Consider the following 72,089-nt stretch of genomic DNA (forward strand, 5'->3'; position numbering starts at 1 on the left):
ATTAAAGGCTGTAAATGACAAAGTTCTCTCGGATTCTCTCTCCTCTGATCTCTAGCGTGTGGTACAGTGGGGACAGAGGTGGCTGGTTACTTTTAATGCATCAAAAACCAAGCTTCTGTCTGTACATCATCAACGCCCTGATCCCCATCTGGCATCAATTGAAATGCATGGCTCTCGTCTAGGGGAGGCCTCATGTTTTGACAAGCTTCTGGGCGTGACCTTTACTCCTGACCTGAAATAGAAGCGTACATCAAGTCTGTTACCAAGGTCGCTGGAAAAATGGTATTATCCTTCTACCGCTCCAGAAGATATCTCACTGCTGATGCAATTCTCTATCTATATAAAAGCTAAGTACGTCCAAAGATGAAGTACTGCTACCACATCTGGGCAGGAGCTGCTAAAAACAGCCTATACTGCCTTGACAGAGTACAAAATATGCTTCATGGCTTAGTGGAGGCTGCCCTTTTCTCTTCCCTGCAACCTCTCTCCCACAGGAGAGACGTTGCGAGTCTGTCTTTGTTTTATCGTTACTTCCTTGGCAAGTGCTGGTCTGAGCTCCAATCTCTGCCCCCTTCACCAATATTTCATGATAAACACCCGTTTAGCTGAAACCACTGTATAAAATTTCCCCCAGGCTTTTCTGTGTCAACACCAAAATATAGATTCCATGAACAAAGCTTCTTTCTGAGAAGTGAACGCCTGTATAACTCTGTGTTTCCCGCCTGACTCCAACCTGGATGTCTTCAAGTCCAACATAAACGAATTCCTGATGAACTGCCCCCTTAAGTAAGACATTTTATCAACTCTCCAATACTAACTTACTGTACACGCAATAACCCTTATCCCTGAGTGGCCTTCGTGTCTTTATAAGTGGTGCCTACCTCGTAAAAATTACTTTAAGAAACTCGTTTGTTATCGTCGAGTACTTTCAATTTAATTAAAGTCGGTTAATTTAGCACTTCTGCGCAGATTGTCATATAATGATTGGAGCACGCTTACAGACGTCAAAAAGCATTTAAAAAAGTAAATGTTTAAAATTCAATAGCATTTGCGGTTAACGGTTGCCGAATGGATTAGATCCTTGCTACTGAAGCCAGGGATGGCGTCGACGGGTTCGAATCTATCGACTTTATATATATATATATATATATATATATATATATATATATATATATATATATATGTGTGTGTGTGTGTGTGTGTGTGTGTGTGTGTGTGTGAAGTTTTTAAAGAGTTATGTTCTCAAAAGCGTTGAGGATTACACTTAGAAATTTGAGATCACTTTTATTGTCTCATCCGGTAAGTATTGCAGGATACGACATTTGCACAGTTTATGAAAATTCCTTTATGTTTAATAAAACTCACACATATTAAATACAGCCATAATATACATATACTTTTATGCAGAGAAATTTAGAAAAAAATAAAACTAGCTTAATTACAAATGCAGATCCACATTAAATAATCACTTTATCGCTTATGAATAAACGACCACAAGAGTTGCGTATAAAAATAAAATTACTACTTTATTCAATGTATTTAAAACATTAAGAAGTAGATTTTTTTCTTTTCACCCTCAAATTATTAATTTTTGTCGCTATATGTATTTATGCATTGCGAGAGAAACATTTGACTCGGACTGGGTTAACGTTATGTGCGCATTTGTGAATGACACAAAAACTTATTCACTAACATCTTGCGTCTGGAGTTTACAAACTTTTATTTCTTTTTGTATGAACTAGATGCACTCTCGGTCAATGCATGACCATTACGATTCCTGTATCCTTATATTTTATTAGCAATATTTTATATTTTTTGTTTTCAGCGTCTATTAACTCGGTGGATAATTAGATTTGGGACTGCTTGACTTTCGAATTAACATCCATAGATTCAATTGAAATATATCGATTTGCCGGGAAGTATTTACCGAAAACATTAAACAAAAAGATTTGAGTCTTATTTTTGGATCTGGGCGGATGTAAGTAATTCCGTTTTGTCGACCGTTACTTACGTGATTGACTCTTGCACCGTTTGATCTTTTGTTCATATTAAACATATGATTAGATGATTCTCTCACTTAAACATTTTTTTTTCTGGTTGAATCATTATCGTCATCTTCAAATATTAATCATTCGTGCCCGAAATTTTTATAAGTTAACAAACTGTAACTCCAAATGGGAGTTATCTTTTTCAGTGATGCCAATAGAGATTTAATGTGTGAATCGTTTTGAAATATATAAATACAATAAGTCGATAAGCCGCTATCGACGAGGCTAAGAAGAGGTCTAGGAAAAATATATGATCTTACACTCCCAAAATGTGTAAGTAAACAATGCAAGTGAACGATCATGTTTTGTTTTTTTTGCTTGCTTTCCCTCACTTTTCCACGTAAATAATTGTTGTTTATTTTCATTCATTAATTAATGCGACCAAAAGCAAAAAAAAAAGAAAAAAAAGAAAAGAAAAACGGTTAACTTTTAAAAAAAGAAACACGGTTAACGTTTTTTCCAGATGGACATGCAACATCAGTAAGAATCATATATAACTGCACAACTTGTTTATAAAAATATACACAACACAAAGCTTTTGTTTTTGTCAGATGTCGGCTCGAGGCTTAAAATCTTTGCTGATTAGACATGATGTTGTAACATTATCTCCATACACAGGGTGACCCCCCCCCAAAAAAAGCAAAAGCTAAATGGAGGCCATCTAGAACATATGCTTTAGAACGGAGAAAAAAAAGGGCAAAGACCCTAGTGTTTTGATGTAATGTTTAGAATATAATAAACTAGTTATGACCAAAGTGTCATTTCATTCGGACAAAACAATAAGAAACGAAACCTAATTAGTGTCGGGCCCGTTCTTTTTGGGTCACCCTGTATAATAAAAATGACTACAGAAATTCCCCTCTGGACCAATGTATCGTATGTTTGAAAGAACAGATGCCAGACACAAATTCAATACACCTACACTGCGTGTCATATTATTAACGAAATAACATTTTTACCAGTTTCAGAAACTTACAGGTAGTTTCGTATCGAAAGCTTCGGAAACGTTGGCAATGGCACGTGCTGTGAAATTTTCGTACTGTTTCGCGCAATGTAAAGAACTTGCCATCGTAATCGCTGAATCAACGGTATTTAACGTGTGTCAAATTATTAACAAGACAGTTTGTTTCGTTAATAAAATGAGTCATAAAGGTGGTTTGATTAGTTCTGAAAAGCGTACTATTACTGAACAGATAGGAAAAGGTGAAACTACCATCGAAATATCGAAAATGATAAGAAGGTACCATCAAACTGAAGAACCTTGTCAAGGACCCTACAAAGGTACGTAAAAGAGCTGAGAAAGATAAATCTAGAGGTTTTGCACGCTGTTCTCTACTCCAAATAAAACGTGAAGTTGTTAAGGACCCTGTCCAGACAAGCTGAGAAATCTTTGACCAAGCCAGATTAAAGAATGTCTCAAAAAGTACTCGATGTTAAACCTGTGACAAAGCCTCCATTAAAGCAACATCACATACAAAACCGATTGAAATGGACAGAGGACAACATGAAAACGGATTTTTCCAAAGTTTTGTTCACGGATGAAATGCGTGTCACTCTTGATGGCCCAGATGGCTGGAGCAAGGAATGGGTCATAGATAGATGGCATCGTCATCAGCGTTTAAGGCGCCAACAAGGTGGTAGTGGCATGGATTATCGGACGTACTATAGTTGGCCCTCGGAGAGTTTCAGAAGGCGTAAAAATGACGTCAAATGCTTATATATCTTTTGTGAAGGAGCACTTTGGTTGGTTTGGTTACTCTTGTTTTACGGCATATCAACCCTTTTCAGGTTATTTAATGCCAAATCCAGTGATTTTGAAGAAGAATTTTTTAATAGAATTTGTTTTTTCACGTCGGTTTCTATTTAACCCATAGTTGGAACCCTAACAGGTACTACTACTCCGGGTCAGAGTGGACCTGGGAGCAATGTCAATTAAAGGGTGGCTCCAAAATTCCAAAGCCTTACCATCGGATATAGTTTAAGGTCATATCAAGGACCGAAGGAGCACTTTGAACCAAGATGAAGAAGCAAAGGTTGATGATCAGAAGGACCATTATTTTTAGGTTAATGCTCTCTCGCATGCAGCAAACAAACGCAAAGAGTGTTTGCAACAACGGGGGTTCTCTGGGCTACGGAAGATGGAGTGGCCTGCGAATTCACAAGATTTGAACCAAATTGAGAACCTTTGGTGTATCATGAAGCGACGTCTCTATGCAAGTGGACGCCAATTTAAGAGCAAAGATGAGTTGTTGGATGCTCTCCAAGAGGTACTTCGAGTTGTGGGATGCTCTCCAAGAGGTATCGCGAGGAATAACTGTTGACGAAATCACAAATTCGACTAATTCTGTGGACCAACCTCTTTTACAAGTAATTCATAAAAAAAGATCGCATATCCCCTACTAATTATATCAACGTAGAAATTGCTATGTAGTTATTGTGTTCTAAGTATTAGTCCTCGTTCATTAAATGTTTTAAAATTATTTCATTAAACAAGTTATGGGAATATTGCGTTTTTGTCTCAACCTCGTTAATAACTTGACACACTGAAATCAGATATGTCTGTCTTCTGCCACAATTTCGCTAATACCGCTTTGAATATTTTATTTTCTGACTGGAGTAGCTGAATAGTATTGCAAGCACTTTCGCAAAGTTTCATTGATTTTTATTCCCTCGTTCCTTAAATATTAAGAAAAATGTAAACTCGTTAATAATTGTGTACGCAGTGTAGGCTGATAGCAGTATATTATGAAGCTTTCGAATACCATTTCAGACACATTCAGTCGTAATAAAAATGCTACATTTCATTCTACAAGCAACACCATCACAATCGCTACATTATTTAGAGGAACTAGTCCCTATTTTTCTCTTTAAATATTTAGTCCTACCATTGCTACCAGTTATTACTAGCATGAATTCTACACGTTCCACAGATTTATTGATTACATCAGTCGTTTAATGGTTTCGGTGGTGCTGAAAACGAATATTACGTTTAAATTTGGGGCACATAAGTAGTTTTCATTATATAAAGCAATTACTTTTTAAAAGGTTGAGGAACACTTTCTTATATAAATTTAACGTAAAATGAGTACCCACTTTCTGGTCACCTAGTAATTTCTTCATATCATAAAACAAATTTAACTGTGATATTCGTTTTTAGCACCCCGGAAAATTGGCGCCTTTTTTTTACTAAAAGATGCGTTCATATTTTCATCTCATAATTTAGGCGCTAATTTTGCTGTTAGTAAGTTTACTTTTGTTTTTCGTTCTATTTTTTCATTATACAACTTATATAGTTGTGAAAGGTGTCTTTGCATTTTAACATTTTACAAAAACTCTGCTTACATTAGGGGGGCGGTAACTTAAACTACAGAAGAACCTGGTAAAAACTATACAAATTCTATAATTGAATATCCACCTCAAAAAAAAAAAAAATGAAAAGCAAAAATATATTTTTGTAAACCACCGCTCGTGTAAGCTTACAGACAGCATTATTTACGTCCTAAATTATGAAAAAATAAACGAATCTCTTTGTAAAAAACGGCGCCGGTTTTCGGTAGTGCTGAAAACGAATATCACAGTTAAATTTATTTTATGATATGAAGAAATTATGAGGTGGTTATAGAGTGGGTGCCTATTTTACGTTAAATGTATATAGGAAAGTGATCCCCCACTTTTTGAAAAAGTAATTTTTCATATTATGAAAACTACTTATCCGCCCCAAATTTAAATGTGATATTCGTTTTCAGCACCATCGAAAATAATTAAAAGTCGTCATTGACCATTTTTTTACGGGTTAAACGACACTGGGTCACGTCGTAAAAAATGCCCATTTTTAATATAAGATATCAAATAAATTATAAAGAAAATCTGTTTCATAGGCAATTAAACACACTTGCTATGGTATAATTATTATAATAAATTCTGGGCAACACCGATTAAATTTTATAAACAAAAAAAAAGAGTAGGGATGATGGATTTTATTCACATGCGTCTCTGACTAACTCTACCCTCGTGAGGATGCAAGTAAATGAGGACATTAGTTTCATTTATCTCACACATATAAAAAAGGTTACTTAAAAATAAAGAATAAGCGAAAAAATGTATTCCGTCATAACAAGACCACAATGACTGCAATTTATATGATACTTTGTTATCCTATGATGAAGTAGACTAAATATTATAGTGTCTGCTCGATACAGAGTTATGGATTATAAGATATTAATCGTGATTTAGGCTTCACAGTATTGATTTTACTTTAGAAGTTTTTATAGTAACATGTTAGGTCAGTCAGGCTAAACGTTTGTGTGGGTATTTGTTATTATAAGATATGACATCCTTCGATACACCGTAATAGTTTAATAAAATTATTATTTAATGCCAAAATAAGCGCATATTTAACCTTATTCAACCATTGATTTGCATGAAAACAGCAACATTCGTAACACATACCACAAAGATGTCGTAAACATAACAAGTTTTTACCACTCTTCCACCGTGACAGATGTGGCACAAATTCGGAACGTGCAAACATGGACAAGCGACCTAATAGGACGAACATTTTGGCCCTTCAAAAAATAAATCTAAGTAGCTTTGTCGGTATTCCCTCATGAGTGCGCCTCAGATAAGTAGCGAAAAAATTGATTCTCCTGAAAGCCGGAAGGAAAGGCTTGGAAGGGGGGATCACTATGGCTACAAAGAACATTTTGCATTGTTCCGACAGCAAAAAAAGACATCGAAATGGTCCAGTTTCTGTCGAACTAATTGTCGAGTTTGAAAATTCGAGTTACGTTAACTTCGAAGTACACATAAGATCAAAGTGTAGTATCTGCTCCGGCAGATACTACACTTAAGATAATTTGTACCAGTCAATGGAGGGGAAACCCTCTATACTGGGACAATTATTATTTTTGGTAACCAGAGTGACCCCTTTTAGGGGAGCTGGTTTTTACCTCACATTAAAAACGGCCTTGTGCCTAATTTGCTCAGTGGGGGAGCAAATAAACACCATCTGCTCCGGCAGATACTGCAGGCTATGACTGGCTATGACTAGCTATGACTAGCAAAGACCGGATGTGGGGGCAACCCCACATGCCTGACCATTAACCAGCTCCCATTTCCCACCTCTCGGGAGCTGGTCCCCTTTTTCCCTTCCCCCTCCCTTCACTCCTCACATTAAAAATCGGCCTTGTGCCTAATTTGCTCGGTGGGGGAGCAAATAAATACCATCTGTTCCGGTAGATGCTGCAAGCTATGACTAGCTATGACTAGCAAAGACCAGATGTGGGGGCAACCCCACATGCCTGACCATTAACCAGCTCCCATTTCCCACCTCTCGGGAGCTGGCCCCCTTTTTCCCTTCCCCCTCCCTTCACTCATCACATTAAAAATCGGCCTTGTGCCTAATTTGCTCGGTGGGGGAGCAAATAAATACCATCTGTTCCGGCAGATGCAACACTTAAGATAATTTGTACCAGTCAATGGAGGGGAAACCCTCTATACTGGGACAATTATTATTTTTGGTAACCAGAGTGCCCCCTTTTTGCCTACTTTTAGGGGAGCTGGTTTTTACCTCACATTAAAAACGGCCTTGTGCCTAATTTGCTCAGTGGGGGAGCAAATAAATACCATCTGTCCCGGCAGATACTGCAAGCTATGACTAGCTATGACTAGCAAAGACCAGATGTGGGGGCAACCCCACATGCCTGACCTTTAACCAGCTCCCATTTCCCACCTCTCGGGAGCTGGTCCCCTTTTTCCCTTCCCCCTCCCTTCACTCCTCACATTAAAAATTGGCCTTGTGCCTAATTTGCTCGGTGGGGGAGCAAATAAATACCATCTGTCCCGGCAGATACTGCAAGCTATGACTAGCTATGACTAGCTATGACTAGCAAAGACCAGATGTGGGGGCAACCCCACATGCCTGACCTTTAACCAGCTCCCATTTCCCACCTCTCGGGAGCTGGTCCCCTTTTTCCCTTCCCCCTCCCTTCACTCCTCACATTAAAAATTGGCCTTGTGTCTAATTTGCTCGGTGGGGGAGCAAATAAATACCATCTGTCCCGGCAGATACTGCAAGCAAAGACCATATGTGGGGGCGACCCCACATGTGAGACCTTGGTCAATGTAGGGGCAACCCTTCATACAAATTGTCACTATCCAGCTCCCCTACTCCCCGAGGAGCTGGTCCCCATTTCCCCTTCACTCCTCACATTAAAAATCGGCCTTGTGCCTCATTTGCTCGGTGGGGGAGCAAATAAATACCATCTGTTCCGGCAGATGCTGCAAGCTATGACTAGCAAAGACCAGATGTGGGGACAACCCCACATACCTGACCTTTAACCAGCTCCCATTTCCCACCTCTCGGGAGCTGGTCCCCTTTTTCCCTTCCCCCTCCCTTCACTCCTCACATTAAAAATCGGCCTTGTGCCTAATTTGCTCGGTGGGGGAGCAAATAAATACCATCTGTTCCGGCAGATACTGCAAGCTATGACTAGCAAAGACCAGATGTGGGGGCAACCCCACATGCCTGACCTTTAACCAGCTCCCATTTCCCTCCGCTCGGGAGCTGGTCTCCTTTTTCCCTTCCCCCTCCCTTCACTCCTCACATTAAAAATCGGCCTTGTGCCTAATTTGCTCGGTGGAGGAGCAAATAAATACCATCTGTTCCGGCAGATACTGCAAGCTATGACTAGCTAGGACTAGCTATGACTAGCAAAGACCAGATGTGGGGGCAACCCCACATGTCTGACCTTTAACCAGCTTCCATTTCCCACCTCTCGGGAGCTGGTCCCCTTTTTCCCTTCCCCCTCCCTTCACTCCTCACATTAAAAATCGGCCTTGTGCCTAATTTGCTTGGTGGGGGAGCAAATAAATACCATCTGTTCGTCAGATACTGCAAGCTAGGACTAGCTATGACTAGCAAAGACCAGATGTGGGGGCAACCCCACATGTCTGACCTTTAACCAGCTCCCATTTCCCACCTCTCGGGAGCTGGTCCCCATTTTTCCCTTCCCCCTCCCTTCACTCCTCACATTAAAAATCGGCCTTGTGCCTAATTTTCTCGGTGGGGGAGCAAATAAATACCATCTGTTCGTCAGATGCTGTATTTCCATTTCTTGTTCTCTTTCGGTGGGGAAGCAGTCCTTCACGATTGATAACTGTTTTGTACCTTTTATCCACGTTAAAAAACGACCCTGGTGCCTAACTCTGTCGCGTAGGGAGGCATAGTAAATAGGTACACATCTCAAAATCAGACTCGTACTTCTTGGTCTATTTCTACAATTTAAAAAAATGTTCATCATTTGTGGGTGGGTGAGTACTCACAACAATATATATATATATATATATATATATATATATATATATATATATATATATATATGCCAGAGGCGCCCGGCGTGGCTCGTTCGTATAACATGCTTAACTATGATTTTGGAATTTACGCAAGTTTCGTATTTATTATTAGAGTCAATTCTCTATCGATTACTCCATTTTATATTGTACCATATATATATATATATATATATATATATATATATGTATATATATATATATATATATATATATATAGTCACAATTTGGAAACTATAAAAAGTATGTTATATGAGAGCCACTAGGTACAATCGAAACCGAAACTAAAATTAATCATGGGAGTCGTTAAAATATGGCCATCTTCTATAATATAAATCACATCTGTCTGTTTATATGTATGTATGTAGGTGGGCGATTTTCATAAGATCGATATCATTCTGAAACCCGACCGTTCGGGCGACAAACATCGAAAAATGTGTCAAAATCTTAAACTTCTTCATCCTCTTTCTTTTCCTCCTTCGCGGTACGGGTTCGAGCCTGCCTACCTATTACAACTTTTTTTTGCGCTCGCATTATTCCTTCTCTTTTTTTTGGGGGGGGGGGCTCAACCAACACCCTTACACACACACACACCTCCACTTTCTTTTCCGCCTTCGAGCTTGCCTGCCTAACGCAACTTTTTTTGTTGTTGTTAAACATCTTCTTCAAAAACCCGGGCAACGCCGGCAACCCAGGCTAGTAACCTATAATATAAATCTCACCTGTTTGTTTTAATGTATGTATGTATGTATGTATGTATGTATGTATGCCTAAAACTTTCGACAGATGCGACGGATTTTCACGAAATCGGTAGCGTTTGGAAGCTCAACTTTTCGGACGACAAATATCGAAAAATTTGCTGAGAAATATCAATTTCTTCACCCTCAACTGACCACTTTTCTACAGGAAGGGGGCGTTTTTTTCGCCGATATTTTCGAAAGTTATCCCCTCCTTTCGATATACCAGCCTTAATTTAAACCGTCGTCACTCCGGTTTTGAGATAGGCGTAACAGCAAACACCTCACTTTTTTCCCGTTCTTTTCCATCGCGGTCCGGTTTCGGGCCTGCCCGCCTGCTCTCCTTTTTTCACTCAACACACCCGGGCAAAGCCGGGCTCCCAGGCTAGACTAAAATATAAATTTCCTATGTCAATTTAAATGTATGTATGTATGTATGTATGTATGTATGGTTGCCTAAAACTTGCGACAGAGGCGACGGATTTTTACAAGATTGATATTATTCTGAAGGTTGACCTTTCAGACGAAACATATCGAAAAAGTGGCTGAAAAACATTGATTCCTTCACCCTCAACTGGGCACTTTTCTAAAGAAAGGTGTCGCTTTTTTTCGCCGATATTTTCTAAAGTCATCCCAGCTTTTCAAGTGACTGGTCTTAATTTACACTTTCGTCTCTTTCGGTTTGGCGATGGACGTAACAGCATCGACATCACGTTTTTTTTATGTTCTTTTCCTCCTTCACGGCACAAGTTTAAGCACGCATTCCTACTACCACGTTTTTTTTTGTTTGTTTTTTTTGCTAACAACACATCTAAACACTCGGGCAACGCCGGGCATTCAGGCTAGTTAAAAGAGAAAGAAAATAATATAAAAATGGAAAAATGAAAAAGAAATACAAAAATAGGAAGGAGGGAATAAAAGAATAAGAAAATAAGAATACGGAGACACACATAAAGTGTATGTATATATATATATATATATATATATATATATATATATATATATATATATATATATATATATATATTGCTTTAACAAAAACCAAGACGTCAAAGAATAGGTTGATTGCAACAAATAGTGTATTTCATCGTTAGTTACAATTGTTTCAAGACTATCCAGGCAAATCCAAACATTATGTCGTTTGAAAATTTTCACAAGAGCTCTTCTTCAGATTTATTGAATAAAAACACTTTTACAATAAAACATTATGGAAGTCATTTCCCTCATAAGGGAAAGAAAACAAGCAAAAATAGTTTACCTATATCGCATCCTTGTAAAGTATTTTTTAAAAATGTATATATTTACCTATTTTCCCATATGTATATATATGAATTAACTTTTCATCCTGTTTCTTAAAAGATGGTATCTACCGATCGTTGAAGAGTAGATGCAAGAAATCAAGCAATGTTCACAGAGTCTTATCATATATATATATATATATATATATATATATATATATATATTGCCTAATGTGTTTATTTGTTATAAGACTTATTGCTGATAAAAATAAAATAAATTTTCCTTTTCATATCTGAAATAAAGTAATTGCTATTTTAGTTAAAAATAGGAACTTACACTCCCTTTGTCTTTCGTTTTCTCCCTCTCTATCTCTATTTTACTCTCTGTATCTCTTTCTACCTTTCTCTTTTCATAGAAGTAATTCAGTATAAAGTAATTATCTTTTAGTTTAAATGAATTATGGAACGTTTATCCCAAGTGATTCACGCAGATAACATTGTTTGTGGATCACAGATTTTATTACGAGCTACGCTTCCTGTCTATGTTTTAAAATAGCTTTTAAAAATATCGGTATCAATTCGGATGGATATACGTTGTAGTTATCCGCCAATGTTGTACGCTGTATGACCCTGTATGTGCGAGTAGGTGATCACGAAAACGCTTTACATTTATTCAATATTTAGGATGTGACAGTGTGTGACTGTGGGAGTTCGATATTATGCAACTTAAGTTATGAGTTAAAACAATTTATAATCTAGTATTAGGTGTAAAATTCATCAACATTTTTTGTTTTACTTAGAAGTCACTACTTTCTAAGGCTCGAAGATCACTCGAAGATTAGGATTAATGAGTGTAAGGTGTTAATGGTGTAAATTATGTAGAGTTTGATCTTCTCTAAGGACGGCTCAACACTAACTTGTTTACATTGGATTTTACGGCTACCACGATGTATTCGACGAGAAAGCAGGAAAACGGAACAGTGTTCTACACGCGGGCAATTCTGGGAGAAAAGCTTTATTCATGGAGTCTGCGTTTGGATTTAAACACAGATAGAGAGTGGAGGAAACCGTATATAATGGTTGTAGCTAATCGGGTGGTTTTTGTGAAAGTCTGGCAAGGTGGGACCATAGATAAGAGTTCAGTTTAGCACTTTTCATGAAAATAATAATAGAGAAGAAACAGCCTCCCAATGTCTATTTTGTGGGAAAGAGGTTGCAGGGAAATGATAATCGAATCTCGTGCTAGATTTCGAAGCCGGTTCTTGAATTTATCCAGGCTGGATAGTGCGCGCCGAACAATTATTGCGCAGATATGGCACCAGTACTCTTTTACTTTAAATACCGCTCGAAACTGGAGCATTATACACTTGAAATCACCGGAACAGCATGTACATTCTCTTCCCTTCGCCACAACACCAAAATGAAGAAAAGGAAAGAAAAAAACATTCATGGACCGGACGTTCTACCCTGATGAGGCAATCTATTAGCGAAATATCGAAAACACAATAATAATAAAATAAGAAATAAGTAAATAAAAATGATTTTATCATTATATTCGACACTTTAAAGTTTTCAAATTTCCCATTTAAATTTTACTTTTCAAAACGTGTGTGACCATCTTTTACTTTAAATCCCGCTCGAAACTGGAGAATTATATACTTGAAATCACGGAACAGCACGTGCATTCTCTTCTCTTCCCCATAGCACCGAAATGAAGAAAAAGAAAGAAAAAAAAATTCATGGACCGGACTTTCTACCCTGATAAGGCTATTTATTAGCGAGATATCGGACTTACAAAAAATAAATAAATAAGTAAATAAAAATGATTTTATCAATATATTTGACACGTCAAGGTTTTCAAATTTCCCATTTAAATTTTACTTTAAAATTTAAAATCTTTTCTTTAATTTACATCTGATTTTTTAAAAGAATTAATGATTATAAAAGAATAAGACGAAGGAGGTTAAAGTAAGTGCAATAACTTCCCAAATAATTTTCATTCCGTTCATTTTGTGAATGAATTAAAGAGCAATTTAAGATTACGTTCCAAATATTTTAGATAGTCAAATTAATTTGTACTTATTAGTTTTTAACGAAATGAATTTAGTAGAAATGTGTGTCCTCAATGGTACGGGGTTAAACAGAGATGATAGTCATAAGATAACAAAAATAGAAAGGTCTTATGTACAACGGAGAAAAAAACTAGTTAAATATTGTAGAGTCGAAGAAAATGAAGGGAGGAAGCGCCCACGTGTCTGCGCGTCATGTCTTACCTTGGAACGCTCCTACGGTGTGCGTACGTGCATGGCCGAAACATGAAAGAAATTCCAAAATGGCGCCGTCCTCATCTTGTAGATTGTGCGATCATCACTGGGCCCCACGTGACTGTTCTTTGGCTGCTGATTGGCCGAGGACGAACGCCGGAAGGATAAAGGGAGTGTGTTTGGAACATGGGGGTGTCTTTTCTAGGATCGACGTCAGTGTGATCGTATCGGTGAACTGCTGCAGCTTTAAGAGTACCTTAGTGTGTGTGTGATTTTTTGGGACTTGCTCGTCTGCTGACTTTACAGGACTTTCTTTTCTGCTGATTCTACAGGACCTGCCTTTCCGCAGAACTTGGAACAAAACTTCAAGCCTCTTCTTTCTTTTCACACGTAGTCGCCTAAAAAGGTAGAATCCGACTTACTTGTGAAACGGCTTTAAGCTATTTCGGCAAAATGGGGGAAAAATTGACCTCAAATTAATACCGGAGTTCGATGGATCAACCCCGGTACTTGACTGGGTGGAAAAGTTGGAGTTACATTGTGTTTTGTCTGGCGTAAAGAACTTCGAACGTGTTGTCCCTCTGCGCTTGTCCGGCGGCGCCTTTGCCGTGTATCAACAGCTCAGCCATGAGGGCAAACAGGACTACGAGACAATTAAGGCGGCGCTGTTTAAGGCGTTTGCGATTGACCCCGCCACTGCTTGGGAGCAACTTGAGGCAAGGACCCTACGTCCGGGCGAAACGGTCGATGTATACTTGGCAGAACTGACCAAGTTAACGGTCTTGTTTGGTGGACTGCCCGAGCGGGCCTTAGCATGCAAATTCCTAGCAGGACTCCCGACAGAAGCAAAGCGACTATTACGAGCCAGCTCAAGTGCGGATTCGTTGCCCCTTAATGACCTAGTGGATCGGGCCAGGACTGTAATGAAGAATTATTCCGAGATGAGGGTACCGGTAATTGCTGCTGCCCGGTCCACGCCGAATGATAAGAAACCGTATCAGGGACCCGGTCCACGTGGCGGAATCATATGCTACAAATGCAATGGGCAGGGCCATATTGCAAGGAACTGCCGGCAGCAACCAACGGCCGTTCGCTGCTACCGGTGTAAGGAAGCCGGCCATATAGCTCAAGACTGTCCGGGAAACGGAACCGGGGACAAGGTGTCAGCGTCAACCTCTTCCCCACGCAGAAATTAAATGAGACGCTGCCGATCGTTTCGATATATGTCAACGAAACACTGCGCTCAGCACTCCTCGACTCCGGGTGCTCCCGAATTATCATATGTGCAGATCTCTGCCACACTTGGAGAAAGAAGAACGTCCGAGTGACTACCATCAGTGGAGAGACGCGCACATGTTTCGGGGTGGGCAGCGTAAACATTCGGACGAAAAATGGAATCTCCGCTAACCTAGAGGCGCTGGTGGTACCAGAAAAACCCCTGAGTTTTTACCTGCTCCTAGGATATGATGCAATCAGAGCTCTTCGTGGCGTCTACATAACGGCGACGGGGGCGGTACATTTTCAGGAGAAAGCCCCAGTGTGTGCTGCACTAAAGATCGACCAACCGGACTTCAGCGTCGAATTGACGAGCAAAAGAGGGCCTGGACTGCCCCATGGAAGTGGTCGGAAGACCGAGAACCGGCCAAACTGCAAAATGGCATAACGGAATACCATGTGCCCGACCACATGAGGCCCGCGTACGAAGAAGAACTTCGCAGATGGATCGAGGATGGCTGGTTGATTCCCTACCCCTACAAAAAACTTGGACCCCCCAAGGGTCTGATCCCATTAATGGCAGTTGCTCAACAGAACAAAGCAAAAGTCAGGCCGGTGATGGATTACCGAGAACTGAACTCATATGTTGACTCGTTCACAGGCGAGGCCGACGTGTGTGCTAGAAAACTGCGAGAATGGCACCAGCTGGGTTCTAATGTGTCCCTGTTGGACCTTAGAAGGGCATATCTGCAGGTCCGGGTTAGCGAGACACTGTGGCCGTTTCAGACGGTAGTGTTTTCCGGTATGAGGTATTGCCTCACGCGACTGGGCTTTGGGCTGAACGTTGCGCCCCAAATCATGAAAACGATCGTCAATGCTGTATTGTCACAGGATAAGACCGTAAAAGAGGGGACATCAGCATACCTTGACGACATATACGTGAATGAAGACGTTGTGCCATCATCACGTGTGAGGGCTAAGCTTGCCGAACTTGGACTGATTTGTAAGGATCCAGAACGCTTGGAGGATGGCGCTCGTGTTTTGGGGTTGAGCGTTCAACAGGAGCGAGGGACCTTGAGGTGGGGGCGCGGAACTGCAGTCCCCGAAGTGCCCCATATCCTCACGAGGCGGGCCATATTTTCCCTGTGTGGAAAACTGGTAGGACACTTGCCAGTATGTGGATGGACCCGGGTCGCAACAGCCAGCATGAAGAGGAGGGCGAGTGCAGTTACCAAAGGCTGGGATGACGTGACGGTGGACAATCTGTTGCTTCGCATGGTAAAAGAAACCATCACAAGAGTCAAGCAGGAGGACCCCGCTAAAGGAGATTGGTGCGTCCAGGGAGACAGACTAAATGTGTGGGTGGATGCGAGCTCCCTCGCGATCGAGGCACTATTGGAGATGAACGGGTCTGTGATTGAGGACGCCTGCTGGTTGCGACCACTGGATGATGCCGCTCACATCAACCTAGCGGAGTTGGATGCGGCGATAAAGGGAGTAAATATGGCACTCCAGTGGAAGGTTAAAGAATTGTGCTTACACACAGATTCGCTGTGCGTGTACCACTGGATAGTTGACACACTAACAGGCAAAGCGAGAGTGCGCACCAAGGCGGCTACCGAAATGCTAATCAGACGAAGGTTGGAGACACTAAGGAAGTTGGTGGAAGAGTACAACCTATCGGTGAACGCGGTGCTTGTCGCTTCCACCCGCAATCTTGCAGATAAACTCACCCGTGTGCCACAGAGGTGGTTCGACGCAATGAAGAAAGAAGCCGAACCAGGATCGTTATGTGCTGCCTCTATTGAGGAGACGGATGAAATGAAGAGGGTACGCCACGACACTGGACACCCCGGAGTGAGACGGACATATTATTTCGCACACTTAACCAACCCGTCAGTGTCCAAAAACAGAGTAGAATCAGTGGTCAAGGAATGCCAAATATGCCAGTCAATCGACCCGGCTCCCACCAAATGGCAGAAAGGTCGGCTGGAAGTCGACGGGACTTGGAGCTGGCTGGGCATGGACATAACCCACTATGGTGGTCAGCACTTCCTCACACTAATCGATTGCGGACTGACGAGGTTTGCGATCTGGCGACTGCTAACAGGACAGGACTCGGCTAGTGTCATCCGCCAATTAGAGTCTATATTTTACGAGCAGGGGCCACCCGAAGAGATTCTCACGGACAACGACACAGCCTTTTGCAGCGGGGAATTCAGGCGTTTCATGGACGAGTGGGGGACCCGGCTAAGACACAGGTGTGCGTATGTGCCGAGTGGCAACGGTATAGCAGAGCGGTGCCACCGAAGTGTGAAACGGATAGCAGCAAGGAAGCAATGCACGATTGCGGAGGCGGTATATAGGTACAATACAACGCCAAATGATGACGCGACTGCTGAAAGTGCACCTGCTAATGCGATACATCGCTATCGAGTGCGTGTTAAGGGCATTGACGCCTGCCCACCTAATCAGAAGAAGACGCAAGGACGGTACAAGTCAGGGGACACCGTCTGGGTTAGGCCTCCCAATAACCGATGCACGACCAGGTTCAAACAGGGACGGATCACCGGCATAATCGGTGAGCAGGCTGTGCTGGGTGATGGTGTCCCACGCCATGTAAGGGATGTCCGGCCCGCCCTTGATATAAACCAAATGGAGAACAGTGAAAGTAATGAATCATCCAGTGATGAAATGTGGATCCGGCCTATGGCTGAGAACCTCAGCACGGATGGCGATAGCTCCAGCACCACTTCTGAGAGCTCGGATGAAGATGAAGATGAAGCGCAGCCGGATGGTAGGACTGTGGACACTGACCCAGGTAGCTCGGAGGAAGATGAAGTGCAGCCGGATGGTAGGACTGTGGACACTGACCCGGGTGGCACTGGTGGAGATGAAGAAGCCCAGCTAATCCCCCTCCGTAGGAGCGCCCGCATCAAACGACCGCGGCCGCAATGCCGCATGTGTGATCTTGAGACCAGGGGGGGTGTAGAGTCGAAGAAAATGAAGGGAGGAAGCGCCCACGTGTCTGCGCGTCATGCCTTACCTTGGAACGCTCCTACGGTGTGCGTACGTGCATGGCCGAAACATGAAAGAAATTCCAAAATGGCGCCGTCCTCAACTTGTAGATAGTGCGATCATCACTGGGCCCCATGTGACCGTTCTTTGGCTGCTGATTGGCCGAGGACGAACGCCGGAAGGATAAAGGGAGTGTGTTTGGAACATGGGGGTGTCTTTTCTAGGATCGACGTCAGTGTGATCGTATCGGTGAACTGCTGCAGCTTTAAGAGTACCTTAGTGTGTGTGTGTGATTTTTTGGGACTTGCTCGTCTGCTGACTTTACAGGACTTTCTTTTCTGCTGATTCTACAGGACCTGCCCTTCCGCAGAACTTGGAACAAAACTTCAAGCCTCTTCTTTCTTTTCACACGTAGTCGCCTAAAAAGGTAAAATCCGACTTACTTGTGAGATGGCTTTAAATATATACTTTGTGAACCAAGCACGAGAGAGATAAAAACAAATTGCACTTAAAAGTACTGTTTTGGTTTGAATAAGTTCTTTCAGCTCGAATTTTATGCATATGACAGTGAGTGAATGGCTGGCATCTGGCAGTATACCTAACCTTCATCTTGAAGAAAATGATAAAAAAGTCAGAAACGTTATTGTAAAATGAACTAGTAAAAGGGATCATATTAAAAATAATAATCTTACTTAGCAGAGCAACATATTTTACAGAAGCTTATAGAAAAGGTGCCTTAAGAGGGGCAGGGAGTCCGTTAATGTGTGGTGGTCTCAGAAAAATTCACTCACACACATACACACACACACACAAACACACACACCTACCCTACGCACCTAGTTGACCAAGTACCAACGTGCCCTCGCCGCCACTCAAGTAAGAGTAAAAAAGGAAAATGATGAGAAAAACAAAAAAAGATAAGCAGAAACACAAGAAGAGAGAAAGAGAGAGAGAGAAAGAGAGAGAGAGAAACATAAGACAGCAGTGACCACAGTCCGACCCCCAACGAACGAGTAATAACATTTGAACATACGAGTGAAGAGTAGAATCATTTACACATGTTTCCACCGCTTGGAAACATTTCAAATGAACTAGGAAAATGCTCTTTTACATTTTAAACACATTTTAATATATTCTAAATGTTTTACATTTCAAATACTTTCTGAAGATGACGCTTCACAGAGCGTCTGAAACGCGTTAAAAGCTATTTCAATGATTTAAAAACATTATTACAATGATCTAAACATAATTTTCAATGAAAAACCAAAACACGGAATTATAAAATAAAGTTAAAAAATACACATTGTTGATGTCCCCTTCATTTAATATATATATATATATATATATATATATATATATATATATATATAAAATTTATTTATACAAACATTGATGGCTACATATGTACATACATGTTTCTGTAATCACCCGCGTTGGGGGATTACGTTTTCAGGCCAAGAATTATCGTCGATAACTGATATTTCAAACAAAAAAATTTCTTATTTCGTTTACAAAGTTAGAATGTAACATGGGTAGGGGTTATGAGCCGGGACAGGATAAGTGAGGTCTTTGAAGATAATCAACGTCTTCTATTTTTTATATATTCACTTTTTAAGTTTATCTATCCCATCTTTCGGTTTTTACGGCATAAGGTACTTGAGAATTTAGTATATTTGTCTCCACAGTCCTGGTGGCCATTGAGTACTGATCGGTGTCTTTAAATCCACACACACACACACACACACACACACAAACACACACACGCGCGCGCGCACAAACACACACACACGCACACACACATACACACACACACTTGAAGCAAACCTACGCTTATACTTATACTCAGTTGATACACAGTGTTCGCTGTATTTTTCTCACACACACGCACTGAAAACAAACAATAACTATAACGACACACAAGAATAAAATTAAAATTAAAATAAATTAAATAAATAAATAAAATAAAAAATAAATAAGCAAATAAAGATACAAATAAAAAATAAAAATATAAGTATAAAAATAAAAATAAACATAAAATCCCGGGAGTTATCAACCTCATCATGCATACATATATATATATATATATATATATATATATATATATATATATATATATATATATATATATAAATGCACGTATAAACACCTACACTTTGCTACATCCACATACATACACACATATACACACACACATATACACACATACACATACATAGATATATAATGCTCACATAGAGTTATAATCTGTTTATATTTATACTCACCTACGCAGTTATATCAATGCACCGACCCTCAAACACATACATCCATGCACACACCTGGATATCATATATTATGACTGTTATTATACCAAAACTAATAATGTTAATCCACCAACAATCCCAATAATAATATTTTCTATAATATTGATAATATTAATAACACCAACAATATCAATAATAACAACAATAATAAAACCTGTGGACCCTAACCGGATACACGTCTCGATAATATATATATATATATATATATATATATATATATATATATATATATATATACAAACAGAGACATACACATATATACATATATATATACATACATATACGTATAACATATACATGCACACGCATGCCAACATACATACAATATATACACACAGTAAGACTATCTGCAGGTTCAGACACACATCCCCATCTATACGTGTCCCCAAATCTCCACAGATATATACGAGGCACATATGCATATAGATATCAATATAGACTCACGTATATACTTACATATATATACACACATGGACACACATATACCCGATGGCTCACAACGTATAAAAGCACAGCAATACACGCACAAATACAAACACCTTTTTTAATGTGCCCTTTAACTTTCGTAGTGTGGTAACCATTTTATATGAAACAGCGTATTATTAGAGTGTACTCGGCCGTATATATACATACATAACGTACATACATATATACCCAGGCACTCATACATTCTTGTAATATACATCATTATAATCATCGTATACGAGATAGCCTATTTTAATATATACATATAAATACATATACATACATACACACATATATATACACATATATTTATACAAATACACACATACATATACATATAGACACACCCACATATATACATACACATACATACACACATGCATACATAGATACACATATGCATACATATTTACACAAAGTACAAACATATATATGTACACTGCCACCAAATGATACATCTAAAATAGAAATATGAATGAACTCATTCACTACATAATTCTTTTTATAATCCCTCACGCATAGTTATATTACCCGTCCTTGCCCGCTTGTTACTTTTTTCTAAGTTGTACGTTTTTCTTTTACAACGTAAAAAGTAATAGTGAATTCAGCTTGAAGTCTATAGGTATATCCTCAGATTTAGCAAGTACTCCTTCGAGGTTTACACAGATATACATAATATATATAACGATGTAATAATAATATATAATCAAATATGACAAAAAATTAGAGCATTTAGGTTATACAAACGGAGTATAAAGGCTTATATATTGTAGTACTTACCTTTGTCTTTATTCATTTCCCTTTGTTTCTTTCTTTCTTTATTTTTCTTACCCACGTATATATATATACACACACACACACACACACACATATATATATATATATATATATATATATACATACAGATCATATAAACATACATGCACACACCCAAAAATATTCACATGCATACATTATTTCGAGGTTCACCGAACAATCTATTTCCCGTTTGGTTCAAGTATACTATCATACAGGTTATTTAGGTTAGTAATGTTATAACTGCTTGAGAAAATAGGATATTAAGCGACTTATGTAATCGATACAGGTAGGATCATAGTTACGACCTCAGTAATCCTCTTTTGGAGAGGTTATTGGATGGGGGATAGTTGTAATCGTAGTTGTTCTGATCTTCTTAACTTACAGTTCTTTAAGTGCATGTATTCTGAAATGTTTGCATGATATAGTAGTTTACTATTTAATATTTAGCAGTTTATCCCTATCCTTAAACCTAGTTATCTCAAGTTTTTTCTGATACGCATAATGGACATGGTGAGTTTAATGAGTGGCAATTATTGGCCCTTCTAATAATCTTCCATTCTATTCTAGGTGTTTTATTTTCTCTAACTAATTTCCAGTAGTATAACGATAAGGAAGTGTCCTTTTCATACGTTTGATTATTCATCGAACGTGTATGTCCATAGAACCTATTTTTGAATGTAATTTGGGTACTACCTATGTAAAATCTTTCATCCCTTGGGTTCTCTTCTAAGAATATCCTAGCCTGGTATACCACTGATGAGGTTAGACATTCACTTTTATTGGGCATTCCTCAGGTTTTTGGCAGTTATATTTAATCAAAGCAGTGTTATCACTAATATTTACACTTTCTCTATTGGTCGTCCTTCAGATTCTCCCATTATGTTTTTTTATAATTTTTTCCAAGTTATCCCCACAGCTATAACTTAATTTTAATGTGTTTTTATTACAGATTTTATGCAATATATTATTTGGTGGGAAATGCTTGTTAATAAGTTGTAAAAATGTTGTACCGAGTATTGTTTTTAGCATAATATTAAAGGGGTGTGTGAACCAAATCACCTTCCTATTACGATTTCTAGATCTATTTGTGCTAGCATTAGTTACTTTATATTTTATATCTATGTCCTTATACCCACTATTTTTAAGTGCTGTATTATAAATAGCTTTGCAATACTTGAAAGTTACTTCAGCAGATGAGTTGTTACTTATTCTAGTTTCAATAGAAAACGGTATATGTTTAATAATGGATGGTGGATGGTTAGACTATGGATGTATATAAATAGGGTTAGCGTTTTCCTTCATATAGGGTTTATAAGTGTTTAAATCAAGATCTAAAGTAACGTCAAGGAAGTTTAAGTTAGCAATAACTTCTACTTTTAGGCCAAAATCTTCCATGTCCCTATGGATTGCTCTCCTAACTTGATCACATTTAACTCTTTGGTAGACACATGTTGTTTCATTGGATGCATTTCTAAGAAACTAAACTCTACTGGCTATATATATATATATATATATATATATATATATATATATGCATTAATCTGAGTACTTCGATAAGTATATTTAATTTTATTTTGATGTGACATCCAATTACCGCTGGGTTATTTAGTAAATATTCAATATATTCAAACGTTGTTTTTTTATTTAACATTTCGACGTTAACATTAAAAAGAGCTACTTTATTTAAATCAATAAGAGAACACGATATTTCAATTCGTGTATATATATTACAGAAGCAGTGCTTGATCATATTTTTGTAAATGCCAAATTTCCATACCTATTTTTAAATCTTCTTAATCAATTAAAGGTTTAGTTTCATGCATTTGTAAGTCTACTATCCCTTACGCGTCTATATATGCAATAGATTACTCGATATATTTTGTAATAAATAAGATTAAATCTACATATCACTAGAAGGAAAGTTATACTGTCGAGATATAAGCAAGAAATATTCAGGGAGAAACGGTGAAGTTGACTGTCTGGTTCATTTCCATCTCTATCTCTTTCTCTGTCGCTCTCCCTTTCTCCCTAACTCACTTTCCCCTGTAGTGACGCCATCTTTTCTGTTATTTTTCTTTAATCCGAAATTTGTGTTGACCCTGTGCTTACAAGTTTAACTTTTGGTTATAAATATGTTTTGTCGGTCGTTTTCTTTATAAGGTGTAATAAGCTTTTGATTATCTATTATATAAATCTCACCTGTCTGCTTAAGTGTATGTATGTATTATGTGTTCTCGCTAAAACTTTCGACTCACTCAACAGATACTGACAAGATTGGTATCATTTTGGAGCTCGTCGTCTCGGACGACAAATCTCGGAAAAATGTGACAAAAATATTAATTCCTTCACCCAACACTGGCCAGTTTTGTACAAGGAGGGGGTCGATTCTGGCGACCCATTTTTGCAAGTCACCGTATCGGTTAGATTTACTTGATTTAATTTCAGCGTCTCAAACTTCTAGTCGCGTCATGGAGTATCAGTAAAATGTCAGGCTCGAACCCGTGACGCGAATGTGGAAAAGAAAGTGAAAAAACACTTTCTTTTCCACATTCGCGTCACGGGTTCGAGCCTACCTGCCTATTACAACTTTTTTTTACATCTCCCCCCCATTCTGACTGCGTACTGTTGTTTTGATTCCCTCTCCCTGCTACTGCCTTTTTTAACACTTCTGCCCACAAAATACAAAGAACGAACATAGAATAATCAGGGAGAAATAGACACATTCGTAGATTTAAGAGCCAGGTACGTCAAAGGATGGCGTATTGTTGCCATATTTGGGCAAGAGCTGCTAAAAAGACTTATCCTGCCGAGACGAAGTCAAAATAGACTGTGTAGCCTAGAAGGGGGGCTTTTTCCCTTCCCTGCAACCTATTTCCAACAGAAGAGACACTACGAGTCTGTCTCTGCCTTCTCGTTATGTTCATGGCAAGCGTCCGTCAGAGCTCCAATCTATTGTCCCCCCTCGCCAAACTTTCACGAGAAACCACCGTCTAGCCGAAGCCCCTATCAATAATTTCCCCACTCTTTATCTGTGCATAAACCTAAATGTAGATTTCATGAACAAAGCCTCTTTCTTAGTACTTCGTACCTGTTGAACTCCCTTCCGTTTGCCTGCTATCCAGCTGACTACAATATGGTCGTCTTCAAGTCAAACGTAAACAAATTCTTCATGAGCCGTTCCCTTAAAGTAATCCAATTTACAAAATTTCTAATATTAACGATGAGTACGACAAATTCCTATTGGCTACTGTACACTCTTTAACCCTTATCCTCGAGTGGCATCTGGGTCTTCATAAGTGGTGACCCTTATGTCGAAAAATATATACTGAACAATTATTAACAACGACGGAGTAGGCGCATAGCGAATAAAAATATATAAAAATACAATGATAAAGCAAGTAGCACAAGAAGATAAAGAAAGGCAAAATTAGCGAGAAATACAGAAATTAAAAGTCTAACAAAAATCGAGATAAAGAAAAATCATGATAGATAAATGCATATTTAAATAATATGTGTAGAAATAAAATATATAAGCAGATAATGGCATAGACGGAGAAGTTATAGCGACATATACAAAGTGGGACTTGCTTTTACTTTCCGCAGTCTCATAACTCTTACTTCTCTTATTGTGTCTTACAGTGCTCACATTCCATGGACGATATTTCTGACAAAGGGGAAATAACTTCTTTTTTCTGAGTTCCTATCTATCTATATAGCAGTTACCATTGGCTAGTTGTTTTTTTTTTGTTTTTTACACTGAAGTGCATTTCCGGTTCCTTATGTCAAGTGGCTTCGTGTCCCGTCTAGGTGATTCCCATGAGAAAATACAGCAACGAGGATGAAAACATTAAACTAGTCCATTTTATCTTATTATTCTCCTGGTAAAATCAGTAACAATTAAATTGTCCCATGTGTTATTGATTTTCTTCTTTCCGTCCCTGTGTTCTCCTGAACTAGCTGCTAATATAAAAACGCCTATAGTAAACAATGTCGCTTATATTTTCACAAACTCAAGTTCACCTGTCTGACCTCTATTGGTATTTGCTTCCGGCTATGTCGCTTACTTTGCTAAATTTGTTAGAATGTGGAGAAAAAAAAAGCAACCAAATATCTTAAATAGCTTAATACATAATGATGATAGTGACGTTTCTAAACTATCACGGCTAAGTTACCTTAAAAGCATTTTTTTATTTGCATAAACGCGTTCTTTTATACGGATGTGGTATTTTGGCATATATTTACCTGCTAAGATGGCATCTATAGCATATATTTACATGGCTATTATATACTCTCAACGTGTTTGGTAGATAGCGTCTTACCCTGGGGTAATTGAAGATGTATGTCTCAAGCATAGTTATTCGATCGAGTTATGAAAGGCATTTGATATCGTAACAAGCAGCAAACAGTACAAGAAGCGATTGAAAGTCATCTAGATTCTTTATAACAGGAAAGCTATATCCTTTTTGTGGCCTATAATTATCTGGTCGAAAGACGTTCTGCTTCAGGAATAACACCAATAGTTGAATGAAATAGAATATTGAGTTAAGTATTTCATTGGTGTAGAAAATGTTCATATTCGTTCATGTTTCGGCTCTTTTAGAGCGACGAGCGTAAGGATTCTCCTATCCAACATCGGACAATTAAAGAAGGTGAGAAAAGCAAACTAAATAATATGTTCCCTGTCAGAAGAGTATGAAACAGAGTAGCATTGTTTATATTCTCATCACTGACACCATTTTAATACTGTTTTATTTGTATAGGAGCGGAAGGCATTATGTTTTTACAAAAGTTATATTTTGTTCTTGTTTAAAGATATTTTTTAAAAGCCAATTTCCTTTAACATCCGATGTATTTTTTAAGAACATCCGAAAACATTATGATGCTGTTCACAGTTTAACAATCAAACGATTTTTTATTTTTTTTAAATGTTATGCTGCGTGCGCGTTTTTTAAAATGTTGCTCTTATGAAATAAAAGCGGGAACTCTCTTTTATTTTCTTAAGAATACTTTGAGTGTTGTTGGTAACGAATTACACAAGGCAACGCACACATAAGTTAATTGTGAGACTACATAGTTCTATCCAATAAAATAAGTATAATCTAAATTATTATTAGGACATTACGTCTTCATATTGCACAACGTATTACCGAAGTGATCCCATACAAATTTTAATAACGGACATTATTGATTTGAACTGATTGCAACATTGCATGGTGATTACTCTTAAGCATAGGTATTAGACACACATATAACATTTAAAAAAAAAAACCTTACACTTAAAATATTGTAAAATTGTTGATTTAGACGTAATGTTTTAAATATTAAAGCGTAATAAGATGAGAAACTTTATTGGCTACACTATGGTTCAAGTAGTAAATCACTATAATGAACAGAACCAAAGTTATTGTCTACAGAGTAACTCATGTTTTCTATCTATCTGCGCTTCGCTTAAATATTCCCTAGATTTAATTATTCAAGTTAGACAAAACTTGGTACCGATTAGTTTAGCGATGTGAACGTTAGCCTTGACACTAACATAGATACAAATAAATCCGACCAAAAATATAACATTTGGCTTACAGGAAGTAATTACATACAACTTCTACAGAAAAAACGGATATGTTCTAAACTGAGCAATAGAAAGAAATTACACTTTCAGGTATCACACACAACATTTGTGGTCAGTTATATCTATAATGTAATAGTACTGAGCTGAAATCTATTTGGTTTTCTTACAAAATAATCAGGAAATATATCTCCATATTTAATTGTCAGAAATAGAAAACAACTGTTTACACCTGAAGTATGGAATATACTAGTTGATGATATAATGAACATACGAGCGTAGTCCTAGAAGGAACCTCAATTATTTTTACTAAAGAATAGAAGAATTTCAAAAACGTGATTAGTACCATTAAAACAAGTGACATTTTGTGCTGCAGAATTCATTTTTTACGTAGCTTCCACTATTGACCATGCACTTTTGTCAACGAATAACGATGGCTGTGAATGGGCGTACGGAGATTCGTTCCAAAAATAAATCCTCCTAATATTTTAATTCGAAAAGTTGAAGAGCTACGAAAACTTGAGCGTGACCATTATAACGAACAAACTTTTGTGCTCCAGAATGCATTTTAAACATAGCCAACCCTATTCTCAATGCATTTTTGAAAGGGCAATTGTCTGGATCGACTGCCATAAATAATGAATATGACCATGACAACAGAATATTCTTTTTATTGTTTTGACTCTCAAGTATATATCCGACACAGTTAGACACAGTTTATCAACCAAGAATCACATCACTGTATATAAAAGCATACAAGATATCAATGGATACACACTCGAGAGTCAAAACAATGACAAGAATATGCTGTTGTCACAGCTCTAATAATGAAATAAAATAAATAGATATACGCAAATTTAACTTAGAGTCATGAGTTAACGTTGTAGCAAATCATTTCAGGTATTATTATCATTTCAGTAGCAAATCATTTCAGGTAGTATTATCCATGTAAAGTAAGATGCGAAAGAAGCAAACGCTAGCGGGATATTCCGAAGACTACTTGTTATAACTGTTTCAGACTGCAATGTTTCAAATTTTAGGTAAATATTTGAAAATTATGTTTTCCCACCTAAAAGCGTAGTGACGTCTTTTGGTGTTTAATGTGTATTTGTTTTCAATATAGAATCATATTTAACTCTTATGCACGTGGAACAACGTTTCATGCAACAGAGATGATGTTAAAAACGAATTACGCAATGCATTTTGCTCGTCTGCTTTTGACGTAGATAATCTAACATTCCATTAAAAATCATATAGCGTTCTATAGAATATGAATTTGTTGTAAAAATGTAACGTTGATATATGATTGCCCGTTCAACTTCGCGCATTGTTATTATTTAATAACATGGTGTGTTTGGCGGATTATATTGATGAGTGGCTCTGAACACAAAAAAGAATCCATGAAATATTTAACCACAACCTATTAACGTCTGTGTCTAAATTAATCAATGATCAAAGCCCATCTTGTTTTGCTGATTATATTTCCAGCATTTCATAATCATTAACATCCAACAAAGAATTCTGCTCGTGATGGCTGGTTTCTGGTGTGCATTAATATGGCTTCCTATTAACTGTTATCTTCGTTCAAAGCTATAGAATGTTTTATCTCTATCGATCAAAATATCTTTTTTTTTCTTAACAATCATTTGAGATAGGGTAGTAGATATTTACACAGAGTTTGAATATAAATAAATATTATTACGTGCATAATAATGTCTTTATAATAAGGTTCGTAATCTATCAATATACTAAAATTCTAGATATGTTGGTATAACCACGTTGACACGCAATTCAATGTAGTTAAGCAAAATTGAGTGTGGTCAATACTAAAATGAGTGACTATTTGGCAAATCCAGATATGTAAGCTTATCTCGGCGTTGTTTCCAGCCAGTCATCAGCATCCACTTGTTACTGAACTAAAGCAGTACCTATTCAGGAGAGGTATGGTTTGCGATTGCACAACTGCTACTTACCAATTACACGCACAGCTGCCCTTACAGGGCTGTCAATTACCTCTTGAGACGGATCGGAGGCATGGTCATATGTTGTCATCTTGATTTTTGCTTTTCAAAGAGAATATATCATTTTTTGAAAAATGAGTTTGATCATATATGAAAAAGCGAGATAAACGGAACATGATAAAATAAGTGCGAAGGAAAATGAAATGATATGAACAATTAAAAGCGAACGAGAGCCAATGCGAAGAGGAGATAGATAAAGAAGAAAGTTGAAAGAGCTGAAAAGCAAAGTCAGAGAAAGAGAAAAGCAAAGTAAAAGGAATGGATGAAAAGGAATATATTGGGGAAGATTGCTAAGGTGGAAATACAGAGGAGAGGGGCACAGATGAGTCGAAAACAGAGGTCTTCCTTGGATATCACAGAGTGTGCTAAAATATGCCAGCTCTGTATATAGATATTGTACAGATGTAAAGTAAGGGAGAATAACGAAAACACAGGGCAAATTGTGTAAGAAATTATCATGGAAATTTGATGACGGAATAAATTATTAAATACAGGAAGATGACAAAGAACAGTGTCAATAACAATAAAGAAAAGATTACAGTAAACATGAGCAAAAAACTGCGAAGATAAAGTGGAAACTAAAGGATCTATTATGACATTACAATTTATCTTGAAACCATAAACTTAATAGAAATAGATGTCGAAATGCTGGCGTTTTCTCTATTGAGTTTCTTACAGTTGTAAAGTTTTTATTAATCTGGTTCATACCTTACGGATAACACTGAACTCTTCCACTTACTCCAATGACGGGGAGAATATAATCCTCTGCACTATGCACATGTTTTAGAGTTGGGAGTTGAACCGACGTAAAACAACACTTTATTTTTTTTATTTGCTTTTCTTTCTGATATATTTTGCTTTCATTAAGTACCGAGTTATTTCATCCTTCTAGACATTTTCGTTTTAAAACAATAAATATGTGTTGTATAAATTTAAACTGTTTATTCCATGAATAAATGATCATAATTAAAAAAAAATGTAACTACTTTACCTTCCCAATCGCTTAAGGGCACTAATCTATAATTTAATTAATAAAGTACACATGGTCACGAGTCATCTGATTAAATTATGATGTTTTCTATTATTTTTGTTAAATTTCTTTCACATACGTTTATCTCCTTCGTTAGTTTGTGTAATTGTGAAAATAAAATACTGACTTTAAATGATTTGAATCAAAACAGCTTTCGTTTGTTCCTATTTACAATGTGTAATTGGTGTATAAACATTTAAATTGGTGAGGTCTTCGCATCTGAAACACACTGGTAGAATCGATATAATGCTCTTATAGGACAATGTAAATTGAACCATGATATTATGAATAAGTGCATGAATATCTTGAAGATATTATAAGCTAGTATAGAATTTGCTGGGCGAAAGGTAAAACTTGAGCTACAAAATACCATTATTTGTGTACACATGCTATTAAGTAACGACCACTGTACATCTAAAGCGTTTGAATAAGAAAATATGGAAGTGCAATGATGAATGCACGTCTGTTTTAATATCCTGTCTGGTGGAAACTTATTTGTGGTGGTAGCAGTGGGAATATTGTTGTGGCCACTGTAATTTTGTTACAAACTCTGGTTAAAAACAGTATTTTGTAATATCACATGTTGTATGTAATATTTTATGTTTTATTTGTTTAACACTAAATATTAATCCATCGAAGCATCTTTATGTATCATACATCAAAATAATACGGGTAGTCTATGATATCGAGGCCACAAAACAAAAAAATGTTGTATTGTTGACTTCTACGCATATTTGCAATTGTTCACCATCGATTTTTGCCAATAACTGAACATGTATCCTATCACAGTGACCTTAAAATTCTTTCGTGGTCCTCAAACTTCAAGTGATGAGCTGGATAACCTCATAATTATATTTAAGTGTATTTTTAAGGGAACTAACTCCTCCAGATTGTTGTTACTAAGAACAATGGATGGGCAAGCCCCTACACGCAGCACCTTCATGTATGTTGAATCAGCATCGGATAGATGGTCTATGAAATGGCTTCCTTCAGTCTTGGCAGACTATGGATACCCACTGTAAAAGTGCCTGCGCGGGAAATGTTTGTGGCAAGAGTTGCGCAATAACCAACAACGCCTCTCCTGAGTCGACATTGTTGAATACCATTGGCAAGTGGAGGTTCAGGACGACCGGAAACAATGCCGAGATAAGCGGAAAGCACATACAGCGCCTACAATTCATAAATGGTCACCCATCTGGTACTATCCAGGATCAACGTTGCTTAACTCCGGTGATATTATGAGAACCGTTGTGTCAACGCGATTATGTCGTATATATGGCGTATGTGTAAGATAGACAAGTTGTACAATTCAGTTTATTATTATGAGAACATGTCGATTCGTTATTCCACGACGTTTTGATTGATGTAACTTCTAGTATTCTTCATATACGTCTCGACTGACTCAGAAATTTGTGCGTAAACCTATGGAATGTGTACATAAAGATATTGTATATTTAATCAACTTAATTGTTCCGTCAGCCACGGCCGGGTAAAAATATCGAATAATTTATAATTTTAATCTTAGTATATTTCATATTGAATTTTCAGCTTCCAGAAACTCACTTTCAGCAGATTACTACAATACATATATCCGTTACATCAATAGTCACAACAATAACATTATATAAATCATACATCTTTATTTTTCAAATATCCGATATATAAAAGAATTTATTTAAAAAAGACATCATTTAAATTCGTAAGTTTTTCGAATAATAAATTATGAGTGACTCAAAACAGACTTAAACTAATACAATGATTTACATGGAATACTAGTAAACGAGAGGTTATCATACAACTCTAAACAAAATTTCAGTATTGTTATAAAGGAAGAACGGCTGCTCTGTCTATGTATGTGCGTGAGAACGGAGCTGTAGATGTGTGCGTGTGTTACTCTTTATGAGCGTCTATAATTATAGAAAAGGAGTTTCTTTTGTTTATTATATTCCCATATAGTTTGGATATTTCGTTCGATTTCCTTTTCTTTCGCTTCATTTCTTGCTTATTCCTCGTCTTTTATGTTTGCCAAATTCGACAGACTTTCCTTTTTCATGTCTTATTACCCTGACTTCCAAACTTACGACATGAATAAAGTCTTTTTTTCTTTGTTTAATATTGTATTTTTATCATAACTGTCCGGCTAGATTCTTGTAGGAATACACATTGGTCATTTCACTGCCGTTAGTTGCAAGGATTTGGTAATTGGTCTCTTTCGCTCGATTTCACAGAATTGGTGCCGAGTTTACGATTTTATCGATAAATAAAAAAGAAGAAAAGCTCCGACAACGGAAAAAGAAAAAAAAAAGTCTCATTATTCCTGTATTCATTAGTTGCTATTTTTGGTTGTAACTGATGCACTTTTTTATTGATTGGCTGCACTATTGGAAATGACACATTGTTAAGAAAAGATCATATGTAGGATACGTAGGTAGTATGTGGTTTAACTCTTTACTGCAGCTATGATGTTATCTATATTTCTATACTGTGGCTTTATGGTTAGGGTTTGAAGATACTCATTATTTTTTTCCTGCTACATATATTTGATACGTCTCCTTCAATTAAGTGAATGTAACTTTTTAACTTACCTATTGTTTAATCATTTTATCTACACAGATTTCAGTTTACTTTTACCAACAATTTCCGCTTCGTGGACTACTACGACATAAGAGCCACACGCCCCTATCTATCCGAGTTATTCATCGCGAACTAACTTCACTGATCTCAAAACTAATATAATTAATTCCGCTAAGTTGCTTATGTTTTCGGTAGACTGTAACTATGTCAGTTTCTTTGTTGTTTGCGACTACATTGATTACGGAATCGTTACCAAACTTACTCAAAATATGAGTTTACCTTAAAAGTCATTTAATTTTCGAATATCTAGGTCAAGGATTAAGGTAATGATTATGGAGACCGTCACATTTTTGGCGATAACTTTGGTTCTCATTATATCGTAGGGTCTAGTTTACACGCATTGTAACTTCAATGTTCTTTAAATAAAATATGTTATTAAACGCTTATCAAGTTTTAAATCGTAACACATGCTTAAACAAACCAATCAATTCGATTTATATAGGAGAAAAGCTGACCAGAGGTCAAAATATTTAAACCGTTAAATAATATGCACATGTAACTTCAAAATATACTGATGAAAGTTGATCCATTGGATCAAATAAAGAAATAATTGAAAGAAGCGAAATAGCCGCACCTAAATGACATGAAAACCCATAGAGTCGCAGAATATAGTAACTCGTGATTTTTGGAAAATTGATATTAGTTTAGTAAATAAAAGGGAAGTCAGTAATTCCTTAACCTTCCAACAAACATTCGGTCGCCTACAGGGACACCAAAAAGAATGATTTTTGATTTTATCAAACTTTACCTTTGAACTCAAAAACCCTCCTTTCCAAATTTCCTTATGCGAATAGAAGCCACACTTGATCATCTGAAAATATTTCTTACTCATTTCCGCGATGTCATAAAAGATCAAACCCCAAAATGTGTTGATCTGATTTCCTCCCTGCCATATTAATAAAGAAATTATCTACTAAATGAGCCACTGTATCCTCCAGATTCTCTAAATATATTATGCTGAATCTTATTTCCCTGAGAGCTGAGAAACTGCCTTTGTGATACTAATGTACAAGAATTCTGATTATTTTTAATTAATAATTCCTCCATTGGTCCCATTCTTCTATTCGCTAAAATCTTTGAGTAATTAATCAATCAAGCGCTGATCCACTTACTCTTAAAAGCTAAACTTCTTTCCTTCGCTTACTGATAGTATTTATTTAGTAGAATAAATATATTATTTTAATCCTTTCTACTATTATTATAAATAGGCAAATATATATTGAAGAGTTATCTTATATCCCAAATTGTCTAAACTAGTTTGATCTTTTTCACTGAAAAACAAATTGTCTGGCAGACATCCGTGATTATCTTTTAGGTTGCTTTGTACAATGTAGTTCGTTGTTTAATTTTTAGACGTTAAGCTTCAACAAAGGTTATAAAGTATAAAATCGAATTTCTTTATAAAGCATATTCTTATTGTATTATTAATATTATTTTTCAAGTTATATTATTATTTACAGAAGTCGGTGAAAGCTTTATAATTGAAAGTTAAAATTCAGCCGCTATCCTCATCACTACCTCAGTTTCTCCTTGCAGTTCAGTAAGTCAGTAAGATTATCTTGCAAAACTTTAGATACGTGTACAGATCAAAAGCGATCTTTTGATGGAAGAGATCAACTTACAGAAATAGAAATACATAGACGTATATATATATATGTGTGTGTGTCTGTGTGTGTGCACGTGTGTGGGTATGTGTGTATACATATATTCAGGCAGACATTAGTAAATTTAAGAAAATGCTCCTCGTTCGCTATACGTATTTTCATCGTTTCAATTCTTCTACTCGTCTTTTCTATTTTGTTATATATATATATATATATATATATATATATATATATATATATAAAATCGAAAATGTGTGTATGTATGCATGTATATATTTTCGCTTTTTGTGTATGTCCGTGAAAAGCTTTTTTTCCGAGAAGTGATCGGTCGGCTCACTCCTGTAAACTTTTTATATCACGTCTAAATGATAATATCTAAGAGTTACGAACAGGGTTCGCGTGTGTATTTAATTTGCCCGACTTTTACCAGTTCGCTGCTTCGAAAAGCGAATGATCTGGCTTGCAGCGCAAAACTAGGTCAGCCACCACGCCACTTCCTGGCACCTGTTTATTTCGTTTCATAAACATTCACTTAACGTCATCAGTACGTTTCCCTCGTAGCCGAGACGGTAAGGGTGTGGTTTCCCCCCTTTCGTTTCCACCTTCGCATAAAGGCTTCGGGGTCCAATCCTTCCTTCCTACTAAAACATTTTTTTCTTTTACACCTCCAAACACCCGGGCAACGCTGGGCACCACCGCTAGTATATATATAAATACATGTTACAACGTCACTGCAAGGCCTTTCGATCCCCTTAGTAAACATGTTGAAACAACCTTATTCACGAGCCCATAATATTATGGAAAACAGAAAATAAATAAAATAACATAATACTGGGTACACTGTATGACTAGAAATTAATAACCGCTACGAGTTATAGTTTGGGTAGTGTGAAGTGAGATGAACTATCGTCGTGAGGAATAAATTGCACGTATGTTAAGCAATTTAAAATAGTTTTACTTATTAGTAAAATTATTATTATTATGATTGATTGGCAATTAATTAAAAAAACTTACCTCAATGAGATAAACAAGTAAGTACTGATAAATACTCATAAAGTAAAATTGAGCTACATAGTTCAATAGAAATAATAAAATCGCACTGTCAGAGACAATTCTTTTTATATAAATTTCGCTGATTTCTTTCTTCTGTGAAGAACGGCTACACATCGAAATTAGCAGAAATTAGTTCCTTTCTCACACAAATACAATAATGTTCATATATTATTATTGCCATGCTATTCAGAAAAAAAGCCAACATAAAACGCAGATCACTCTCATATTTTTGTTAAGGTTTGCAAAATTTGATATTTAAAGCAGAACTTTGCGAATTTCGCTTTTTTGAAGCAATTTGGCCTTAAAAATGTAATTGTCCTTTTTCAAAGTGCACGTACATACTAACTAAGAAGAAACAAGGATATTTTTTTTAAATATATGTAACTTCTAATTGCTTTATATTTGTAATTATTTTTGTTACGTTGTATTAATTTGTTGCTAATTTTAGGTTGTCGAAATTCCGGATGAGAAGTGTTATCTTATTCAAAACTTTGTGTTTAGTTTTATGACTTTGTTATTAAATGTTCAATATTATTCTATCTTCTGTAAACAACTTAATATTAAACTGTATGATTCTAGAACAGCAAAAAGCAAACTTTTCCAGCTAAATGTAATTCTGTAAATCTTTTATTAAGGTAATCGAAGTACTATGAAATTATTATTTTGATTATTTAATACGTGCCAAGGAAAGTAATAAAAACTAACTCTTATGTTCTAAGTTATAATACTCTCAGTGTAACGTTATTTCTAGTACTGAACGACGCTCGATTGTGTTGCTAAGCAAACTCAGTAAGTCAAATATAATCATGCTAAAGGTTGACACTTAGTAAAAAAAATCCCAGATGGCTCAAGAAACGATGAGGTATTTTCTTTTGGGAGATATTAGAAAAATGAATATCTCAAATGAAAAATAGAGATGACAGTTGTTAAACGAATCTATTAGTATCGGTGAGAGGAGTTGTCAACTGCTACCCATCTCTTTTAGTATTGTAGGAAATTGTAGCAACATATTAATAGATCTTCCCGAACGTTGATACGATAGAAAAGAAATACATTAAATGACGCTAGAAATAGATTTTCAAACTACAAAATAGCCGCTAACAAATTTGTGGCGAAATAAAAAAATAATTAAAGATAAGTCTCAGAATTGAAAACAGATAGTCAGAGAAAAATGTCATAGAGAGAGAGAGAGAAAGAGAGAGAGAGAGAAAGAGAGAGAGATTTCGGAAGAAAGAGGGAGGAGATGAACAGGATAGAGGGAAGAAAATGGTTATCTCAGAGAGATGGAAAAAGAAATAGCTGACTTCTTAAAAACTTGGTGCCCCAGGCAAATCAGTACCTTTTTTTATCTGGCCATCAGAATGATAAATGTCTCCGTCTCGTAAGCTATTAAGAAAAATAACTTGAAAATACCTTCTAAATTTCATGGTGAGAGATAGCTATTTGAAAGAAGTTGATTCAGTTAAAAATCAGGCATCCATAAAATAATTTGTTTTGGGTAAGTATTGAGAAGCCTCGTCTTATTTAATCTCCTTTCAGTATACGGACTCTATTGTTGAATTATTGTATGCAAATAATATTTTTATCAGTAAATGATCTCCGAAGTTTCAGTAATTATAATCATTAAATGATTGTTCATTTAAAACTCAGTTGTTTCACAACTTATCCAAACACCCAACATTCAGGCTGTAGTGAAGAGAAAAAGGAACATCAACTAACACATCTACGAAGAAAGAATTCAATCATGACGTCTGACATTTAACAGACAACAAGGACTACTCTGGTAGGGTCACAGACCAGCTAGTGCGTAAGCGATGTTGCCACACAGACTGAGGATCGTTGCGCGTTTTGATGACTTATGACATTACAGTCGTACGTTTCTGTGACTACTAGGTATCTGTTACATTTGCCGGAGTCCAAAGATATACAAGGTGAAAACCGTTAGTGTACAACTTTTTCCTTGGTTGTACAACTGCTCTTATTGGGTTACACGATAAAGTAATAATAATAATAATAATAATAATAATAATAATAATAATAATAATAATAATAATAATACAAAAGATGTTAATGATCCTAAAAGGATCTCTTAATAGTTATGTCGATATTTATGAATTTAAGAATGGTATCGAATAGAACAAATACATTACGTCCTATACACACCTACCCCCCCACATATATATATATATATATATATATATATATGCAGCATACATTTATTAAATCATACATATTTACTTATCCACGAAGGTTTACGTTTCGTTTTTGCAGAATGTTCAATATTCAAGCCTATTATATGATGCTAACCCTTGAACAGCAGTCACTTCTTACTCAAACCCAAACGCTTCAATTGGTGTGACCAGTGTCAACAACTATGCGAAAGAAGAGATATAAACTCTATCCATTCATTTCAAGCGTGCAACATAGTAAGGCGTTTCCACGGTTTTCAGTAAATCAAGTAAACAACACCTGCTGTTCCTTTTCCTTACAGTGCTGTGTCTTCTTCCTGTAAGTTATTTTCGTTAGAATACGGAATAGGTTGCTTAATAGTACTTTTCCCCAAAAGATTTTGGATTCTCAATGTGATACGATGTACATCACAAACGTACGGTTTTTGCTATCGTTTAGCAAGAAATTCGGGTCGAAGCTCTACTTTACTGTGTATACACTTACTGACTTTAAAAAAAATATTTTTTATACAATCAAGTTTTACGTTTTTGTATATATATATATATATATATATATATATATATATATATTATTTTTATGTGATTATCCACTGGCACGTGTTTCATCGTCTACGACTCATCAGAGTGGCTGTATCTAGCGAGATTCGAAATCGGGAACCAACGGTAATGAGCATAACTCCTTACCCCTGGACCATCTCGCCAACTATCTGGATATATAGCGATTTACTTAGATGTTTTTTTTTGTTTTGGTTTTAGCGATATGTTTTGAATGAATTCAATTATATAATAAAGGCTTCCTTTAGTCTTGAAAGGCTATGAATACCTACAGTAAGATTGCCTGTGCGTGTAATTCTTATGGCAATAGTTGCGCAATCTTCAAGCACACTTCTCCATGTTCGACATTCTTAAATACGAATTGCAAGTGAAAGTTAAGAATGGTTGGGAACAAATGCAGAGATAAGCGGAAAGTACATACAGCGTCTAGAAAACACAAATGATCACCCATTGGTACAAGCCAGGGGTAACGTTGCTTAACTTCGGTGATCTGACGAGAACCGGTCTGTCAACGTGATTATGCATATATATATATATATATATATATATATATATATATATATATATATATATATATATATATAAGTAGGTTGTAGTTTGCTTGAAGCATTGTTGAAGAAAATTATAAGGTAAAATTAAAAGCCAAGAACAATGCGAGATTTTTTTTTATATAGAGTAAAATTAAATGCAAACAAAAGAAATAAAGTTCTTTTTTTTTGTTGTTTGTTTTTTTCTTTTTCACACAAATTTTAACTCTAAACAACAGTAATTTTTTTTTCTGTTGTATTCAATGGTGATATAAATCTCAATATATTTCAGACTTATTAGTCCATTTTCAAGAGAAGACAGCGGAAGAGTGTTCAAAATTGGAAAAGTAGCCGCAGAGTTTGCCACGTGATACCGCGAAATATAGAACAAAAAATGACGTTAGGAGAACGTTAAAATAAATCAGTTGATGTTTGAAATACTTGTTGCGTTTGTGAATCAAGGGAGATGACTATTCAAGCAAGGTTTTTTTTTTTTTTAATTATTGTTTTTCTTATGTTTTAAACTTATATTATAAAAGCGGAGCTCAATTCCAGTCTATTGTTTAGTGTGGGAGTATTTTTTGAAATAATTAAAGATTCTAGGATACGAAGTTGACCTACGTTTCTTGAAGAAGCAAGAATGTTGATGTGAAAATCTGGTTCTGAATTAATGCAAGTGCGAATATATTTATAGAACGACGAAGCAGTAGTGTTTAAGTGCTCTTTAATGCGGTGATGAAGCAATCTGGTAGTGCTTCCGATGTAAGATGCACTGCATTTAGCGCATTGTAGGTCGTAAACAACGTGGTTCTTAAAGCATAAACCTGTGTGTGATATTGGGCAATTAGAGAGTGAACAAGGGGAAGGTGTATGCGATGGATGTTTTCGGTTGAGCTGTTGTCTTAAAGTAGATCCAGTGTGGATGAGTTGAATGTTGAGCCCCTCGCTGCGGATGGCTTTTCGGATTGAAGATGAGATTTTGTCACTGAGGAAGGGTAGTTTTAGAAAACAATTGTTAGAGAAGGGTCGGGTGTTGCGTTTTTTCTTTTTAAGTGAGGATAGGATCGTATTAGGGTAGCCGTTTAGTGAGAGGGTCTGTAGGAAATTGTTAGTGTGTGTATGTTTGTCGGAGATGTTAGTGCATTTGTCTTGTATGCGTGAGATTTCGGCATGTGCGTAGTTTAGTTTGTCCTTGAGAGGTAGCGCAGATTTGAAATGTACGAAGAGGCGTTTGCTGGCGGGTTTTCTGTAGAATTCAGTGCATATGGCACCATTTTTTTTTTATTTGTATTTTAAAATCAAGCAGAGAAAGGGATTCCGAAGAGTCTGGGTGTTCTATAGTAAATTTTAAGTTTGGGTCGGCGTTATTGAATTTGTGGAAAATGTTAATAGCTTCTTCGCGGGAGTATGTGATAATTAAAATGTCATCGATATATCTAGTAAAAAGGAGATAAGAATAGCAGGTACTAAGGGTGTGTCTTTCGAGTTTGTCCATATAAGCAATGGCAAGAATACCGGATAGACTGGAGCCCATGGGTAGTCCAGATACTTGTTTGAACGTGTTTTGTAGGAAAGTAAAGTAAGTGTTGTCTACTATAATACGGAGGAGTTGTAAGAGATCTCCTGGAGTAATTCCGAAGCATTGTGGGTTTTTAGATGCTATAATGTCTGCCATGAGATTAATGGCTGGATGTGCAGGAATGGAGGTGTATAAAGAAACGACGTCTAGGCTAAATGGGTATCTGTATAGTTTGAGTAGATGGTGTGGTAGATCGTTGAGTCTGTTAATTACTTGGTTGGAACTACTAACATGGGCTGGGAAGGTAGAGAGTAGAGGTTTAAGTAGGCGGGATATTAACCAAGAGATTTTATAAAGGGGAACGTTAACGCTTGAAACAATGGGTCTGATCTGTGTGTGTGTGCTATTTTTGTGGGTAACTGACCTCACTAACTCTCTTTCCACAACTCAAACGGATCTCCTTTCACTTGGCCCTAAGTTTATCACCACAATGAAACTGACGGATAAAGCTAAACTCAACATAGAAACGCAGTTCTGCAGAACTGCTTACCACCTTAAATGGCTGCACGCTTTTGCCCCGCACGATAACAAGGACACCCCCTCAACCTCTCAGGTAATCACAACACCTCTTTTCCTGTTTTTCAGCTTGATCACCCTTTATACCCACCTCCTAATAATATTCCACTAGATCTAAAACTTTCAAGATTAAAGCATAAAATCCTCAGAATACTTGAACGCGAACAACACCATATTACCCCCAATCTTACCAGGAACCAATACCTCACCCTTAAATCCCTTAAAGACAAAGATTTAGTTTACTTACCCTCTGATAAGGGCAGAGAATTTTGCGTTATATCACAGGAATCTTATAACAACCTTGCTATAGAGCATCTTTCCAATACCGACCTTTACACCCCAGCACATAATATCACTGCTGCTCGTATTGAGAACAACATTAACAAGACATGGTCTCAAATTTGTTTTAAAAGAAATCTCCCAAAACAACACAGACTAAATTTTATTACTAAATACAGCAAATTACCTACCTTTTATCACCTTATTAAAACCCACAAAAATAGCACACACACACAGATCAGACCCATTGTTTCAAGCGTTAACGGTCCCCTTTATAAAATCTCTTGGTTAATATCCCGCCTACTTAAACCTCTACTCTCTACCTTCCCAGCCCATGTTAGTAGTTCCAACCAAGTAATTAACAGACTCAACGATCTACCACACCATCTACTCAAACTATACAGATACCCATTTAGCCTAGACGTCGTTTCTTTATACACCTCCATTCCTGCACATCCAGCCATTAATCTCATGGCAGACATTATAGCATCTAAAAACCCACAATGCTTCGGAATTACTCCAGGAGATCTCTTACAACTCCTCCGTATTATAGTAGACAACACTTACTTTACTTTCCTACAAAACACGTTCAAACAAGTATCTGGACTACCCATGGGCTCCAGTCTATCCGGTATTCTTGCCATTGCTTATATGGACAAACTCGAAAGACACACCCTTAGTACCTGCTATTCTTATCTCCTTTTTACTAGATATATCGATGACATTTTAATTATCACATACTCCCGCGAAGAAGCTATTAACATTTTCCACAAATTCAATAACGCCGACCCAAACTTAAAATTTACTATAGAACACCCAGACTCTTCGGAATCCCTTTCTCTGCTTGATTTTAAAATACAAATAAAAAAAAATGGTGCCATATGCACTGAATTCTACAGAAAACCCGCCAGCAAACGCCTCTTCGTACATTTCAAATCTGCGCTACCTCTCAAGGACAAACTAAACTACGCACATGCCGAAATCTCACGCATACAAGACAAATGCACTAACATCTCCGACAAACATACACACACTAACAATTTCCTACAGACCCTCTCACTAAACGGCTACCCTAATACGATCCTATCCTCACTTAAAAAGAAAAAACGCAACACCCGACCCTTCTCTAACAATTGTTTTCTAAAACTACCCTTCCTCAGTGACAAAATCTCATCTTCAATCCGAAAAGCCATCCGCAGCGAGGGGCTCAACATTCAACTCATCCACACTGGATCTACTTTAAGACAACAGCTCAACCGAAAACATCCATCGCATACACCTTCCCCTTGTTCACTCTCTAATTGCCCAATATCACACACAGGTTTATGCTTTAAGAACCACGTTGTTTACGACCTACAATGCGCTAAATGCAGTGCATCTTACATCGGAAGCACTACCAGATTGCTTCATCACCGCATTAAAGAGCACTTAAACACTACTGCTTCGTCGTTCTATAAATATATTCGCACTTGCATTAATTCAGAACCAGATTTTCACATCAACATTCTTGCTTCTTCAAGAAACGTAGGTCAACTTCGTATCCTAGAATCTTTAATTATTTCAAAAAATACTCCCACACTAAACAATAGACTGGAATTGAGCTCCGCTTTTATAATATAAGTTTAAAACATAAGAAAAACAATAATTAAAAAAAAAAAAAAACCTTGCTTGAATAGTCATCTCCCTTGATTCACAAACGCAACAAGTATTTCAAACATCAACTGATTTATTTTAACGTTCTCCTAACGTCATTTTTTGTTCTATATTTCGCGGTATCACGTGGCAAACTCTGCGGCTACTTTTCCAATTTTGAACACTCTTCCGCTGTCTTCTCTTGAAAATGGACTAATAAGTCTGAAATATATTGAGATTTATATCACCATTGAATACAACAGAAAAAAAATTACTGTTGTTTAGAGTTAAAATTTGTGTGAAAAAGAAAAAAACAAACAACAAAAAAAAGAACTTTATTTCTTTTGTTTGCATTTAATTTTACTCTATATAAAAAAAAATCTCGCATTGTTCTTGGCTTTTAATTTTACCTTATATATATATGCGCATAATCACGTTGACACACCGGTTATATATATATATATATATATATATATATGTAAGAGCAAGTAGTTAAAAAAACATGTTAAAACACTTTGAAAAAGAGTTAAAAACATATTTAATTTGAAAAGGAAACATTAAATAAGCGGATAGTCCTTAATCCGCGAAGTTTTGAAGAAATACTTTCCTTCTTAGTATTTAGCAAAATGTGGGATCGGATTATGCTTGCAAAAGTATTTCATGAAACTTCAAGTAAAATAAATAAAATATACTACAAGTTATATATATATATATATATATATACATATATATATATATATATATATATATATATATATTCTTTTTATCTTACCTCGTTGCCACGTATAAAGTTACTGAGAGGGATCGCCGAACTTAACTGGAAAGAATATGTAGTATATTTCTATTAAAACCTTTGTCTGTCTACCTTTCTCTATATTTCTCTGTTCTCCCCTCCCTTTTGCCCCTCCTCATCAGTAAACCCCCTTTCACCTTGATTCCTTGATTTATTTTTAGCTGGAGATACGCTCTCACACACAGAAAACTTGTTCTTTATATAATAAATTGATCGTAGAATAAGTTTGCATTTTCTTTCAAAATTAGTACATAATTACACTAAAAAGTCACCTCCGTATTGATCCTCACAGAATGAGTATTTTCCTTCCTAACTTTTAAATATTATTCATTCAGAGCAACGCAGATAAATAATATACACGCTTTGCGGATCTTTGATTTGCATTTTTTTACTTTTAGCTAAACATACACGCATGCACATACACAAAGAAGGTATTAAATGCTTAATTGACACTGTTTTCGGGTGTTTAATGTGTTCAGGGGGTTGTCAAGAAAACTTGGCATGAGGATAATTTTCCCTTCAAGTAAAGTCTAACCCAATTCCAAATCACATAGTATTCGAAACCTAAATAAGATATCCTCGGTTTAGCTAACCCACATTAATTTTACAAGGAATGGTGCACCTATTTCATGTGATTAATCTTAAGGAACAGCGCTAAGTTGGATACTCCTACAGAAAAGAGGACAGCTTGTCCTGGAATAAAATAAGACTAATAGATTACGACAAAATTATACCATGATATATTCGAATGGTTAATGCGTGGTAGGAAAATTATGTTCTGGACTTCTTTACTGACCCAGTTTTGTAAAGGTAGATGAAAACTTAAAAATAGAATCTACGTTTAGGTTTAGGCACAGATAAAGAGTGGGGGGAATTATTCATAGTTTTTTCAGCTAAACGAGTATTTCTTGTGAAAGTTTGGCGAGGGAGCACCATAGACTGAAGCTTAGTCGAACACTTCCATGAAAATAACGATACATCAGAGACAAACTCGCAACATCTCTTCTGTGAGATAGAAGTTGCAAGGAAGAGAAAAGGACATCTCCTACGAGGCCACGAAGTCTATTTTGAACTCTATCAAGGCAGGACAAGTCCTTTCTAGCAGTTCCTGTCCAGATGTGACAACAGTACTCCATCCTTGGACGTACTTAACTGTTATATAGATAGAGAATTACATCAGCAGTGAGATATCTACTGGATCTATAGAATGATCTCACCATTTTTCCAGCGGCGTTGGCAATAGATTTGATGTACGTGTTCCGTTTAAGATCATGAGTAACGGGCAAGCCCAGAAGCTTGTCAAAATTTGAGGCCTCCTGAAGACGAGATCCATTCATTTCAATTGATGCGAGATGTGGATCAGAATGTTGATGATGTAAATAGAGAAGCTTGGTTTTAGATGCATTAAAAGTAACCAACTACTCTTTTCCCCATTGTACTACGTGCTCAAGATCAGAGGAGAGAGAATCAGAGAGAACTTGGTCGTTTACTGTCTTAGATGTGCTACCATAAATGGTAATGTCATCAGCATAAATGTCTATAAATGATGTAAGGATGTGATTTGGAAGATCATAAATGTAGATCAGGAAAAGAATTGGGCCCAGGATGGACCCCTGAGGGACTCCAGCATTAATACTGTGAGCTTCTGATTTTTCCCCTCAACTACTACTCTTATGAAGCTATCAGAAAGAAATGATTTAATAATTGAGAAGACATTTCCAGCTATACCATAGCTAGAGATCTTGTGAAGTAAACCTATCAAAGGACTTTGATATGTCAAGTGCAATTGCCCTAGAAAGGTTTCCTCCGTCGAGAGATTTGCTAATCCTATGAGATATAACTGTAAGCACATCTGCTGTAGATCTAGCAGCACGGAAACCATATTGAGTGTCACTAAGAAGGTTATTTTTGCTGAGATGGTTGATTACTTCTGCATTTAACACAGATTCCAGAGTGAAAGTTTTATCACCTCTATGCAAGCTTTGGTTCCTTGAACCTGCTGCTTTTTTATTAGTTATAAAAACAAGTTTTAAATATTTATTAGGGATGGGTAAAGATAAAAAGCAATAAAAGATTATTAAAAAATAATAGTATTGAAACCACTTTCCCAGGTGAGTCTGTCTTGGAAGGATAAGCCATACATATTTAAGATTGAAATTTTGCCAGCCACCATATATATGTAAGTTATATTTTCATGTAAATGTAGAATGCAAGTAGATATTTTTACTATACAAAACTACTACTAGTGCTAATACTACTACTACTAATTATTATTATTAGTAGTAGTATTAACATTATTAACATTATTATTATTGTTATTATTATTAATATTTTTTTATTTTTTATTTTTTTTGGTTTATAGTTAACATATTTATGTGTAAATAAAACTAACAGATCCGTCATATACGAAAAACTTATCCGAAGGATCGTTTTTCCTGTCTTTTCGTATTAATTCAAATATTGAAATTGTTCCAAACATTAGGTATTTTCCCCCGGCAATGATGACGGTGACAATGCACACATTTAAACATATTTATGAGTAAATAAAATAAACAAATTTTCACATATAAAAAACGACTTGTCCGGGGAGTCTTTCTTTCTGTCTTTTCGTATTAATACAAACATTGAGGCTGTTACAAACGCTACGTTTTTTTTTCAAAACGATGACGACGGTAAAAACACGCACATTTAAACATATTTATGAGTAAATAAAATAAAAAAAAATAAAATAATAATAATAATAATAATTATTATTATTATTATTATTATTATTATTATTATTATTATAATAACAGTTTCAGTTAGAAAAATATTTTTTTAGTCTGCTATATTACTTAAACTCCGTTGATGATGTTGCTGATGGCCGGAAAAAATGTACACTAGAACAAAAACTTGAAACATCCGAACATGTGCAAGGCAATTTCTCGTTTAACCGTGAAATTAAGGTTTAAATTATAATTTCAAGCAGAAACGCTTACATTTTTCGTCTGATATTTTATAACCTCCGCCACTGATATTGCTGGTGGCCGGGATAAATGTACACAAAAACGGAAACATGAAACATCCGAACACGTCTAAGACAATTCCTCGTTTAACCGTGAGATTAAGGTTTAAATTATAACTTCAGTTAGAAACGCTTACTTTTTTTTCGTCTGCTAGTTTTTGAACTCCGCCGCTGATGTTGCTGATGGCCGGGAAAATGTACACAAAACACAGAAACATGAAACATCCGAACATGTGCAAGACAATTCCTTGTTTAACTGTTAATTTAAGGTTTAAATAATAATTTCAGTTAGAAACACTTACTTTTTCGTTTGAAATTTTTTTAAACTCCGCCGCTGATGTTGCTGATGGCCGGGAAAATGTACACAAATGTACAGTCGGGAGATGTCATTGATGGGCTTGTTAAGGGAAGGAGAACATTAATTTGGAAAGATTCTGCAAAGGGAACAGATGCCAGGAATTATAGACCAATTACATGTCTACCACTAATGTGGAAACTTTTAAATGGAATCTTTGCGGAAAAAATTTATGGACATCTTGTGAATAATGTTTTTTTGCTGATGAACGAAAAGGTATCGGAAAGGCTCGAGGGGTACCAACGAGCAAGCACTGATTGATAAGGCAGTAATGAAGGATGCAAAGAGGAAGAAGAGGAATCTGAGTGCAGCATGGATCGATTACAGAAAGGCTTACGACATCGTCCCACATTCATGGATACGTGAAATACTATTGATGATGAAGGTTGCTAGGAATGTGGTAGGGCTTTTGGAGAGAAGAATGGCTCAATGAAAAAACGGTGCTGACAGCAAACAGAGAGGTGCTGGGGTAGGTTGGCATTTAACGTAGAATATTCCAAGGAGATTCGTTATCTCCACTTCTTTTTGTAATGATAATGATGCCACTGAGCATACTCCTAAAGAGAGAGAAAGTGGGGTATAATTTTTGATCTGGTGGAAGACACCTCAACCATCTACTGTTTATGGATGATTTGAAGATATTCGGTAGAGATGAAAAGGAAATGGAGAAAATGGTAGATCTCGTAGTGACATACGCGGAAGACATCGGGATGGAGTTAGGGATTAGTAAATGTACGGTGTTGGTGATGAAAAGAGGAGTAAAGGTTCATTCGAATGGAATAGTACTAGCAAATAGAGAAATTATGAAAGAAATATAAGATACAGGGTATACGTATTTTGGAGTGTTGGGGGGTGTATGCATCATGAACAGAGAAATGAAGGAGAAAGTAAGGAAGAAGTATCTTAGAAGAGTGAAACTAATTGCAAAGTCGAAATTGTATAGAGGAAACCCAATGGAAGCGGTGAATGCATGGGCAGTCAGTGTTTTGAGATACAGTGCAGGAATTTTAGAATGGGGCTAACAAGGAGTATGCCATTGATATCAAAACAAGAAAGGCAGCGTAGCGAGGCTGTATAAAAAGAGGAAAAATCGTGGGAGAGGATTGAAAAGTGTAAAAGATTGTGTTAGAACTGAGGAGATGTGGAAGGAGAATATGGTTAGAACTGAGGAGTGGATGCTTAAGGTGGTGGCCAATGAAATGAAGGTATGTGAGATCAAGGTTGATTATCTGATACATATGGATAGAGAAAAGGCAAAAGAACTGGCTAGGAAGAAAATGCACGGAGGATTCTTCCAGGATATAGCAGTAGTGACTGATGAAAGATCATGGAAATGGCTTAGAGCTGGATATCGGTCTAAGAGTACTGAAGCGTTTGTTTGTGAAGCATCAGAGCAGGCATTAGGAACACGATAGTTAAAAAAAAGTGGTTCTAGGAGAGGAAGTTGCTGCAGAATGCCGGATTTGTGTTAAGACCCCAGAGTCACTTGCGCACCTTGCAGCAGGGTGTAATGGATTAGCCCAGAAAGAGTACCGTAAAAGACACAATTGCATGGGACTCCGGATATATTGGGAGGTCTGTAAGAAGGTTGGGGTGAAGTGTGATGGAAAGTGGTTTGAGGAGGTGCCTGATGAAGTAAGAACAAGTGAAGATGGAAATATAGAGGTATGATTGGACAAAAGTGTCATAACGACCAAGCAATTGGAACATAAACGTTTTAAGGCGTATATACGGGGTATAAACACAATCCCGATCATAGTAGGTACGCAAGGAGTAGTATCAAGTCGTCTGGAAGACAATTAAAAAAAAATACGAATCCCCGATGTTTTAGCCGGCCTTCAGACTTCTGCTATTGTAGGTAACACCAACATCCTTAGGAAAACCCTTGATCTTTGAAGCTCCTGTTTTGAGCCGGGATTGAGGGAAATCCTCTGGAAATGAATTCAATCCCTTTCCAGGGAGACGTTGATAAACGAAATAAGAATTATTATTGGCCTACATGGAGCTTTCACATGAGTCAACAAAAGATCTGATTGGAAACCTGTGGTGTCCTTTGGAAGCTGAGTGACAACAAGTCTCCCCAGGCGTCCAGCTCTCTCCACCTTCTTCGCTAGCATTTGCAAATGAATTTGCATCATAACAACCTCTTACCATAGATTTCTCGCTGGTAGTGGTCATTGGTTTATACTGGAATTTAAGTGTCACTAAGCCTCCTTAAGGCCCCAGTTCTCTTTGCGCTGGTCCAGTTGACGGCTAGCTAGCGTTCTCTCCCCGGTGACCCTTCTCGGCTCTTTAGTATCACATTTTTACTGTGGGGAACGGTGATGAAACAGTCGGAGGGATGCATGATGGGGGTGTAGAACTTGTAGATATGCCGCTTTGGTGTTCTTCATTCCCTGTGACGCTTATTCGTGATATTGTCTTCTTGTATTAATCTCCGCATTCAAGGGGTGTCCTTGATATTTCAGTCGTTTTCTTTATCGTTAGTCGTTGTACTTTTGCAGTTATTCCTCTGATTCCAATTTCTGGCATTCTTTTTTCGAAGGTTTTCGGAATTGTTCCTATTGCTTCTACTATTATCGGTACTATTTTGATTTTCTTCATCATCCAAATCCCTTTTACCTCTCTGGCTAGCTCTGTATAATTGCGTCCTTTCTCCCTTTCTTTCATACTCACCCCGTCAGCTGGGACAGCAAAGTCTACGATTTGACAGGATTTTTCTTTCTTGTTAATTATTACGACATCTGGTCTTCTTGTTTGGATGGGTTTGTCCGTCTGTATATCCATGTCCATAGGATTTTGTGGTTCTCGTTTTCGAATGCTGTTGCAGGTTTATGCTTGTACCATTTGTCTGTACGCTCAAATGCAGTCGTTTGCACAAGCCCCTGTGCATCGCCCTCCCCATTTGGTCATGCCTGTTTTTGTATTCCTTTTGGGCGAGTTTGCTGCATTCACTTACTATATGGTTTATCGTTTCGTCCCTGTGTCCACATAGTCTGAATTTGCTGTTTTCTTGTGTTTTATCGTTTGTTGGGTGGGTTTCGTCCAGTGTTTGATTTATTTTTTTACACTATAATCGAGCCTAAGTTAAGAATGGCTTTCTAAATAATCTGCAGAACCTGAAGAGGGGAGTTTCGTAACTATTCTCTACTTTAACCTAACAATTTAATAAATAAATAAACTTGGGATAGGAAATTGATACTCTCACTAGAAGATATATACTAGTAAAGTCCAATATTAGGGACTGAATATTATAAAACATCGTTTGCTGCTAAATTGAATTGGGTACTTTTCTGGTTTGCCAATATTTATGAAAGTATTGGTGTTTTTGTTTTGTTTTTGTTTGTCTTTATTGGGATGGGCTTTGGCAAAAATATGCGCGCTTGCGCATATAACAATAACCACTAGTCATAATATGTAGAATTACATTACTTAATATCTGGAAAACTACATCAAATGTTGCTTATTCTTTTAATGCTATAAACTAATTAGATCTCAACACACTTTTTAGAATTGTTTATAACAGGATTTTCTGTATGAAAATATGTGTTGTACAAGAAAAAGTATGAAAATCATTCTAAAACAGTTTGACTTGACAACCAGAATTTGAATAAAATTTAACATGTCAAGAATTATTTTTAGAGCATTCATGTTTAAAGTTTTTTCATTGAAAAGTACTCATAAACAACATAAATTGCCTTTTTGTAGATTTAGAATATCAATCATAGAGAAAAAAATTGTTCACCATATAGATCACATATGTTTTATGTTATAATTTAATTAAATCTCAACACCTGTCAAAATTCTATTTTACTATATAACATTTTTCCATAACAAATTTGTGTTGCAGTAAATAAAAAACAAATGAAGAAAATTCAGTTTCATCAACATACATTTTTTAAATGGATTTTGTGTCCATGATTTTTATGTATATATTAATCAGCATTAAATAGCTTCACAAAGTTATTAGACATGACTATATTGTGAAATATCAAAATGTGTTTATATAAAGTAACAGGCACTACATTCTGCCATTTTGATTTTAACCTACTTCTTAAAACGCGTATAGGAATGGTTCTAGTGGAAAACCAATCATGAAAAATGGAATATAAACTGTCATAAGATAGACAAATCTTTTATCAAAATTACAAAAAAACGAAAATGACTTTTCTTGGGATAATTCAGGTAAAAGATTAAGGTCAATTTCAACGTTTTTTTTTAATTTGAGGTTCAAAAAATATTCCCCCATAAAATTGTAGGTATATCCAACTACTTGAGAATGATACATGAATGAACTTTGTAGGCCCACAAATAACAGAGATATCGTGTTTTAAAGCAGGTCACCTCCCATAAAAATTCAAATTTTTGTAAAAATTTCAAGGTTATATCTCAGAAACCCCTTGACCCTGAGATATTAAACAGGTGCCAGTCAATTCCTTTGATGGAGATCTATAAGTGTTGCAAATTTGAAAACATCCGTATCGGACATGGTTTGTGTCTCCCTCCCCAAATTTGCCGATTTGACGTGGAATGAGCTATCTTATGGATGGGGGCCCCTTACTTTCTGAGTACCTCGACTGAAGTACAATGAAACAAAAAAGCTAGAAATATAAAAGACAACAGTTCTTTATATGATAGATTTTGTTTTCGGTTCATATCCTTTCTCTGATATAAATGTATGTGATTTGAACTCGGCTTTCCAATTTAATACTGAATTCCATTTAATAATAAACCACGTGCACCTTCTGTGAACGTTTTGTAAATTGTTCAAAGTAAAGAGCGAATAAGGAAAGAAAGTAATAGCGAAAGAAGGAATGAGATGCGGCAGAAATAGATATGGCGGCCGACACGAATATAATGGCATTAGCGAACCCCACTGTTGCATTTGCACAGAAATTAGAGCCCGGCAGCGAATATTCCGATTTAGAAAATCTTCAAAGAATACACGCAAGCATATACGCACACACATGCACACACGCACACACTTACACACACACACACACAAACACACGTACATGCACACGCAGTAGAAATGTGGGAATTCACTTGGAGTACGAATTCTATTGCAGCTGTATTCATAGTTACTTTGAAGAGATAATACATGTTCCATTTTCGTTTTTTTTAATAGAATACTATTATATTGCATCAGCCATATTCAATTCCATCAGCACTTAATATTTTATTAGAAGGTGTAGAAAACGTAGCACAACAAATACAATGTTGTAAAGTCGGAAAGAACGAAAGAAGGAATTAAAAAGAATACACACATATTGCTACAAGACTGAATAGTAAAAATCGGTTAAAAATATGGAGCCATATTTCTGATGATGTGTGCAGAAGCAACAATAAAAAGAGATGCTCGCATCGATTGATCGACAGACTTGGGATTCTAATCAAATAAATACACTTTATTAAATGAAATGAATTATGTTATGTATCGAGGCTTACGTAAGGCTGTGGGTTGTCTAGGAAATGGCCTTTCGATCGTGGAATCAATTTATCGCCTTAGGGCAATAAAGAATAACGCTGAATTTGAAATATGTACTTTGGAGAATCGGCTTTTATGTAATTTAATAAGGGCACACACAACATGTTTCATGCAATAAATTGAACAAAAATTGCTATCTTATTAAGCTACAGTTCCTTAAGTTAATCTTTATAGTTGATGTTGAGAGTAGTCTCATGAGGAAAATGTAAGTTTCCAAATTCTTTCTGTCACGATTTATTTAGTGTTGAATAGAATCAAAGTAGAATACACTAAGTGACTACCACGGTCAATTATTTAAAGATATATACCGCTTATAATATCATACAAATTGTTTAAAATTACAAGTTCAATAAAGATACGCTTACGGTTTAGGCACATGTGCTGTTTAATTGCATTTCGGTATTAAAAGCAAACCATCGACAAAGAATAATAATTTTTATTGCTTTATTTCGTCGAATCTCTTTATTTTCTTAAATTACTGTTTCGCAACACACAACGAAAGGTATTGTGTTCAGTCTATTTGTCAGTGATGATCAAATATCTTCTTGATTTGATCTCTATATGAGATGTATAGATATTCAAATATTTCATTAAAGTTTTCTATTGAGTTAGTAAAGCATTCTATAACAAATTCTCCCGCATAAATTGACCAGTTAACTTTTTTTCTGGTTCGTTTTTCTTACTGGATGCCAGGAGAATTTTTTCGTCCGTTGGAGTATCTTGCTAATTGCATTTACTCGAGATAATCTCTTAGGGAGAACCTACACTATTCGTGATTTGAGCTACTGTATTGAGCTTCGAATATAATGGTATTTAGAATATGTAGTTAGAATGTACTTGCATGGTAAATCATTATCAGTTAGATTGTCCGGGCAGAAATTTGCACAGAAACCGATTAGCTGAATTTTTCTTGTGTTACTTTTATCATGAATATTAAAACAGTAAATCTCCATTTCATAATTGCGATAATTAAATTTTGTACTGCCTTGAGATCATATTATACACACACACGCACACACATAAACACACACACACATATATATATATGCATATATATACACATATCTATATACATATATACACCTCTACGTACATATAATGTGTAGTTCTAATTAACACCATGTTTCATTTAGATGCGAAATATGCATTGAAATAAGAATTGATACACAATGGAAAATTAATTACATTAAGCATGCCTCAGCGTGTTTCTTCACAGTTGTATGACTTTATGACTATTTCAGTTTGAAAAAGAATAATTACCTTGAAGGCATATACCATTTAATAAAACAATTAATTTTTTCCATTTATCAGTCAGTCTGAAAAAAGTATTGATGTTAATGCAAAGTTGCACGGTAGACAAATTAAAGTGACTTGACTAATTATTCCTTTATTCACACATTCACACAATAATAAATTGGCATTTTGTAAAAGACAAGTTTTTTTTTCTATCGTTATATCAATTTTGTTATCTCTGCTCACATATCCATTATTTATTGCTCCATATATTTTACTGTTCTCATTTTTTAAATATGGGAATTTGCTTTTCTCTTCCTTTTTGGTTGGTTGGTTGTTTTGTTTAACGGCATATCAACCCTTTTCAGGATATTTAATGCCGAATCTTGTGATTTTGAAGAACGATTTTTTAATATAGTGTATTTGTTTTTTAAGTCGTATTCTATTTAACCCACAGTTGGGACCCTAACAGGTACTACCACTCCGGGTCAGAGTGGACCTGGGAGCAACGGCAATTAAAGGGTGACTCCACACTCCCTAAGGCCTGCAAGCTGGGGCCTCACCATCGGATATAGTTTAAGGTCATATCCAGGACCTCTCTTTTTTAATATCAGATCCGATGTCACCACAGAAGTTCTGTACAGATTGTAATTCTCTGAAATATACTAAGAACTAGAAGCGTTTGCAGAAGTGCACTGTTGCTTACCGAGAGTACTTTTTGCTTTGACTTTTGGAAGCGTTATACTAGGAAAAAGACGAGACAATGAGAGATTCAATGATTCCAGACATCTATTTTATTTAATTAAAGATATGTATCCGTCTTTCTAATCCATAATTTAACTTTTAAAATTAAAGTTATTAAAAAACAAGTTGTATTTTACATATAAACAATTATATTTTCCTGTAGAAAAGTATATAAAAATAAATTTCATCTATTTTATAACATGTTATATAATTTTTGTGCATTCGAAAATTATTCATTTTAAACTTTTTTTTAAATAGAGACTATTAAAAAATGTTGGTCATATTGTAAACTTTAAACAATTTAAATGAATTCAATAAGTTTAATTTGTTGTATGACTACTTTTTACTGGATCTGCTCTGAATTATGATAAAATTTGGTTTTAAAATAATTAAACTTACAGTTATTACCTATTTTCTTTAGTATAACTCTTTTTAATTTATAACACAAACACTCCCAATAAACTAAATTGCACTAAGCAGAAACGTTTAACTAATCTCATTTGTGTGTATGTGCCGTCCGTAGTGTCGAGCTTCAAAAGGATTCAGATCTCGTGAAAAACCGTTGCTACTGTTGAAAGTTTTTGGTAGCGATACAAACACACATACAAGCGTATACATACATACATACATATATACATACATACAAACATACTTACATACCTTCATACATACATTTAAACAGTCAGGTGAGATTTATATGATAGATGTTCGGTTATGTTCGGTTATATAATGTTACTATCTTCATATACATTTGACTATATGGTAATAAATAGATGTAATATATTTGAGCGTATTTCTTTATTCTGTGTTCGCCTGATGCCGCGTAACATGTTTTTCATTTACAGAGTAACATAATTAGAAAGATTACACCGTCACCAACGGATTAAAAACTTGTCCGCGAGTTTAGATATAATGAATCATCTAAGTGATAAGAAGAATACCAAGTAAATATTGTTTTATAATATAGATTTAATATTGATAAGTCCGCCGTCCATGTGATACATATAAGAATTAATAGTATAAGATAAATCCATGAAACATAAATAATATTTCTGTTTACACATCACATATTGTTATACAAAATTATATATATATATATATATATATATATATATATATACATATATATATATATTTATATATAATATATAAAGCTGAATCTATGTGTGTGTATGTGTGTCCGGTCACAAATAGGCTCCTATATGATTGACTATTTTAAAAAATTAAATCCATATAAGGATAGAAGATGTATCGAGACACAGGAATGAGTATGTTTGATCTGGCAAAACGGTGGTTCATTAAAATTGTGGGGTCTGCGTTCGCGCCTGGTCAGCAAAGTATGGAAATAAAAAATGTAAAAATTAAAAAAAACGTTTACAAGTGTTTTTGATATAGATGTAGATAAGAATACTTTGATAAGTATGTTTCAACTTAAATAGGGATCATATAATAAGTTTGTGGTGTCTGCGTTCGCGCCTGGCCTCCATAGAATAGATATGGGCACACACTTTAATAAATACCGTTCATATCTATCTGCGTAAGTATACTTTGATAATTATGTTTCAGTTTGAAGACATGGTATTATCAAAGTATAGGGTGTTCGTTCGCACCTGACCTCCATAGAATGGCAATATGTCACAAAGTTTAACAAGTTTTTTAATATAGATCCACATAATATTGTGATAATTGTTTCAGTGTGAACAGTTATGGTACAATGATTATGGGGTTTATCTATTTTATTTTTACTTTCATCATATTTTGCTTTGGTTTTGATACCCCTAAATTTTAAGCAATCTCTTTAGAACCCTTCCATTTCATAACCTATCATCGTTTCAAAAATCAGAGTCCATTTTCTGTAGCCTGTTTTTGAACCCAGTCAACGACGGGTACTTTTTCTAGTATATATATATATATATATATATATATATATATATATATATATATATATATATATATATATATATCAGTGGTGGAAAAACCGGATTAGAGTGCTCAATGTGTAGCCAGAGCAGTATATAGGAAATTTATTACTGTGAGTCCAGAATGAGTTTACATATTGTTTCAGCTAGGGGGAAATCGTCAAAAAAGAAGAGGAAATATCCAACTCATAGATGGACCCCATCTATGAATGCTAGTTGGATATTTCCTCTTCTTTTTAGGGATTTTCCCCATAGCTGAAACAATATGTAAATTCATTCTGGACTCACAGTAATAACTTTCCTATATATATATATATATATATATATATATATATATATATATATACGGAGTGTGTGTGTGTGTGTGTGTGTGTGTGTGTGTGAATATATTATTTTAAGGAAAACACTTAATTACAATTAAGATAAAGAAATCGTTTTTGATGTTTAAGATGACGCTATCCACTCTTTTAATTTGAATGGATGGCATCCTCGTTTATGGCATCACCTATCGTACTCATGATCCAGTATTCAAACTAACATGCAAACATAAATAATATCCAGAGAGTTATAATAGTATACTAGACCATAAAATATTCTAACGTTTGTCTAGTTATCGATGTTTCACCATCAATAAAGGATTTATTTCTCTCTCTGTGATTTCATGGATGTCATTATAAAATAGTGCCATAATTTATCACACCTGGCATAGTAAGTCTTATTTGTACTAGATGAGGATACTTTCTCGACAAAGCCTGGCAGATTTTAGCTTTTTTTATGAGTAGGGGATAAATTTGCATCTGTCCAGTTGAATCGTGGCTTCAGATAGTTCTAGGAGAGCCACTCTTCCAGGAAATTGCCTTCACGTCTTCACGTCGCTGCATAAGGTCTCCCCAGCGAGAAATGCCGAAGAGTCACACCACCATGCAAGAGTGTTTCGCTTTTAGGAATGCTAATATTTTACATATTCCGACCGAATGTCACATCTGCGAGTGGCAGTGAAGTAAGTAACCGCTGTCTCTTTATGACACCATCAGTTGTGTACGGAAACAAACTAGCTAACAATTAAGAAAACACAATTAGAAGACAATTTACAAGATTCACAGAATTTAATACTACTACTACTACTACTACTACTACTAATAATAATAATAATATATAGAGAGAGAGACTGTGAGGAAGAGAATGCATAAAAGTGATATATTTTATATGTCCAAATAACACAAACTATCGACGTCAGCAGCAGCATACATAAATCAATATTTATAAATATGTATGAATTTATCAAGTTTCGTGTTCACCTCATGAATGATTTATCATTTAGTGCTGAATCATTAATAATGTGTACACAAAATTTAATAGGTATCTGATAGCGGCAGATCAACAATATCCTAGACCCCTATATATTATAGATATATTATAGATAGATGCGATAAAAATATGATGTGAGACGTTTACAATGAGAGGTGATTCTGCACTCTCAGACGCATATAAGTAGTTCAGATCAATCATAAAGAAAATGCTATGCTGACAACTATTTAGACTTAATTTTCATTCATAGCTATTAAAGATTATCGTAGTTTTGAAGATGACTCGTCATTCTGAATTTAGATCTGAAGTATCTCCTATATTAGGAGAACATAAGAATTGATTATGTTGCAAGTTGCCAACCGTCCTGTTTTTTCTAATAGAAGGATTTCTCTCATGTTCTTTAATTTGCGTAGATTCAGCAATCGATGCACAATAACTTCGGAACATCTAATTTCCAACGAGTTGAAATACTAACTAAATTATTTGAGGGACACCTTGGCGCTCTTGATAGACTGATTTCGTTGTCCTTGTATTTTTTGTCGTTTCCCTTTGGACAGCTTACCGTGAAGGTAATGTTATGTTAGTCTTGAATCTCGCACGACGAACCTGACACTGTTGCAGAATAATGTATACTAACAGGAGGCTAGATCGAGCTAAATCCTCTGCATCTGGTATTTTGTCTTCACACTTAATTTTTATCAATTCACGAAGACAGGTCATGTGAACATGGTTTAGTTCCTTAACATGCATGGCATATACTGTCCAGGATTCGCAGGCATAAATGTAGTAAGTCAATGTTTACACATCGTACACAATCAACATCATTTGTACGCGCCTCGTCTGCGCATACACTATTCTGAATAACAACAAATAAATTTATTTTGGAACGATCAAAAACTTTCTGAGTTTATTTTAAATGATCTTTCGGGGAACTCCCAAAATCCTTTAAAAGCCAGATTTTTTTTCAATAAACCAGAGAAACCCAGTTGACCCGAATCTACGGATCAATGTCGCTGTACACCCCATTGCGAATGTCCATCTATGCAACACCTCTCTTCACTCACGGACTTAAACATTAACAAACACACAGACACACGCCAAAGCATCGACTTTATAGTCTGTCAATCTGTTAAACTTCATTCATTTCCAAACCTTATCACCGTAATATCTTACTAACATAAAAACAAAATAACTTTGACTCTTTCAATGAATTATAATTTATTTAAATGAGCAGAGAAGTTTTAAATACGATTTTCGCGACTCCGGAAGTTCACAGATTTTAATCAATCGATCCAGACCACTTCTAATGTCTCAATTGATTAACCCCCTTGTATTTACAATAACTATATAAAAAATATTCACGAACAGCCTATGTTTTCCTGTTGCTGTAAACCGCCATTTTTGCATATGTACGTCTATGCTTTCTTAACTAATTATTTTGTTTCGTTTACCGTATAACAATATTTTTCATCTTTCTCGTACTTGATTATAAAACCGGCAAATCTTTTTCACTGAAAATATTTCTATGAATCCAGCCAATCCGGAAAATACATCGCTTGTTACAAAGCACTCTAAAGTAAAGCCCTAAAACCGGCGATCTTTAAAAACTAATGGCCGACTCCACGCTACATACATACATCTTGCATAATAGAAGTTATATGCAAAGAAAAGTTTTTTTAAAGTTCTGAATATCAATTATATATAGTATAGTATGCAGGTAGTGTTACAGGAAAGGCTGTCCTCTTTCCATGTAAATAAGAAGAACATTTGATAAGTGAAAATGAGATTAGGATAAGCCGAGACTCGAACCTTGTAAGAAATGTTCAACACTTAGAATGCTAGAATTTAGCTATTGTTAAAGTCTATTGAAAATAGTTAGATATTGTTTGTATTGTAAAAAGAATTGATTGTTCGTTCTTTTATGAAAACTGAATTAAAATGTCAGCTAAAATTAATGAACAATACAAATTAAAAATATATTGTAAAAACTAGGTTAGGTTAGAAAAATAGGTTAGTTGAGAATCCTTTTTTTTTTTGCAGAAGTGTGTTTTGGACAAATGTGTGCTTAGCCACGTGAGTTGGTCACGTTTTGGAACCACACATCTGACATCATAGCAAAAAGAGAATTCTCAATAAAGAAGCTAGAATTAGTCAGATTAGAGCAGTCGGTCAGTTGAGTTCGAGCAGTCAGCAGAGTCGGTCGGAAAGAGCTGACATGGTCAGAGGAGGGCCCCCTTTAGAGGCGAAGAGGTAGAAGTTCTACGATGTAGAACACATGTGAATTCCTGACGTCATCATCATTCGACCGGTCCAATGAAATAAAGAATCACCATCGATTTTTGTAACTGCTGTCTTCGTGTCGTCATTCAACAAATTGAAGGCAATGTGTTAATCATCTTAATATGAAATTTATGTAACCCTTACAAGATATGTATCTCTCCTCCTCTCTAATATGTGTTATAAGAAATAAAAGAACTGTACATCCATCACCGTATCACTCTCGCTATATGTGTTAAGAAAAAACATCCCAGAACTGTATAAATATCTCTCCTCCTCACCATTATTATATATATATATATATATATATATACATATATATATGTATGCCCCCGCCGTCTCTCTTCACTATGAATGTCCCCATCATATCTCTTATAATATGAACTCGGCGTCATCATGTCTTTAATATGAAACTCCCACTATGCAACAGTAGTAGTAGAAGCGAAGTTTTGTTTCAGTTCATGGCGGGCGCTGATTATTACCACGCGGTTTCGCTAGCAAATTCCTTTTGCTCACTTTCTTCTGTTTTTAACAATCCCCATTTTAATACCGTAATCGATATCTTCAAAACAGCATTGTGTAACAATGCACATTTTGTTTGCACCAAATGGATATATGTGGTATTAATCTACTAATCAGGTATTCAGAAGTTAAGCGGGCCATTGCCATGTCGAATGCAGGTCGATCGAATATCCACCTTGAATGACCATGTGGCCAAGGGCATACACATTTGGCACGTGCATCGCATACATCAGAAACTCTTTATCGACCTTTTCTGCGACAATGTTATGTGCTTCTTAAGTCGATTTCAGAAGTTACACAAACTATTCGTATATAAAGGAGGCAGGTACGTACGTTGTCGTTCCTGATTCGTAGGGCTGACTTATGCATACACTTACTTACCTACACATTTCTTATGTGATGTAAGATCGTATGAACTAATAACAAATTCTTTTAAGATACATAAATATATTAGACTTGTAATTTTAGATATTGCTGTAACCAAGGGCGTATGCAGCATGAAAACCTTCACACTGACGACTCACGCTATATGGTCGTCTTCCTTCTGACCGAAGCAGCAGAGGAACCCAGCGGACCTTTTTAGGAATGCACTGCTTATTTCCATAGCATGAGGACGGAGCTAGAAACGATGTTCTGAAAATTGCCTCATCATATACGCGCAAGTTTACCGTAACTGGCAGGAATCCCGAATTTAGCGGTCGTAAAACAAAACAACAAGCAATAACTTCACACATCATAGAAACATAGAACGTTATGTACTCTTATTGGCAACCCAAAAGCAAGCAGACCTGAAAGGCGAACAACCCTAGTAGTCAGGATGTTAGTCCACAACAATGTGTACATAGTAGCCCTGTCCGAAACTTGCATAGCTGAGGAAGGTCAGCTCATAGAGGAAAAAGGTGGCTATACCTTCTGGAGCGAGCATAGTGTTGGAGAACATAGAAATGCCGTAGTGAATTTGCAATTAACACCGCATCAGAAAACTGCTTTCCCTACCTAAAGGAACCATTGATCGTTTAATGAAAATGCGCTTACCGGTTGGGATGAGGAGTCATGCGACACTAATCAGCACTTATGCTCCAACAATAACCAATCCGGATGAGGTGAAATACAGGTTATTTTTTTTTTTTTTTTTTTTTTTTTTTTTTTATTCAATTTTCACCCCAAACAAGGCACAGTGCCACTTTGAAGCAGGGGGCTACTATTAGGGAATTAATTAGCGGGGTCATTATGAAGGGAGAAGAGTAGAAAGATGTTTGTTAACATTACACTTGAACTTCTGCATATCATTGCAGTTGGGAAAGCAGAATCCCGGAAGGGAGTTCCAAAGACCCGCAGTTCTGGGGAAGAAACTATTGGAGTAAAAGGCTTTCTTGCACCTAGGGATCTCCACTGTAAAGGGATGAGACTTAGTAGCTTGTCGGGTTTGTCGGGGGTAGTTACGTCGGGGAGGTACAAGTGTTTGCAGTTCGTCAGAGCATTCACCATTAAAGTATTTGTAGAACAGGCAGAGGGATGCAACATCTCGTCGATGGGACAGAGGTTGAAGCCCAGATGACAGTTCAGGACCTATCAGGTTTGCGACTCTTTTTTGAACCCTGTCCAGGAGCGAGAGACAAGCAGCAGATGCACCAGCCCAGATGTGACAACAGTACTCCATACATGGGCGAATGGTTGCCTTATAGAGGTATAGGATACTGGCAGGCGTAAGTAGTTTTCTAGCACGGTAGAGGGAGCCAACCTTCCTTGCAGCAGCCTTGGCAATGCTCTCAATGTATCTATTCCAGTTCATATTCCCTGTAAACGTTAGGCCGAGGAGTTTAAAAGAAGTACTTTCAGGCAATGTGTTCTTGGCCATTGCTATTGGTGGTAGAGAAAGTTTCTTGTAGTTATTGAAGGAAACAAGCTTAGTCTTAGCAGCATTGAATGAGACCAACCATTTTTGTCCCCATTCCACTACGGATTGGAGGTCATCCTCTAGTGTTTCTGCCATTTTCTTGGATATGTGTTCATTTGTTTTCCCCTCATATCTGTTATAGAGAGTGGTGTCATCGGCAAATATACCCATCTCCGAAACAATATTATCAGGGAGGTCGTTTATGAATATCAGGAACAATAGAGGTCCATATCAAGACCTAGAATAACCTTCTGATAAACGTTTCCAAAAAGAAAATATATTATTTATTCTTGGTGACTATAATGCCCGAGTTGGTGCACACAACCAAACCTGAGAAGGAGCATAATTGGTAGAAATGAAGTTGGCAAGTGTAACAATCCATTATGCTATAGACCTGCACCGCCTATAATTTTCTAATCATCCATGCTATATTTCAGCAATCATATAAGAATAAAACAATCTGTATGCACCTAAAATCCAAGCATTGGCATTTCATAGATTACGTAATTACCAGAAAGATAGATCAACAGGATGTTCTGATTACCAAGGTCATGCGTGGTGTCGAATACTGGACGGACCACAGACTTGTTATCTACAAGCTAAGACTCAGCATTGTAACCAAGCGGTGGCCCCAAGAGAAAACGATGGATAATTGCATTAACGTCTCCAAACAAAAAGTGAAAGCAAATGCAACTCTACTTGCGAATGATCTCAATGCAATGATCAAATTGGATTACGGTTGTGTCATTCTGACATTGAAGACGACTAGACAGCCGCCAAGGAAGCTACACAAATGTCATCATTGGAAGTCCTTGGATTATTCCAGAAGAAACATAAAGATTGGTTGATGAAAACGATTAATAAAATACATGAGCCATTCATAAAAAAGTACCTGTGTCAAACGCACTTCAGCAGAATCCAAGCTCCACCTTAAGGCATTTTTCGAAAATACGCGGTACTGTTCAAACAAAACTGCGCAAAATACAAGATAAATAGCTCAATGATAAACATCTGGAAATACAAAAATATGCAGATATGCAGATTCTATAACTCATTGCAAACAATATATGGACTACAGGCTATCGGCAGTTCTTCTCTGGTACTCTGGTAAATGCTAATGAAACGAAACTGATAACAGAGCAAGCTAATATTTTAGACAGCTGGCAGAGCACTTCTACTTTGTACTGAACACGTCTTCCTCAATCAATGATGAGGCAAACAAATCAAACCCTTGATGAGTTGCTCATAGTCCAGGAAGTTGAAAAAGCTGTAAATCAGCTTTTCTGTTGTAAAACACCAGGTTCTGATGGCATACCCTCAGAGATATCTAGGCTTCAGCCTCTGTCCCATCGACGAGATGTTGCATCCCTCTGCCTGTTCTACAAATACTTTAATGGTGAATGATCTGACGAACTGCAAACACTTGTACCTCCCCGACGTAACTACCCCCGACAAACCCGACAAGCTACTAAGTCTCATTCCTTTACAGTAGAGATCCCTTGGTGCAAAAAGCCTTTTACTCCAATAGTTTCTTCCTCAGAACTGCGGGTCTTTGGAACTCCCTTCCGGGATTCTGCTTTCCCAACTGCAATGATATGCAGAAGTTCAAGTGTAATGTTAACAAACATCTTTCTACTCATCTCCCTTCATAATGACCCCGCTAATTAAGTCCCTGATAGTAGCCCCCTGCTTCAAAGTGGCACTGTGCCTTGTTTGGGGTGAAAATTGAATTAAAAAAAAGAAGATATATGACAGTTGGTCCCACATTGACAAAAAAGCTATATGAGTTGATTTTTTTTTTAATTCTGGGCGAAGGACCTAATTGCACATGAATTCAAAGATACATCCATAGTGCATATTTACAAGAGGACGGAAACAGACAGAGTTGTGAAAACCAATAATGAATATCTCTTCTCACCATAGCTGGTAAAATTCTTGCAAACATTTGGTAGATGGCCTCCCCCCGAAAATTCAATGTGCCTTTCGTATGGAGCGTGGTGCAGTTGACATGATATTTATTACTCATCAACTCCAGGAGACATACCAAGAACAATACCAGGACTTTTACACAACATTTGTCGACTTGGACATTTGACACTATAAACCAGACAGATCTATTGAAGATCATGGCAAAATTCGGGTGTCGACTAATCCATTTCACTCATCAAACAATTTTATTATTGTATGATAGCTCGTGTCACAGATGACGAAGAGGCTTCCGATGACACCCCAGTCAATTACCGTGATAAACAAGTCTTCGTACTTGCGCCAACGCCCTTCAGCATGGTGTTCTCGGCGGTATTAGCGCATTCAAAGTAAAATATCCCGGACTAAGCATCAATTACCAAACAGATGGAACAGTGTTGAACTTTAAACGACTTAGTGCTGTCACGATACGAGCAATTTTTTTTTCTGATTACTTTACCATCAATGCCAACATTAGAGCCAAGCTGCAATATATTGTTGATTGTTTTTCAAATGGCATGCGACAATTTCCGCCAGGACTATTAATCTAAAGAATACCGAAGTAATGTACCGGACTGCTTCCGGAAAAAGGTATGCTGAACCTCAGATCTCAATCTGTGGAACCATCCTAAAGCTGTGAACAAGTTCACTTACATGGGGTGTATTCTGTCAAGGGGAATACACACTGACGATGAAATTGATTGTAGGATAGCCTAGGCTAGTGCTGCTTTTGGACATCTCAGAACTATTCTGTCGGATCGAAAATGAATACGACTGCAGATCAAACTCCAAATTTGCTGTGATTCTTACCATCCTCTTGCATGCTGTTGAAAGTTTGACTGTACATGTCAGACATGCTAAGAAACTGAACCATTTCTAAATGACCTGCGTCCGTAGATTATTAAAAATCAAGTGACAAAATAAGATACCAGACACAAAGGTTCTAACCCGGACAAACATTTCGTCAGTACCCGCCATGTTATAGTAGTACCAGGTTCGTTGGGGACGGCATATATGCCGCGTGTCTGATTCAAGATTCCAAAACAGTTCTTTTATGATAAACTGTCCAAAGGAAAACAGGCCCGCAGGAGGACAGCGAAAACAGTTCAAGGATAATCTAAATGTCTCCCTCAAACTGTTCGGTTTATATTCTAACTAATACACGGCAGATTTCCTGGCGTGCCACAACTCAAAAAGAGGCTACAATTGCTGACTCCCAACGCAATGATGAACGCAATAGAAAACGTGACATTAGAAAAGACAGAGCAATAAACATGTCTGATACAGAATTATCCTACCGGTGTCCCACGTGCGGAGAATACTTAAGAACTCGAATCTGTCTAATGTAAGATCTTCGAACCCACAGAACATTGCATGATCACGATAATCTTTGCAAGCGATCGACGTACATCATATAAGTGTTATAAGTGTAAACGCCATCCATTAATTTAACTTAATAAACCTGTAAACCAATTCAAGATTTTAGTGTGTTATGCTGTACGTGCAGTTTTCTATATTAGTAAAAGTGTGAGCCAACTTTTTTTGAGTTCTTACGCATTGTCTCTAGGTCATTTGTACGTTATAGAAATTCGAAAATCTCGACATCAAGGATTTTGCGATATTTAAGCTTAAATGACTCATCAAATCATTATTCTTCACGATTCATATTTTTATTTTACTACTAACTTCCAAAATAACGGAATATTTCTTAAGGCTTGTTATATCTTCTCACCCGCCCTCCAATAATTCTTATTTGTTACAGTTTATTTCTTCCGAACGTCCTTATTTCCTTTATTTCAATGTCATAATATTGTTGTATTTTGCCTTTTTTCTCATTTGTGCCATAACTAGTACTTTATTTTAATTTTTTTTTTCTATCTTATTCTATTAACAATTTCTGTTTGATTCTATATTTGTTATGTTTTTATACCTTCCATCCCATCTTTTTCTACTTTTTCTTAATCCTATAAACATTTTAAACCATGTCTTTCTCTCTTTTAAGTCAATTTTCCTTTTTGTACCTTCAAAATGAATTTCACTTAAAACACCGCCATCTTTATTTTTATCCCCCCCCCTTCGTTTCCCGCTTTGTTTCCAATACTATAATTTATAACCATCACAAGCTATGCATCATAACTTTAGATTAGAAATGTTATTCTAGTTATATTGTTGATGTCTTTCAACAGATGCGTTCTCTTTGGTGATTTATAGTTTATGTGGTAATTTATTAAATATAATCCCTTCAGTATGGAAACAATAGATGTTGCAAATAAACGCACAGTAAGGCCAGTTAAATGAAAGAGAAAATCAGAAATGGAAACGAATTCAGTATCTATCTATCTATCTATCTATCTATCAATCTATCTATCTATCCATATATATATATATATATATATATATATATATATATATATATATGGATAGATATACACTAGCGGGGGTACCCGGCGTTGCCTGAGTGTTTGTTTCCGGGACGGGGGGAGTTTTAAAAAATGTTATGGTAGGTAAGTAGGAAGGATCAAACCCGGAGTCATGAGTAAAAGTAGGAAAATAAAGTGTGAAAAAAAAAACAAAAACAAAAACATCTGCAACGTTAACAGTTCGGCCACCAAGAAAAGTCCATTCCAGTTGTTTAGGAAAAAAAAAACGACTACGGTAGGTCGGCGCGAACGTGAAAATATAATGTGAATTGTCCAGCACGCTAACCACTACGCCACAGAGCACTGCAGCTTAGTTTAGTGATTTTAAATAACTTCACATGAAAGAACTACGAAGCCAAACCGGTGTTCTCTTCTCAACTGTTCCTTGTGAACGATCCCCAAACGGTGTTAAGTGGTGAAAGGGGAGGAGGAATTTATTAGAGAGAAAATATTTTACCACTTCCATTGATCTTAACCAATTTTGGCCGTGACTTCTCAGCAGAAAAAGTATAGAAATCTAAGATTATCGAGGAATTTGAGAAATAATAAGCCTATAACACACCTCAGATATTGTTCTGCCGTTTGTGCATATTATATTTGCATGAAATATCTTGATTTTTAATCCTATTAAGGTCAAAATCCGCGGGAAAAAATGAGTTCATTTTATTTATATATATATATATATATATATATATATATATATATAGAGAGAGAGAGAGAGAGAGAGAGAGAGAAGAAGAGAAGAAGAGAAGAGAGGAGAAGAAGAGAAGAGATAAACTTCTATTGTTCATAATCACTGTGCTTACCCCCGTTTCGAATAATCATATATTATCATGTTAATTGATTATGTTACTCCATATTACATGTTTCGCTTTATTTTATTTAGTTTAGTTTAGTATATGCTTTTAAAGTTTAGTTTAGTATATGTTTTTAAAGTTTAGTTTAGTATATTATTTTAAAGTTTAGTTTAGTATATTATTTTAAAGTTTATATTTTCAATATGCCATTTTGTAGTTACAGTTTTTGTATGTATAATTTCATGCAATATTTTTCAATGACTGATTGGCAATTTTATACCTGAACATTTGATATTTTAAATTTTTTTATTTCCTGAATCTTTACTTGTTTTTTTATATTTAATTTTCTTAACATTTACTTCTAGCTGGTGGTGTGGAATCCTGTCACTCACAATGCATTCACCTAACATCTTATATATTCCAATCGAGGGGTATTTTAAAGATTCTAACCGTCTATTAAATATAATACTTCGTATATCTTTTGCACTTGATTCAGCGGATATATTTCCAGGTGGACTTTTGAATTATTGACATGACTACGGTTGCTTCTATTAATTATAGAATTATGGAGAGTTTAATAAAATTTCAGTTTTTCTTTTCATCTCGTACAGGTCATGTATATGACCTAAAACTATATATGATGGTGGGCCCATCTTGCGGGATTTGGGGGTGTGGAGCCACCCTTTAATTGCCATTGCTCCCAGGTAAACCTTAACCGGGAATAGTAGTACCTGTTAGGGTCCCAACTATGGGTTAAATAGAAACCAACTTGAAAAAAAATATTATATTAAAAATATTTTCTTCAAAATAACTGGATTCGGCATTAAATAACTAGGAAAGGGTTGATATGCCGTAAAGCAACCAACCAACCCAACCCAACCCAAACCAAACAAAGCAAAACCAAAACCAAATCATCTCGTACATAATACCTTGGTATTTCGTTATGATCTCTCTCCTAAATCTGTTTAGCTCAGCATCCCTGAGGACACTAACTTCTACAACGTTTACTTCTTCTCTTTGTCAGATATCACTATAGCAAGTTCAATAATTTCGTTTTCTAGATACGTAGCTGTAGAGATTGCACAGCCATAATTAGCTGATGTATGGCTAATTGTTCTTTCTCTGGTTTGTTCTTTACTGCTACATACGATATCTAGCCTTTTACACAGGATTAGGTAGAAATATTTAAACACTCTATTGTATCGTATTTTATAGAAGTAATCGCCTAGCAGATCTATACAACGGGGTATTAGATGGGTGACATTCTCTACTTCTGTGTACACAGGAGATCGTATGTTTCTGTATTTCGTTGTAATACAGTAAATAACAGTCAAAAAGTTGTTGACAAAAATATTTCAGTTTCCAGGAAAAGATGTATTCATTTCCCTATCTCCTCATCATTGTCCGCTATTTATCAATATTTTAATAATTTTCTTGAATCCACGATTCATCATAACCTCCCATGGTTTTTATAATAATTGATAACCACCACAAGCTCTCTATCATAACTTTAGATTAGAAATGGTTTTCTAGTTTTATTTTTGATGTTTATTTTTTTTTGTATTATTTCCAGGACCAAGAATAAACTGAAGCGCCTGATGTTTTCTCGAAAAATAATAAATTCATTCCACATTGTGTGTTTGTTGCCAATCCTGCAAAACATAATCGACAATTGGAAACAAAGCGGGAAACGAATGGGGGGATAAAAATAAAGATGGCGGTGTTTTAAGTGAAATTAATTTTCAAGGTACAAAAAGGAAAATTGATTAAAAAGAGAGAAAGACATGGTTTAAAACGTTTATAGGATTAAGAAAAAGTAGAAAATATGAGATAGAATATATAACAAAACATAACAAATATAGAATCAAACAGGAAGTGTTAATAGAATAAGATAGAAAGTAACAATAAAATAAAGTACTAGTTATGGCGCAAATAAGAAAAACAGACAAAATACAGCAAAATTATTCCATGATAAAAAATAAGGACGTTCGGAAGAAAAAAATGTAACAAATGAGAAATGAAGAGGAAAGATGCTAAAAGCAAGAAGCAGAATAAGAAATAAACAGTAGAAGAACATTAATAAGGATGAATTAGAGAAAGTATATACGAGGAAAGTATGTAAGTAAAATGGCAGAAAAGAAACACACATATATATATATATATATATATATATATATATATATATATATATATATATATATATATATATATATATATCAAAAGCAGGTAGAGGGGACACAAAAGAGTAAAATGGAGAAAAACAAGGATAGGGAAGGAGATGAAAAGAAACACAGACAAAATAAGGAGAAAGAACAACAGAACAAAACAAGGGGATGGAGAAGAATTAAAAAAGAAAGAAAACAAAAATAAATAAAAAAGATAGAGAGGACGAAATCATAGATGAAAGAGGAGCTGAAATGACAGAAAAAAAGAAAATATAGGGGGAAAATCGAAAGGACAAGAAACACCGACGGAAACGCAAATAATTCCAGAAGGACATTGAAAAAGAAATGGTGCATAGAAAAATATGCTAGAGATCGACAAAGAAGAATGACAGAGAAAAAAAAATGACAAAGGAGTAGACAAGAAAAGGACAAATTGAAACATTATCGACAAATTGGTTTGGAAACAGACAATCTAAAGAATAATGGTGGAATTTTAAGTAGAAATTAATTTCGATGTGCAAAAAGATAAAAATTACAAAGAAGAGAAAAACTTGAAAAATCAAAAAAAATGTTAATGCGAGCGGAGAAAAACAGATCGAATTGGAAGAATAAAAATAGAAAGTACCAAATAAATACTCGAGCAAGAAAAAAATGCTAATGCAACATGGAAAATCTAAGACAGAAAAAATGCTTATACATATGTGATAAACAGAGAAGAAGGCAATAAAAGAAATGCAACAAAAAACAGGTGAGAATATTAGGGATAAAGGAAAGATGGCGAAGTAAGGCATAGAAATGCCAAAGATAGAAAAGTCAAAGACAAAGGAGACTGATAAATGGAGGAAGGACAAATGCATAAATAGTACAAAAAGACTCAAAGGAAACAGCACAGATAAACGAAAACTAAGATGGCGAAAGGATAGCGAACAGGAGAGAGAAAGAGAAGAAAAGATGGAAAAGCAAGAGCTCGAAAATCATCGAAAAAAGAGAAAAGATGGAACGAAAATAAACAAAACGTGCAGATAAAAAAATGCATCTAAAAATGAATATAGCATCAAGGGACACAGAAGATATAATATGGAGGAAGAAAGGCGAATCGAGGAACAATAGACAGAATAAAAACTCAGATGAAGAATTGATAGTGCTCCAGAGGGTGAAGGATCCAAGAGAAAAGGAGAAAAATATCATATGTGAATATCAAATTAAAAGTGTATTTCGAAATTCCGATCAAGTCCCTAAATTCGACAAAAAAGTCCCAAATCCCCCCCCCCAAAAAAAAGAAAAAAAATGAAGTAGGTATGAGATTATATCAAGCTGAACGTCGTTAATATAACAATTTTGTCTTTTCTCTATGTTTATTTTCATGGCAAGTGCTTGTCCGAGCTTCAAAGCATGGTTCCCCTTGCTAAACTTTCACACACACACACACACACACACACACACACACACAAACAAACAAACACTCGTTTAAATACAACAATTTTCAACAATTTCCCACACACTCAATTTGTTCTTAAATCTAAAAGCAGATTACATGAACAAAGTTTCTTTCTTGGAACTAAGCGTCTGTGCAACTCTGTTCGGCTGGTTTCCTATCCAGTTGACAAGAATATGATCGTCTTGAAGTAAATGTAAAGAATTTTTTTTGTAGGGATATCCCCTTAAATAATCAAAGTATACCCAATTTCCACCACTACCGATTACTATGCTGCTCCGGTGACCCTCTATATTAACCCTTATCCTCGAGTGGCCTCCGTGCTTTGATAAGTAGTGACCCCTTATAAAAAAATATAAGAGCTATAGTACGAATAATCCAAAATAATAGACATTGTCAATTTTTCCCTCAAATATTCCGACAACTAATAAGTATTTTATGATTTAACAATACATCTATACAGAAAAAGGTTAGCTTAAAATTAATCGATACGTGTTTTTATTTCAATTCCTGTGATTAAATATACAATAAAGCAAACGAGTATTCTATGTACAGGAATAATAACATAGACCAAGAGAATTAGATAAACACGTATAGGACAATATATGTCAGCAAATAGACAATGCTTACATGTATCGATATTTCGCCACTGGTGTGGGTAAGCGTATTCGTTAGTTGAGTTCATGAGTTAGGCATGGAAGGAATATATACACAAATAAAGAAGGTATAAAATTAAGTAGAACGCATCCGAGAAGAAATATTTTGTGCAGTAAGTTTTGTGTTAACTGCTAATTAAATGTGGCAACAGTGTGTATTTACCACCAAGTCAATCCCACTAAACACCGTACATTCTCCTTAAGTTTACAATATTCTTTGTTTTTCGTAAGACAATTAAAAAAAAAGTCTCACTCCCAGTGGTGAATCGGAGAATAGTAAACGTTATACAATGTCTTATATAGAGCTTTTATTATGGCTTATATGAGTGCATGATAAAAAAAGATCAACGTTTGTTTCAAGCAGAACAATAGTTCATACACTATTAATAAACGTGTTTTTTATGTTGATTTTCGAGGAAGAAAAACACTGTTAAGACACTAGCGGCAATACATATCCACTACGGGTTCCCAAACCTTTTTTTTCTCCTGC

This window comes from Euprymna scolopes, chromosome 7 (assembly GCF_053919585.1).
Source record: "Euprymna scolopes isolate OS-2025 chromosome 7, ASM5391958v1, whole genome shotgun sequence".
Classification (NCBI taxonomy): domain Eukaryota; kingdom Metazoa; phylum Mollusca; class Cephalopoda; order Sepiida; family Sepiolidae; genus Euprymna; species Euprymna scolopes.